Source organism: Cottoperca gobio, chromosome 16 (genome assembly GCF_900634415.1).
Source record: "Cottoperca gobio chromosome 16, fCotGob3.1, whole genome shotgun sequence".
NCBI lineage: Eukaryota > Metazoa > Chordata > Actinopteri > Perciformes > Bovichtidae > Cottoperca > Cottoperca gobio.
The window spans coordinates 1,162,074-1,234,162 of NC_041370.1; the positions used below are offsets into that span (position 1 = coordinate 1,162,074).

General features: G+C 42.4%; 6 protein-coding genes across 7 annotated transcripts in view; 3 read left to right on the top strand and 3 right to left on the bottom strand.

Annotated features, from left to right (window-relative positions):
* The first annotated feature begins 717 nt into the window (after positions 1-717).
* LOC115021404 (NACHT, LRR and PYD domains-containing protein 12-like) lies at positions 718-13,001 on the top strand. Its single transcript, XM_029451845.1, is given in 16 exon segments — positions 718-790; positions 2,069-2,137; positions 2,324-2,431; positions 2,620-2,727; positions 3,236-3,343; positions 3,532-3,639; positions 3,823-3,880; positions 5,131-5,356; positions 6,616-7,087; positions 7,089-7,365; positions 7,367-8,415; positions 9,028-9,201; positions 9,444-9,617; positions 9,734-9,780; positions 11,132-11,207; positions 11,209-13,001. Coding segments are annotated over 16 exon segments (3,564 nt in total). The 5' UTR covers positions 718-731; the 3' UTR covers positions 11,660-13,001.
* A 42-nt stretch (positions 13,002-13,043) lies between these two features.
* Positions 13,044-22,634, bottom strand: LOC115021411 (uncharacterized). The gene is made up of 11 exons (XM_029451857.1): positions 22,225-22,634; positions 20,700-21,065; positions 17,739-18,104; positions 16,896-17,249; positions 16,794-16,811; positions 16,430-16,493; positions 16,307-16,350; positions 15,654-15,804; positions 15,466-15,573; positions 13,596-13,663; positions 13,044-13,265 (listed from the first exon to the last, which is right to left on the bottom strand). Exons 1-11 carry the CDS (start codon positions 22,603-22,605, stop codon positions 13,242-13,244), a joined length of 1,944 nt encoding a protein of 647 aa, XP_029307717.1. The 5' UTR covers positions 22,606-22,634; the 3' UTR covers positions 13,044-13,241.
* Positions 22,635-23,900: 1,266 nt separating this feature from the next.
* On the bottom strand, positions 23,901-30,708 carry mettl25b (methyltransferase like 25B). The gene is made up of 8 exons (XM_029451852.1): positions 30,384-30,708; positions 27,617-27,735; positions 26,895-27,114; positions 26,600-26,662; positions 26,094-26,231; positions 24,423-25,588; positions 24,146-24,330; positions 23,901-24,068 (listed from the first exon to the last, which is right to left on the bottom strand). The coding sequence occupies exons 1-8, from the start codon at positions 30,483-30,485 to the stop codon at positions 23,938-23,940; spliced, it is 2,124 nt and encodes a 707-aa protein (XP_029307712.1). The 5' UTR covers positions 30,486-30,708; the 3' UTR covers positions 23,901-23,937.
* Positions 30,709-31,266: 558 nt separating this feature from the next.
* isg20l2 (interferon stimulated exonuclease gene 20-like 2) lies at positions 31,267-37,502 on the top strand. Of its 2 annotated transcripts, none has more exons than XM_029450737.1 (4): positions 31,267-31,317; positions 34,130-34,960; positions 35,675-35,875; positions 36,417-37,502. In XM_029450737.1, exons 2-4 carry the CDS (start codon positions 34,271-34,273, stop codon positions 36,528-36,530), a joined length of 1,005 nt encoding a protein of 334 aa, XP_029306597.1. In that variant the 5' UTR covers positions 31,267-31,317; positions 34,130-34,270; the 3' UTR covers positions 36,531-37,502. The 2 variants fall into 2 exon arrangements, with proteins under 2 accessions (XP_029306597.1, XP_029306598.1); XM_029450738.1 differs by having other exon boundaries at positions 31,284-31,366.
* Positions 37,503-45,824: 8,322 nt separating this feature from the next.
* On the top strand, positions 45,825-69,812 carry bcan (brevican). Its single transcript, XM_029451064.1, has 14 exons — positions 45,825-45,942; positions 56,350-56,736; positions 57,190-57,364; positions 57,800-57,927; positions 60,072-60,365; positions 60,855-61,787; positions 62,199-62,975; positions 63,578-63,763; positions 65,457-65,567; positions 65,660-65,818; positions 67,843-67,925; positions 68,093-68,237; positions 68,335-68,517; positions 69,260-69,812. The coding sequence occupies exons 1-14, from the start codon at positions 45,825-45,827 to the stop codon at positions 69,379-69,381; spliced, it is 3,801 nt and encodes a 1,266-aa protein (XP_029306924.1). The 3' UTR covers positions 69,382-69,812.
* Positions 69,813-71,785: 1,973 nt separating this feature from the next.
* hapln2 (hyaluronan and proteoglycan link protein 2) overlaps positions 71,786-72,089 on the bottom strand; it is a 4,120-nt gene continuing 3,816 nt past the window's right edge. The window contains exon 5 of the mRNA XM_029452550.1: positions 71,786-72,089. This exon is cut by the window's right edge and continues 560 nt beyond it. The gene's annotated coding sequence lies outside the window, so the exon portion shown is untranslated.

Below are 72,089 nucleotides of genomic sequence, written 5' to 3' on the forward strand. Positions count from 1 at the left end.
TACCATGTTTAGAAAAGGCATGAAAACAGGAAGCTCAAGCAGAGCAGTGACAACTTCTACACAACAACATGACATGACATGTTCCATCACACACCTCAACCAGCTCCCACATTAATATGCATCAGTAATCATAATCACAGGGCTACAACTAAATATATCTGATTATAAATCCTCCTGAGACCCAGCCCATTGACTTGTCCTCTGTACTGGACATTATATCCACATCCACCTTTTACTCTTGTGAGCTACTCTATCAATCCCTGCTGCATTGTACAGAGGAAAGGGTCTACGAGCGAGGAGAACAGGTGTAAGGTATAAGGAGGACAAGGGTTGCAGGAGGTTAATTGATTACTTTTTAATCTATTATGAGTCTAAGGTTTTACTTTCAACCGCCTTATTTTGTTAAAATCTCAATGTTCACTTTATAATAATGTGACAGATAAAAGCAGCAAATCCTCACTTTGGAGAAGCTGGAAAAAAACCATGTTTTGTTTCTTCCTGCTGATTAACTGATTAATCAACTATTTGTTTCTGCTCTAAGTAATCCAATAATATCATTTAAGTTTGAAGGCAGAATTTAACATTTTAATCTACTGAAGAAAGGAATCTGAAGACTTCTTCGCATTTAGATTAAAAAATGTAATGTCACAAATCTTTGTAATTAAAACCTTGTTATGAATCAGTCGTGCTCACGCAGCATGTTGGATTTGCTTATAGGTTTACTTGATACCATGGAGGAAGAGGAAGAGGAGGGAGTCTCCAGCATGCCTGAGTCTGATGAAGATGAGAGGTGAGATGAAGATCTCGTAGCTGTTCATGTCAGAGCTCAGTGTTAAAACATCACAGTCATGATTCAGAGGAAGTTACATGTTTAGACTGTCTGAGCCATGAATCAACTCACAAGACAGTGAACTTTGTGTCAACATTAATACAGTTTGTGATGGTTTATATGTTGGTGTCAGTGTTTGTAATACCATTTATTATTGTGTGATCGCGATGTCACATGGATACTTATTATCAGGGTGGGGTTAAGGGGGCGACCCAAACACAGTAAACAGGATGAGAGTCATAACTAAAGGCGAGCTTCATTTAACAAAGCTTGAAGTACACAAACAAAAGTATAAAGCTAAAACTGAACCAGGATTCACAAAGGTAAACACAGCATGACAAACCACAGCAGGTAACATAGAAGACACACACACACACACACACACACACATACACACACACACACACACACACACACATACACACACACATACACACACACACATACACACACACATACACACACACACATACACACACACATACACACACACACACACACATACACACACACACACACACACACATACACACACACATACACACACACACATACACACACACACACACACACACATACACACACACACACACACACACACACACACACACACACAAACACACACACACACACACACACACACATACACAGATCACATGACACAGGATGCAGGCAGAGACACATTAGGGCGGGGAAAACACAAAGACAGGAAGTAAAACTAGACATGACAAAGAGAGTGTACTTTTCAAAATAAAACAGAAAGCCAAGATCCTGACACTTATAGTTGATATAATCACGTTCACCTGTGTGCGGGGAGGAAGAGAGGGTCGCTGTGTTTTCAGTTAAACGCCACGTTAGCTGTGATTATTCTGATTATATGCACATTCTAAAAATATCTGACTGATGATGATGATGATGATGATGATGATGATGATGATGAGCAGGTAACGGCAGCAGCAGCAGCAGATTACTCTGATGGCTTGAAAAGACAGAAAGCAGATGTGAGTTGGTTGATTCAGTAACTATCTCAGGATCATCACATGTTCTGCACCTGCTGATGTTCAGCTAATGCAGGATGTGCTAGCTTGATGCTACCTGCAGTTACTTACCGAGCTGCTGAAGTGCCTCCTAATGTTTCTCGTCAGCAATGTTTGACAAGCAGACTCTGACTGCTAGTTTCATGTTGGACTCACACACTGATGGCTCAACATGATCATAATGTGATTTCTTTCATATCAGTGATGAGATGATGTTGATGTTGATGAGCTTCAACAGGATGCAGAGAGAAGCAGAAGCAAGCTTGAGCAGGTATGTGTACACGATAAGAAGTGAATTCAGTTTGAATTAAAAATAAAGTTGAATTAAAGAACAACAAACAAAGTGGCTCCTCTAACAAGGATACAACCAGCAGCACTTACAGCTGGTTCTGGTTGTTTCAGTCATTAAGTTTCTAATTCTTCCTCCTGTCTTTTGTCAAAACTCTGTTTCTTTCAGGACTAAGCAGCAAACAGCAGATTCTCCTGCACCGTCCTGCGTGTCCATGAAAAGTGACATGTCCATGGAGTTCCCTGTGGTTTTCAAACAACAAGATCCATTTTCTAAGTAAGTTACCAGAACTTATTGAGCACAAATGGTCTTAGAAGGGATATAACTATATATAAATATACTATATATGCTTGCCTACAATCTGGCACCAGATCCCTACGATTAGATAATGTGATCATTTGTAACAACATCTTTCTTCAGTCATTAAGTTTCTAATTATCTTCTCAAAACTCCGTTTCTTTCAGGACTAAGCAGCAAACAGCAGATTCTCCTGCACCGTCCTGTGTGTCCATGAAGAGTGACATGTCCATGGAGTTCCCTGTGGTTTTCAAACGGAAACATTCACTTTCTAAGTAAGTTACCAGAACCTATTGTCTTAAGGCCCTGTCACACAGTTCCGTATGGCAGAAACGTATGCTGGCGTATATGAAAATTAGCTCACAATTTGTCAGAGTCCAAATACGTCCAACTTTTCATCGGATCGGAAAAGTGAACGTATTCAGATACGCATGTCTAAACTATTGATAGCGCATCACTTACTTATACAGAACGTATCAGACCAATGCATAACGTATACAAAATATCGGCAACGCGCTGGTGTACGTTGATATAAGGTATAAGTAGTATTCGTTAAGAGCTCGCTGTGTTACGCTGAGGTACGTTGTTGAACGCTGAGTCTGTGAAAATGTTTAGAGCATGTTCATCACAACCAAAAGTTTTTTCTGATACCGCAATGTGCTTTGAATGTAGATAACTTCCCATCTCTTGTCAGACCTTTGGTTTAGCTTCTGAGGTGTATCCACTTATCCACTCTTCATCATTGAGCTTCTTCTCCCACCTGTCTGTCGACGTTATATTCAGGACTAAGCAGCAAACAGCAGATTCTCCTGCACCGTCCTGCGTGTCCATGAAAAGTGACATGTCCATGGAGTTCCCTGTGGTTTTCAAACAACAAGATCCATTTTCTGAGTAAGTTACCAGAACTTATTGAGCACAAATGGTCTTAGAAGCGATATAACTATATATAAATATACTATATATGCTTGCCTACAATCTGGCACCAGATCCCTACGATTAGATAATGTGATCATTTGTAACAACATCTTTCTTCAGTCATTAAGTTTCTAATTATCTTCTCAAAACTCCGTTTCTTTCAGGACTAAGCAGCAAACAGCAGATTCTCCTGCACCGTCCTGTGTGTCCATGAAGAGTGACATGTCCATGGAGTTCCCTGTGGTTTTCAAACAACAAGATCCATTTTCTAAGTAAGTTACCAGAACCTATTGAGCACAAATTGTCTTAGAAGCGATATAACTATATACTATATAAATATACTATATATGCTTGACTACAATCTGGCACCTGGTATCCACTTACATTGTTCAGTGTTAGATTAGACATACAAACAGTCCAGTCGTCTTCACTAATGGATCAAGTTTCCTCCCCAGAATTCAACAGGAGACGTCAGAGGTTGGACGTCAAACAGAGCAGGACTCCATATTTCTGGTGTGTACTAAACAAGCCCACCTTTAAAGGGATAGTTAAGAATACTTGAAGTAGAATTGTATGAGGTACTTATCCATACAGTCGATGGCAGATTGAAGAAACAGAAAGGAGTTACTGCACAGAGGCAAAGCAATGTACTGCTGTTACGGGGCAGCAGCAAAACAAATTTCAGCCACATAAGAGGCCATAAAATCTTTTAGGTGTTTAAAATACCACCTGAAGAAATTCAGTTTTAAACTAAATGATTTTTCAATGTTTTCAAAATAACATCTTCAAAATAAATGTGGATGCTCCACTGATTTGTAATGAGGAGAATGTCATTGCATTCTGTCAGTCCAACTCTGCACCCCGAGCGCATGTTCTTGCACTTTGTATGAACATGTGGTGTTCGAGTCGTACAATCTGCGGAAGGCTTTATGGCACTAAGTTGAGTTCCCTCTGATGTCCTCCGGAGACTCTGCCTCGACTCTGATGATCTTCTGATGGACGGAAAGCTTAACTTGTTGCTAAAGTAATGCTAACTGCTGCTAACACTAGTTAGCCGGGCTTGTAGCTAGGAGCATTAGGGGACTGTTTGTGTTTACACCGCGAGCACAGGAGCTGGGTGGGGGGGTAGAGTGGGATGGGACAGCAGGGTTCAGCAGCCTCGACGTAAGTGTTGTTGCATTTGCTTGTTATTTTGCTGTGTTAGCAAAGTTGTTGACTCACTAACGTTAATTTTTGCTCATAAGTGAAGTCGCCCTAACAGAAGCACTTCTACAGCTGTCCATATTTACGACAGCATATCGTGTATCTGTAAAAGTGAATTGCACTGAACCTGTAGGGGCGGCTAATTGCAAAAATACTGATTACTACCCTACATAGTATTGATTTAAGTGTACTCTATATTTAGAATAATCCTGTAAAACTTTCAACATTTTTGATAATTGAATTGAACTCCTATCCTTTAACCAAGCATTGTTTGTCCCCATCCCAATCACATGGGCATGGACAATGTTTCATATTGAGAAACAGCAGTTCTGTTGGCTAAACGAGTATCGATCACATGAGTAGTGTAGTGCAGGAACAAGCATTGATAGCGACACTTTGACGGCAGTTGGATCACTAGCAATGGTTCTGCAAGAGTCGGTACAATGAGAGGTTTTTTTACTTGGTAAGACTGAAAACAAGCATATTTTTCAATGTCAGAGTATTAAAATTGGAGTTAAGTATTTAAAGCTGAAAGTTAAGTGAATATCGTTTTATTCCAGCTTCTTGAGGAGAACATTGTTGCTTTTGTGAAGAACGAGCTTAAGAAGGTTCAGAGGGGTCTGAGCCTAGATTACCCAGAATGCTTAGAGAGCCAATGTGAGGACGAGGAAATGGTTGGTGGGGAAGAGGAAGAGCAGATGAGCAGCAGAGAAGCATTTCTGAAGATCACACTGCACTTCCTGAGGAGAATGAAGCAGGAGGAGCTGGCGGACTCTATCAAGAACAGTAAGAGGCTTTTTATAAATGTTAAAATCATAGATGTACACGTCAGAAGTTTACTGTAAATGTGCAACACTTGCATTATATCTATACATTCTTCGTGGCTGCACACACCATTTAAACAGGTTTGTCCAGCTGATAAATAGAATGGAGACACTCTTTGTTTGCCCCTAGACAATATCACAAGTAGTGATTCACGAGAACCAATACTTCGGTACCAAGTATTTGAAACGTTTTTCTACGGTACGGCAACACAAGTGCCTTAGGTACCGGGGTCTCGAGATTAACTGTCAGTTAAAAGCCGAAAAGGCCCCGGACTGCAGGTTTTCTCCTCTGCTCCCTAACAGCTGTTTGCTGTCGTAAATAGCAAAGCATTAATATAGCAGGAGATACGTGTCATTTCTAATGCCACACCAAACTCATTTTCGCTTTGAGTTACTGGCATGACTTTGACTGCAGGAGGAGGGGCTCCATCGATACCAACAACGTTTTAACAATGCTCGGCGCACACAGCTCACCAAGCTATATTCATGGTATCTAGCAACCCACACATTGGCTGATTTAACTCGGTTTACTACATACGCAGATTTTGCCATGAAGAAAAGTAGTTCCTGCTTTGTCAGATCTGTCCGCAAGACGACAAGCTACCAACTTTTGCTTGCTATAAATGGTTGTTTTCTGAATGGAGTTTGGAGCGATCAGTGCGATGCTAAGTTAACATCTAAGTTCCATCAACACTCAAATAACAACATCTAGACATAAATACTGCAGCAAAGTTATTGTTTATACCATAGACAGTCTATGGTTTATACACAGATTTTTACATCTTGATTTTTAGAAGGTCTTGATCATAAGGTACGAATATGAGATACTATCGTAGAGCTCTGGGTGCATTTTCCTCCGTTTCTGATTCAACAACGTCCGGACGACAGGAGGAGAATCTCAACAGAGGCACAGAGGCACACACATTTTCTTCTCAAATTTTGCGTATTCGCATCAGGTCATTAGCCCCGCCTGGCACAAATTCACTTCTATTCACGTTTTTGCATTGACTTTGTATGAACAGGTCGCTTTGTGTTTGGTGTGAACACAACGTAACAACAAAGGTTAGGGAGGTGTGGGAGGTGTGGGAGGAGTCAACAGTCTCATTCAACTCCAAACTCACGAGAGCTCAATATGGCAATCATTGTATCAGAATCTCGATATACAGTAGACCTGTACAATCTAATGTAATCTAATACATTATATGTCTTTTCTCCTTGTAGAATTTCTTGCTGCAGCGTGTCGACGTAAACTCAAATCTAATCTGAGGAAGAATTTACAGTGTGTGTTTGAGGGGATTACGAAAGCAGGAAACCCAACTCTTCTGAATCAGATCTACACAGAGCTCCACATCACAGTGGGAGGGACTGGAGAGGTTAATGATGAACATGAGGTCAGACAGATTGAAACAGCATCCAGGAGACCAGACAGACCAGAAACAACAATCAGATGTGAAGACATCTTTAAAGCCTCACCTGGAAGAGATGAACCAATCAGAACAGTGATGACAAAGGGAGTGGCTGGCATCGGGAAAACAGTCTTAACACAGAAGTTCACTCTGGACTGGGCTGAAGACAAAGCCAACCAGGACATAAAGTTCACATTTCCCTTCACTTTCAGAGAGCTGAATGTGCTGAAAGAGAAACAGTTCAGTTTGGTGGAGCTTGTTCATCACTTCTTTACTGAAACCAAAGCAGCAGCAATCTTCAGGTGTGAACAGTTCCCGGTTCTGTTCATCTTGGACTGGTCTGGATGAGTGTCGACTTCCTCTGGACTTCCACAACAACAAGATCCTGACTGATGTTACAGAGTCCACCTCAGTGGATGTGCTGCTGACAAACCTCATCAGGGGGAAACTGCTTCCCTCTGCTCGCCTCTGGATAACCACACGACCTGCAGCAGCCAATCAGATCCCTCCTGAGTGTGTGGACATGGTGACAGAGGTCAGAGGGTTCACTGACCCACAGAAGGAGGCAGTACTTCAGGAAGAGATTCAGAGATGAGAAGCAGGCCGGCACAATCCTCTCCCACATCAAGACATCACAAAGCCTCCACATCATGTGCCACATCCCACTCTTCTGCTGGATCACCGCTACAGTTCTGGAGGATGTGATGAAAACCAGAGAGGGAGGAGAGCTGCCCAAGACCCTGACTGAGCTGTACATCCACTTCCTGGTGGTTCAGTCCAAAGTGAAAAACGTGAAGTATGATGGAGGAGCTGAGACAGATCCACACTGGAGTCCAGAGAGCAGGAAAATGATCGAGTCTCTGGGAAAACTGGCTTTTGAGCAGCTGCAGAAAGGCAACCTGATCTTCTATGAATCAGACCTGACAGAGTGTGGCATCGATATCAGAGCAGCCTCAGTGTACTCAGGAGTGTTCACACAGGTCTTTAGAGAGGAGAGAGGACTGTACCAGGACAAGGTGTTCTGCTTCGTCCATCTGAGCTTTCAGGAGTTTCTGGCTGCTCTTCATGTCCATCTGACGTTCTTCACCTCTGGTGTCAACCTGCTGTCAGAAGAACAATCAACCTCCATGTGGTCTAAATTGTTCACAGTCACACCTACACGCCTCTATCAGAGTGCTGTGGACAAGGCCTTACAGAGTCCAAATGGACACCTGGACTTGTTCCTCCGCTTCCTCATGGGTCTTTTACTACCAACCAATCAGACTCTGCTACGAGGCCTGGTGCCACAGACAAAAATCAGCTCACAGACCAAACTGGAAACAGTCCAGTACATCAAACATCAGATCAGTGAGAATCTCTGTGCAGAGAGAAGCATCAATCTGTTTCACTGTCTGAATGAACTGAAGGATTGTTCTCAAATACTGGAGATCCAACAGTACATGTCTTCAGGAAGTTTCACCACAGATAAACTCTCTCCGGGTCAGTGGTCCGCTCTGGTCTTCATCTTACTGTCTACACAAAAAGATCTGGAGGTGTTTGACCTGAAGAAATACTCAGATTCAGAGGAGGCTCTTCTGAGGCTGCTGCCAGTGGTGAAAGCCTCCACCAAAGCTGTGTAGGTTGAAAATAAGGGTGCTCCGATCGGGATCGTTGGGTCCTGTCACTGATTGCTGGAAGCAGTATCGACTGATACTGATCACCAATCACAGAGACTATTTAAAGCCTTCTATTGATCGTGTAGCATTATTTAACAACATCGCATATTAAATATAGAGATGAGAAAGTATCATGAATTGACACTGTCTCTCATAAGTCCCGTTTATACAGAGATCCCGTAATACTGCTGCAAAGAAAACCTAACATTGCACTGGCTTTTTATTTTTACATTGAATCTGACAAAGCTGGCATAATGCTGCCCCAGTTAGGATTCTGTAGAGCAGGGGTGGGGAACATTTTTCCTATCAAGGGCCATTTCATTTTTTGTAAAAACGACTTAAGAGACACGACTCACAAATCCGGTGAAGCCATTTTAGAAGTGCGTAGAGCAATTGCCTTGCATGTTTTGTGTCATCTGATTGTCTTTTATTGTATTTGGAACGATTGGCCGATAGCGATCAGTGGCCGATCGATCGGAGCACCATCAGTTGAAAACTAACTACATAAATTAAATGTATTAAAATTGAAGAGAAATCTTACACTTTCTTTTTTCTTGCTAATGCTTCTACAGCCTGAGTGGCTGTAATCTGTCAGAGAAAAGCTGTGAAGCTCTGTCTTCAGTGCTGAGCTCCCAGTCCTCCAGCCTGAGAGAGCTGGACCTGAGCAACAACGACTTGCAGGATTCAGGAGTGCAGCTGCTCTGTGTCGGACTGAAGAGTCCACATTGTAGACTGGAAACTCTCAGGTCAGGATTCATCAGTTTGTTTAACAGATGACCGTAGTATAGTATTTGTTATAATGTGTATAATATATGTTGTATATTTCCAGACAATAACTTGCTCTTCTAGTTCTTTGGAACTTTATGGACGATATTAAAGGATTTACTCACACAAGGGATTTACTCCTTGTTTTTCACAAAACTCCTGTTTGCAAAAGCAATTCCCCAGGAAAGCAGGAACAAGTAATATACTCTAGTTTTTATTTTAGGCTCTCAGGCTGTCTGATTACAAAGACAGGCGGTGCTTCTCTGGCCCATGCTCTGAGATCTAACCACACCCACCTGAGAGAGCTGGACCTGAGCTACAATAATCTAGGAGACTCGGCAGCGAAGCTGCTTTCTGCTGGACTGCAGGATCCAAGCTGGACACTGGGGACTCTCAGGTATGGAAAGATTAGGGTGTAGGTTGAGTTTGTTTGAGTCAGGAGGTCAAAATAAGCAAATACAAGTTGTTTAGAGAAAGTCATTAAGTTCTGATCTGACTTTGTTTTTGCACCAGGATGGACCATGATGGACACCAGTCAATACAATCTGGTCTGAAGAAGTGTAAGTGTGTTTCTTCTAATAATTAGAAGAGATAGTACACAATTGATTTTGATCGACAAAATGTTCTTCCTTCCTGAAACTGGAAAATCCTCTTCTTCACCCTTGAAAGGTTTGGTTTCTTAGACTCTCTGCTTGCACCCTACCCGAGGGGTCACTCCTTCCTCCATGTCAGAGCTACAACTAGTCCACAATGCTGCTGCCCATCTTGTGTTTATTCTTACTGAGTATTCCTTCACCACTTACCTCCCTGTTCACTACACTGGCTCCATGTTGCAGCTGGCATATAGTTTAAGACTCTGGCCATAGTGTCCAGGGCAGTGAAGGGAACTCCTCCTACTCCTTCCTACCTCCAATGACTCTCCATCGGCAAGGATGGACTGATGGAACATCAGAGACCACGATGGAAAAAATCCCTAACAATAACTTAATACCTTTTATTTTTTTACTACTGTTTTTGGAATCTTTGTCAAATAAACTGCACTAAATGTCAAAGTCTATACATCACCATTGGGCTTCTCTACTTCTTTATAATTGGCCTCCCGATACTTCATGGACACTGTGGTCACTTATCTTTGTCCTGGCTCCACAGTGGTGGAATGAACTCCCCACTGATGACAGCAGAGTAACTGTCTTTCTACTACAACCCATGCTAGCAAGTGCTAACGATTTATTTCCTGTAAACAAGACTAAGGGCCTTTTCACCGCTGAAAGGCCAAGCTAAGCACCGAAACAAAGCTCACGTTTTTGCTTGTTTGTCAGTTAGTTTTGATTTAACATTTCAATAAAGCAAGCGCACTAAATAACTCCACATGACATACCTACTTCCTGTCGTCATCTACGTGAGCTGCGTTTCCCGATACTTGACATTGATCGTCCTCTCTCTCATTCTCTCAGAAAATCTTTGATAAGTGTCGGAGGTTTTTCCAACTTACTCTTAATAAAGTTGTGGCACCAAATGTCAGCTTAACATCTGTTCTCCTCCCCCCGTGTGCTACCACAACCTTTTCTCGGTTCTGACGACAGCCTTCGCGAACTTCCTGTAATTTGTCGAAAGTCTGAACTATCAACTTGCATTTCACACTACACTAGAAATGAACCGAACCATGGTTCAGTTTGATCCAGACCGAGACCGCTTCTTTCGTCGGACTATTGTTCGGCAGTTTGGTCCTGTAATTTTTTGTTTGGATCAAATTGAAAATTCTGAAAGTCCGGACCAAATGAGGAAGGTGTGAATGGGCCCTGGCATCTACAGTCATGCAGCTCCTCAGTTATGCTCTGAGCTAAATGCTAACATCACCATGCTAATATGCTCACAGTGACACCACTAATATTGTCTTGTTCTCTCCATCAGACTCCCGTACACTCATACTGGACCCAAAGACAGCACACAGAAAGCTCCAGCTGTCTGACAACAACAGGAAGGTGACGGCTGAGGAAAGAGACGCAGCCATATCCTGATGATCCAGAGAGATTTGACTACTGGAAACAGCTGCTGTGTACAGCTGGTCTGGATGGTCGCTCCTACTGGGAGGTCCAATGGGAAGGTCATGTTTATATAGGAGTGGCTTACGGAGGAATGAAAAGGAGAGGAACCAATGACGACTGCTGTCTTGGAAGGAATGATCAGTCCTGGAGTCTGAGCTGCTTCTCTGATGGTTACTCTAGCCTGCACAGTAAGATCAAAGCATCCATCCCTATCCCCCCCTCAAACACACTGGGAGTGTACCTGGACTGGCCTGCTGGCACTCTGTCCTTCTACAGAATCTCCTCTGAAAGAGCGACCCACATCTACACCTTCCACACCACGTTCACCGAGCCAGTCTACCCGGCCTTCAGGATGAGGATGGACCCACTAAACTCGTCAGTGTCTTTGTGTTAGATAAAAGCAAAGGCCCCCTCCCAATGTCCACACTCACAGACTCACGGACTTTGAGGCGTGTTTCCGCTAAAATCCGTGAGGGATTAGGACTGTCCCACCTTCAAATTATGAAGTGCTCGAGGCTCTCTTGCAGAAATGTTGAAAACTATTATGCAGATTTTTCAACATTTCTGCAGACCAGAGGGAATTATTATCATATAATTATTATTATATATTACATTTACAACGAAACATTAAGGATTTCTTAAAAGAAACATGAAATCAGAGGAATGCAAGCATCGGCTATATTACATTATATATATATATATATAGTATATAGTTCATGAATTAAAATGTCTTGATTTTGCTTAATGATGCTGTTTTGACAAATACATTGATTATTGGACATTTATCTGTCATCCACTCTTGTAATAAGTGATGTTATAAAATACATGTTATACATTACAAATATATATAAATATATATATATATATATATATAAATATATATATATATATATATCGTATCCACACATCTACTTATTTTCATCGTGACACTTTCCATAACAAAGGCTTTGTATTCAATTTAAGGCCATGTGGCCTGCAGTAAACTTACTTATTGTTAAAGGATGCAATAATAATGAGTATTAAATATGTGTTGGAATTAGGGCGGTCACATATTATTCACATAATTACGTGGTTTCTTTCTCTTTGGTTTGTATTTGCTGTGACTCACATAGTGCTCGTGTTTCTTTGTCTATCAATGCATTGTTCTAATAAGAGCTCTTAGTAGAAGTGGATGCAGATTTAACAAGCTTGAGGTTTTATGGGACGTTTTCTGTGAATGATATAGTAGTGTGTATATATAACTGAACTCACACACACACTGTATGTAGATGTAAAGTTTCCTTTTGTCTGTATTCTGACATTTAACTCGATGAATGCTTGTAATGAGAAGTCTTAATACAATAGACCAGAGGTTAGACCAGAGGTTTTCAAAGTCTGAGATTGTTGTCCCAAAACAGATCCTGTGTGCCGCCTGTGGGATCATGATTATGGTATTTGATCCAGTAGACGGGGGGGTCAAACATGCGGCCAGCGGCCCGTCAGGTGTTGTGCTGCATGTGGCCCCTGAACTAAAATGAGTTTGACACCCCTGCCGTAGACACTCAACCATTGAGCCTAATATTGATGTTTGACATCTTAAGACTGATCATTTATTATTCAGTAAAGAAAAGACTTTATCTCTGAACTATTTCAACACGTTAAGTATTCTATAATCTTTTGTGTTCTCCCACTTTGAAAACATCTGCAATTTTATCAGATTTCTTTGCCAAAGAAAAATAAAAAGCAGAATACGTAAACAACGCTTTATCAAGTTTTTTTTATGTAACAATTTTGCAGAATTCACATCTGTGATCTGAAAACACACTTATCTCCAGACGACAGCTGAACTTCAGTGTTTTTGTGTTTCTGCACTTGAACAATAAAGTTTTGTTAATGATGATAAAATGATACATGACCACATATAAGGTCTCTACAGCTACAAACACTAAACGCTACTAAAGACAACATTCGTCCTCCATTCAGCTTCGCTTTGATCCTCAGATTATGGCTGATTTCATGAACTGAAAAGAGAAGAAATATATATAATAATAATAATAATAATAATAATAATAATAATAATAATAATAATAGTAATAATAATAATAATAATAGTAATAATAATAATAATAGTAATAATAATAATAATAGTAATAATAATAATAATAATAATAATAATAGTAAACCAGGGAAGCTCAATTGTCACAGAAAAAAAAAGTAATTGTCCAATTAAAATGAAATACAATTTAAAAAAGACATAATATAATTATTATATTAATATATATAATATCTATATGTATATATTTGATATTTTGTCACGTTGCTCCTGATTGTGTTTATCTAGTACGACTCACCTGCTTGAAAGAGAAGCTGGCCACTTGGCAGTCACACGGTAATGTCAGCAGATGAGCATTGAAACGTTCTGAGACAGGAAGCAAATATTAATATTACTGAATATAGATATATATAACCCTAATCCACAATGTACACATCTGTGTATGTGCAGAATCTGCTGCATACAACAATCAACACAAGAAGACTCCTCTTCTTAACGCTCAGACAGTCTGTGGGATTAATTCATCATGTTTGCTTGAAACTGTATTTTTAAAGTTGTTCTTTTCCTCTGTGGATTCACTATATACTTATATATATATATATATACTTATATATATATATATATATATATATATATATATAAGTATATATATATATATATATATATATATATACAGAGTCCTGCTTAAAGTGAGTGTAGTACAACTAGTAATACTACAGTGTAGAAATACTATAATAAAATTAAAATAATTTGCAGAAAACATTATTTCAAAATAATTAATATTATTATTACTGGATTATAATTATTGATGCATTAATGTGTATCATTTTAATAATATATATGTACATTATTTATTTTATGTATATATCCATCCATCGTCTACCGCTTGTCGGGTCGCGGGGGCAGCAGCTCCAGTAAGGAACCCCAGACTTCCTTCTCCGGGCCACATCCTCCAGCTCTGACGGGGGATACTGAGGCGTTCCCAGTGAGGAGATATAATCTCTCCACCGAGTCCTGGGTCTTCCCCGGGGTCTCCTTGACCTTTGGCCTAGGGTGCTCTGGTACCACGTGCACTTATGAGCATCCTTATGTTCGAACATGGTGTTTGTTATGGCCATTCCATGACTAGCACAGAAGTCCAATAACAAACGACCATTCGGGTTTAGATCAGGGAGGCCCTTCCTCCCAATCACGCCTCTCCAGGTGTCTCCATCGTTTCCCACGTGTGCGTTGAAGTCTCCCAGCAAGACTACGGAGTCCCCTACTGGAGCCCCCTGCAGGGCTCCATTCAGGGTCTCCAAGAAGGCCGAATACTCCGAACTGTGGTTTGGGGCATAGGCACAAACAACAGTCAGAGTTTTCCCCCCATGAACTCCAACGAGTTCAAGTACCTCGGGGTCTTGTTCGCGAGTGAGGGGACGATGGAGCGACAGATTGGCCGGAGAATCGGAGCAGCGGGGGCGGTACTACAGTCACTTTACCGCACCGTTGTGATGAAAAGAGAGCTGAGCCAGAAGGCAAAGCTCTCGATATACCGGTCGATCTTCGTTCCTACCCTCACCTATGGTCATGAAGGCTGGGTCATGACCGAAAGAACGAGATCACGGGTACAAGCGGCCGAAATGTGTTTTCTCAGACGGGTGGCGTCTCCCTCAGAGATAGGGTGAGAAGCTCAGCCATCAGGAGAGACTCGGAGTAGAGCCGCTGCTCCTTTACGTTGAAAGGAGCCAGTTGAGGTGGTTCATCTAGTGAGGAGCCACCTGGGCGCCTCCCTAGGGAGGTGTTCCAGGTACAGCTGGGAGGAGACCCCGGGGAAGACCCTGGACTCGGTGGAGAGATTATATCTCCTCACTGGGAACGCCTCAGGATCCCCCAGTCGGAGCTGGAGGATGTGGCCCGGAGAAGGGAAGTTTGGGGTTCCTTACTGGAGCTGCTGCCCCCGCGACCCGACCCCGGATAAGAGGTAGACGATGGATGGATGGAATTTGTAGTAATATGAATCTGGAAAGTAACTTACATTTTTTTATAAATGTAGTGCAGTCAAAAGTTATAATATTAGTGTAAAGTAGCAGAACATAGAAACAGTACCCCATAATTGTACTTAAGTGCAGTATGTAAGTCGATGTACTGGGTAACTGCATGTTGTGTGCAAATTTGGTTTCCATTACCTCTGAGGATCTGCAGTTTTGTGGTGACGGCCACATAGTCGTCGTAGTCGATGCCCCCTCTGTACCCGAGCCAAAGCACACGGAAGGTTTCATCGTCTAACTCGATATCTGCAGGATGAAGACAACAACGGTCTTTAACATCATCGCTGAGAGAACCTCACTGTTCTACTAGAGACAGGAAGTGTTACCGCGGGCAGACAGAGCCTTCTTCATTTGGGTTTGTGTGACAGAGGGCGGGGTCCTGCTCTCGTAGCTCTCAACATACTCCCTTCGGACAACAGCCACATAGTGCTCCAGCTTGAAGACCTCCACCACGTCCAGGTCTCCAGTCCGGTCTGCCTGAGAGCGCTGAGGTAAAGAGCTTCAACGCCACCAATCAAATCTACCTAATGTTAGTTAATAAATGCTCTACAATCAAACATGCATTGTGCTTAACAATTCAACGCTTGAGAAGAGACAGAAGAGCTCTGCTACAAGATCTCAAATATATTCTGGAGGCCGGTCCTGAAGAGCCTGAAGAGTAATCAACTAACAGGGAGCCGCAGTAAAGGTGTGACGTGAGGTCTGCAGAGAAGAGGTCATTGTTTTATACTGTAACTATTTTAACTTAAGTTTGCGTGTGTGAAGCACTTTGTAACTGTGTTTTACTTACTTACCTTAATGCATAGTTGCTTTTATTGCAGTCAAATGAAGAATCAAAGCTCAAATCTTGCAGAGCAGCTCGGTGCCTCCTGTTGAGACACTGCGCTGCTTCCAGACGTGTGTAAAACTAAACACGTCTGTAAATACTGAGCAGATTAAAGAAACGTGCGGTGACGTGTTGCAGAGCTGCAAAGGATACGTCCATGAGAGTCAACAGGAGGCGGGCCGTCATCAGACTCAGGGCTGCACCGGGGAGAACAAACACGTTAACGAGTAAAAACGTATCATTGAGATGATTAAATAGTGTTAAAAATAAACTGACATTTGCCACGGACAGAGTATCCCCCGGCGTTCAGCCTAGCGACAACGCCTTCAGCATTCAGCGTCTGTTGGAAACAACGTTAGAGGAAGAAGATCTGCGTCACACAACCTGCGATAACTGAGGGGGGTACAGTCAGTGCAAATATATATATATACGGGTTTATTGCACTGAAATAGCAAGTGAAAAGTATTTTATGTTCTCCAAAAGCAGTATTCCAGCTGCTGGTCCAGTCTTTCGTGTTGATTAAAGGCACCATGTGGAGCTTCTGACCTTCTAGAGTCCCTGTGAAGTTTGTATCATTCAAGCAAGAAGTCAACATTTTATATTCTGATCATTAGAATTAAAAGTCTTTGAAAACACTCACATCAGGCCTGCTGTCTTCCTGTGAAAGAAAAGGAAAAGGATGTAAAGTAAAGAATCCAACGATCACGTCATCAAACTGAATCTGAATCTGTCCGTCACTTACTGAGACGCACATTTCCTCTGGGAACGAGTTGCACCGCAGATCATTTGGCCAGGAAACGCCAAAGCTGCTCATCACACGCTCACAGCCCCGTTTGGCCCTCTCACAGAAAGACCTGCAGGGCCGCTGCACTTCCCCCGCCACACACTGGGGGGCGTACACCATGCACACGAACAGGCGCACGTCCACCGAGCACATAGTTTGCACCATGGCGTTGAAAAAGGACATCTTCACCACTGCTTCTCTTTGGCTCGTGTGTCCCAGGAGGTTTGGAGTGATGGTCTGATTGTAGGAGAGGCCCTGGCACATGGGTATGGTGATGGGCTCACAGACGCCCCCGCTGCTGCCCACTCCGTACTGCAGCGAGACACAAGCGTACAATGTGGCTGCGGTCGAACAGGCACAAAGACTACGTCCATGTTGATGGAAAACGTCATGAGGACACCACTACGGATGGTTTCCTTTATTTGCAACACATACAACTTTATTTATAACACTTTACATTTACATTTGCGTTACATTAACACACATCGTTGTACAATACTACCACTTCTTCCACTTTTAATTCAGATAAATTGTATATTTTATAGTTTATATTCTTATTTTATTACCTTTTTTTGTATATTTATGTTTCTACATTTTAGATTTTATAATAATTCTATATTTGTTACATTTAAATGTCTTTTATTGTGTTTTATTGCACCATTACACACCTAAACTAATGATCTGTATATGTAAAACCTACTAATATAGTACCATAAAAACTATTTCAGGGAACAATACATTAACACCTCCGCCTGGTTGATTGAGACACTTGTGTTCATCTTCATGCTGGAGGAAACTCACGTGTTCACAGGACTCTGTGGTTAACGCTTCACACCTGAGGGCTTCTGGCCACTGGAATCCAAACTTTGCCATCAGTGGCTCACAGCCGGACCGTGCATGCTCGCAGAGCGTCCTGCAGGGAGGGCGAGGTATTCCCGACACACACTCAGGAATGTACATGGAGCACAAGAAGGGCCTCAGATGAGGGGAGCACCCCATCTTTACCATCGGGAAAAACTGATGTATCTCCAGGCCGGCATCCTCCTGCTTGCTGTGGCCCAGAATGTTAGGCAGGACAGTCTGAGTGTACGGCAGGTCTCTGCAGAGAGGGACACTGATGTCCTCACATGTTGCAGAGGAGGTTTGGGTTAAACTGAAGTCTTGATTCTGGAGGAACAGAAACATAAACCAGTGAATTCTGAATCATTTGTTGATGTAGTTTTCATGAACTGCACCCTTCTGCTCCCAGTGCCTTTTAAAGAATGAGGATTTATCTGTGGGGAACTTATTATGCAAGTTATTTTGTCTGGCTTTATATCGCTGGTGTCACGGTGTGATAAAGGTGAGGACCCACAAGCAGAATGTATGACGAGGACTTAACAAAAAGCGAGCTTTATTAAAACAAAGCCGAATCTAGAATACAAATACAAAGTAACCAAAACACAAACCAATCCGGGGTAGAGCTGAACACGAGCAGAACACGAGTAGAACACACACGAGCAGAACACACACGAGCAGAACACGAGCAGAACACGAGCAGAACACGAGTAGAACACACACGAGCAGAACACGAGTAGAACACACACGAGCAGAACACACACGAGCAGAACACGAGCAGAACACGAGCAGAACACGAGTAGAACACACACGAGCAGAACACGAGCAGAACACGAGCAGAACACGAGCAGAACACACACGAGCAGAACACGAGTAGAACACACACGAGCAGAACACACACGAGCAGAACACGAGCAGAACACGAGCAGAACACGAGTAGAACACACACGAGCAGAACACGAGCAGAACACGAGTAGAACACACACGAGCAGAACACACACGAGCTGAACACGAGCAGAACACACACGAGCAGAACACGAGCAGAACACGAGTAGAACACACACGAGCAGAACACACACGAGCTGAACACGAGCAGAACACACACGAGCAGAACACGAGTAGAACACACACGAGCAGAACACGAGCAGAACACGAGCAGAACACGAGAAGAACACGAGTAGAACACACACGAGCAGAACACGAGCAGAACACACACGAGCAGAACACGAGTAGAACACACACGAGCAGAACACGAGCAGAACACGAGCAGAACACGAGTAGAACACACACGAGCAGAACACGAGCAGAACACGAGCAGAACACGAGTAGAACACACACGAGCAGAACACACACGAGCTGAACACGAGCAGAACACACACGAGCAGAACACGAGTAGAACACACACGAGCAGAACACGAGCAGAACACGAGCAGAACACGAGAAGAACACGAGTAGAACACACACGAGCAGAACACGAGTAGAACACACACGAGCAGAACACGAGTAGAACACACACGAGCAGAACACGAGCAGAACACACACGAGCAGAACACGAGTAGAACACACACGAGCAGAACACGAGCAGAACACGAGCAGAACACGAGTAGAACACACACGAGCAGAACACGAGCAGAACACGAGCAGAACACGAGTAGAACACACACGAGCAGAACACGAGCAGAACACGAGCAGAACACGAGTAGAACACACACGAGCAGAACACACACGAGCTGAACACGAGCAGAACACACACGAGCAGAACACGAGTAGAACACACACGAGCAGAACACGAGCAGAACACGAGCAGAACACGAGAAGAACACGAGTAGAACACACACGAGCAGAACACGAGTAGAACACACACGAGCAGAACACGAGTAGAACACACACGAGCAGAACACGAGCAGAACACACACGAGCAGAACACGAGTAGAACACACACGAGCAGAACACGAGCAGAACACGAGCAGAACACGAGTAGAACACACACGAGCAGAACACGAGCAGAACACGAGCAGAACACGAGTAGAACACACACGAGCAGAACACGAGCAGAACACGAGCAGAACACGAGTAGAACACACACGAGCAGAACACGAGCAGAACACACACGAGCAGAACACGAGCAGAACACGAGCAGAACACGAGCAGAACACGACCTGACATCAAATGACAATCCCACAAAACACACTGGGGCAGACAGGGCTAAATACACAGACACCAAACGAATCAACAATCACAGAGGGAAAACACACAGACAGGAAGTAGACATGACATAAGGGGGAGTGAACACTTCAAAATAAAACAGGATATAGAAACCAATCATGACAGCTGGAGAGCATGGGTGGATTATTAAACAGGCCCAAAATGTCTCTCAAAGAGAAACGTACCAACCAGGAAGAGACTCAAAATGACCACAAAGAAACTTCAAAGAGACCAAAAGGCTACAAAAAGATGCCAAAAAAAATACGTGACAACTGCAAAGTGGCACAAAACAACAACAACAACAGGCTAAACAACTTTAAAGTGTACGTGTCTTCCCTGTATGAGAGGTGGTGGCGCCTTTTGCATGTGTTTGCCCAGCGGCACATTGTCTCGTAATCCGCCGGGAGCCGACGTGCCCTGCGGTGGACCTGAGCATGGCTAAGGTTGGGTTCTGCTCCAACACAACTAGTTAACACGACGTGTTGTCGGACTGTCGGCAGAGAGAGGAGCGACACTTGATGCGGTGTGACTGCGAGGATAACGTGCACGTTTTCAGTTACGACAGAAAAGTTACAGAAATTGTTGAACCAACTATTCTGATGATGGACTATATCGATGAACACTGTGTGACTTGTTTTTTAATTGTGCTCGACAAATATATGTATTATTTTTAAAAAGGCTTCAAAGACATCTCAAAAGTAAAACAACGAGCAGACTCACGTGTTCACAGGACTCTGTGGTAAACGCTTCACACCTGAGGGCCTCTGGCCACAGGAGGCCATACTTGTTCATCAGTGATTCACAGCCGGACCTCGCCTGCTCGCAGAGCGTCCTGCAGGGAGTGCGAGGTGTTCCCGACACACACTTAGGAATGTAGATGGAGCACAAGAAGGGCTTCAGATGAGGGGAGCACTCCACTTGTATCAGGGGTGAATACGTGGCTATAACCAGGCCGGCATCCTCCTGAGTTGTGTGGCCCAGAATGTTAGGCAGCACGGTCTCAGTGTACGGCTGGTCTCTGCAGAGAGGGACACGGATTTCCTCACATGTTGCAGAGGAGGTTTGGGTTACAGCGGTGTCTTGACCCTGGAAGAACAGAAACACAAGTCAGTCCTTCAGATGCCGCTGTGGTGTGACCTCACAATGACCCCATACTGACACCAGAGGTGGAGGAGTTATGAGACCTTTACTCAAGTAAAAGTACAAAACTATTAGCTTTAAAACATACTGTGTCATATATATTGTCATATATATTAGTAATATTGATGCATTTATGAAAGCAGCATGTTAATGATGTCATCGTCGGACTACTTAATATACTGTTGCTTATAAGAATGCATAATATTTTTTAACTGATTTTATGTGTAAAATCTAAAGCTGTCAGATTAATGTAGTGGAGTAAAAAGCAGAAGTATAAAGTACCGCTCTCATAGTTATCAGTTTAACATGAAGCTACAGCGATGTTAGCTTAGCTTAGCATAAAGACTGGAAACAGCTAGCCTGGCTCTGTAACAAAATACACCTCCTACCAGCACCTCTAAAGATCACCAATCAGCAGCTAGAGTCCAAATAAAAATAACATTTGCTGTTTTAGAAGGCGTTATGTATCCGACTATTTCTTCGCCGATGATTCGTCTTAAAGCACAAAATTACGTTTTATACACTTTTTATACATTTATACAAACAAGATACATCATGCTAATCATTGAGCTTTACTTCCCTTTGGACATGAGACCAGCTAGCTGTTTCCAGTCGTTATGCTAAGCTAATCTAACCTAGCTGTAGCTTCATAATTTAACGCACAGAATGACAGGTGTCTATCGTCTCGTCTCAATCTCACCAAGAAAGTAAATAAGTGTATTTCCCAAAATGACAAACTAGTTTCTAACGAGTCTGTAATTTATAAACGAAAAACTATTATTCAAACGACAACTACAAAGTACACGTACACATTGTTTTTCACTTTAAAAACACCAGAACTCTCAGAAAGAGACATTTTATAAATAAAATAATAAAACATGCATAAGTAGGCTAAATATAAAGAAATAAAATAAACAAATGGTGGGAAGTACAAGAAGAAGGATGCTGAAGGTACTTTAAAGAAGAGATGCATTGAGAGATGAACCTCCTCAAGGAATATTTCACAAGGTGGATTTGGGCTTTTAAACTGAAACAGAATGCACGGATTCTATTCTATATTGTAAAAAACTAAAAAACAAACAAGAGTTGATGGTTTCGTACTGACCTGCACACAGTTAGACGCTGGTAAATCTTCACACCGGAGTCTCGTCGGCCAGATCAACCTCTTGGCTTTGAGGGTCGACTCGCAGTCGGTCTTGACCTTCTCGCAGAGAGCTCGGCACGGCTTCATCCGGCTGTTATTCTCCGAGTCGCACTCGGGCACAACGACACGGCACATGACTGTGGCGATGTTCGGAGAGCAAGCGGTCGCCACAATCTGACCCGTCTGCTGCAGGTTGAAGCCCGTTGCTCCGGTCGGATGGAGGGTAGTGGTGTACCCCAAACCCTGACAAAAGCTGGAGGTCACCGGCTTGCAGTTTGTCCTGCTGTGAGCCGGCTGCAGAGACGGCAGCAAACACAAAACCACTAAGACCAAATGCTTCATGGCTCTCAGTAATGTGAGGAACTGCCCTGTGCTGGTTAACAAAGGAGGTTTGGTACCAGTGCGTTTGTGCTGCTCTGCTGAGGAGGTGGAGTACGAGTCCACGAATGGAGTCTCTCCAAACAAGGCGCTGACTTAAGACCACTGCTCAGGTCACATATCAGTAAGATGCTGAACACTAAACGAGAGCCAAACTGGTCTCAGAGCAGCAGCCCTGTTCTGAGGGATGCATGCATCGTAAGGAGCAACATCTGGTTGTGATTGTGCTTTCTGTGTAACCTGGTGGGGGGGGGTTATTGCACAAAGGCTGGCACAAGACATTTCTGGATGGAAAGTATTTCAACACGAATAAGATCGAGAAAATAAAGTGTCAACATGTTGCGATATTTAAAAGACGACTGTGTGTGCACAGTTCCAGTATTACACACCGCCATGTGGCCTCGTGTTGATTCTCTGCTGGAGACGGAAGAGACGGCAGCGTGAGAGAAGGTGGACAGATACTGACTCCCTGCTGAGAGTCAAAGTCCTCAAATATCAGGTTCTTAGTTTATAAGATAACCAGAATCACCTTGTGTTGTCTTCCTCCGCCTGACGGAGAAGTCACTTCAACATTTCACCCTGTTAGACATTTGTGTGAAATTGTCATAATTAGCGTATGAATTCTTGGGTTATGGGCAAAACAAATGTGTGAGGTTAGTGACCTTTGACCCCCAACATCAAATCAGTTCATGCCTGAGTCTAAGTGGACGTTTGTGCAGGCGTTCCTCAGCGGAGGCAGAAGAAAGCTCTAGCCTTGTTAACGAGATGAATTCATTCATTGAGCAGAAGTGTGTGGAGCACTGTGAGCTCGTCTGTAACTGAGCAGGAGCGATGTGACCAGAAACTCAACAACAACAACAGAACAATCAATATCCAGGACATTCAGCAGATGTGTCTGTAGATCTACGTCAGTCCAACAATTAATCCCAGACTGAAACTTTTCAAAAACTACATTTTGGTACGAAGTGAAATAAATCTTTATTCTAAGAAGCAGAACTGAGTGGACTTTACAGCAGCCAGATGTTTAGAGGTCCAGCATGTTCCTGCATCCCCGTGAAGCAGCACATCTGAGGAGGAGACTGCAGGAGAGACACGAGCTGCAGGAGAGACACGAGCTGCAGGAGAGACACGAGCTGCAGGAGAGACATGAGCTGCAGGAGAGACACGAGCTGCAGGAGAGACACGAGCTGCAGGAGAGACACGAGCTGCAGGAGAGACACGAGCTGCAGGAGATCACAGTAACCATAAGACTTGGGTTCCTTGTTTCAAGACAAATAGACTTTTGTCATCTTGAGTTCAGTGACTAATAAAGTTTGATTTAAGATCCCCATGTTCTCCTCCGTGTCCACGAGCCTTCAGAGCCACCAGCACAAAGTTTCTTGGAGAAAAGTTTGGGTCGAAGAGAGGAACCAGCTGACTGTCCACACCTGCGGAGACACGAGGCTTCAGTTACGGAAAAGCAAATACAAAGAGATTATTTGAATCGGTGCGACGGTGAACTCACGGTTCTCCTGCAGGTAGATCATCCTGTCCAGCAGCACCAGCGTCTCCACCACAGGAGCCAGCAGCAGGGCCAGGCTGAAGTACACCACCACCCTGCGCTGCTGCCTCAACATGGCCTCCACCTGCTCCGGGTCCAGAGGCAACCCGGGGGGCAGGCCGACCCGAGCCAGGCCCAGCCGGGCGTACCTGAGAGGGAAGTAGACGGAGGAGGACTTCATTCTCAAAGAGTGCCCATGATGTATATTGTTGAACATGAGTCTGCTGCAGCGTCCACTCACTCTGTGAACGGCAGGAAGTGGGATTTCTTTATTGTCTGGATTCCTGCCCGGCGCAGATCCGGCCTCGTGTCCCTGATGAAGGCCTCCAGCGTGGCCCGATAACAGTGCGCCCTCAGCAGCTCGCTTTCCTCCCGAAGCCTCTGCGCATAGTCCTCAACAGCATGACACGCCCCCTCCCGCGCCTTATAGGACAGCTGATGTCCCGGCAGCCCCCCCACCCAGGAGCTCATCGGGTATCCAAACTCTGAGGGGAGCGCTTGCTCGCCCGCTGACTGCGGAGGCGCTACCAGTCCTGGAGGGTTAGGGTTTTCTTTGGTCGTCATTTTCATGTAGCAGCATGCCACGGAGGTGATGCCGCGCACATGTGGGCAGCTGACAAAGTGGCGGAGGAGGGTGGCGCTGAGGTCACCGCAGGCGTGGAGGCCGGTGAGGACAAAGTCTGGGTGGCCCCGCTGGCTGCCTTCCCCAGGACGTACACACGAGACACACGAGACACACGAGCTGCGTTCTTCAGCAGATGAATCCTCTGTGGAACCACAACATGAAGAAGTGTGGACCGCAGGAGACGGCCCCTGAGGCTCCTGAGGCCCCTGAGGCCCCTGGTGACCCTGAGGCTCCTGGTGACCCTGAGGCTCCTGGTGACCCTGAGGCTCCTGAGGCCCCTGAGGCCCCTGGTGACCCTGAGGCTCCTGGTGACCCTGAGGCTCCTGAGGCCCCTGAGGCCCCTGGTGACCCTGAGGCTCCTGGTGACCCTGAGGCTCCTGGTGACCCTGAGGCTCCTGAGGCCCCTGAGGCCCCTGGTGACCCTGAGGCTCCTGGTGACCCTGAGGCTCCTGAGTCCCCTGAGGCCCCTGAGGCCCCTGAGGCTCCTGGTGACCCTGAGGCTCCTGAGTCCCCTGAGGCTCCTGAGGCCCCTGAGTCCCCTGAGGCCCCTGAGGCCCCTGAGGCTCCTGAGGCCCCTGAGGCTCCTGAGGCTCCTGAGGCCCCTGAGGCTCAGAGCCTCGCAGTCTCTTCTTGCTGGGCCCCGATGGAGTCGGAGGACTTTCATTGACACAACCTGCAGCACTCAGCTGCTTGACGAAGGACTCCCATGATGCCTTGGGGTTTACCCAACCGGCCACATGGCGGGGGGAGGACTGTGAGACGGGGACCAGAGAGGAGCAGTTCTAGGAGGAAGGAAGATGTTCAGCTTCATGTACAGCAGCAGATAGAAGCTTGTTAGCGCTGCTATAATCATGACTGTCGTGATGTCACGGCGTTGACACGTGACTGTAGCCCCTTCAGTTTGTTTCCAGGTGACCCTTTGTTTCTGACATTTTGAATAAATTGTTATTATTTTACTATATGACTTTAGTTTGGTACATTCCAAAAAGAATGGCGGTTATATATAAAATAATAATAATAATTTATAAAGCACACTAAATCTCCAGGTGCTTGTATCACACTGGATGTTTACCTGTTGTTAAAGAAGGATTAGAAAATGAACACCAACGATGATCTTAAATCAAGATGAAGTTAAATGACTAATATGTGAGAAGTGTGACTTGCATTGATGATTCTGTCTTTAAGGAACAGGAAATAAATAAAGTATAATAATAAATAAATAAAGCTCTTTGAAAACCAACCTTTGTTTATGGTGATGGTGTGTAATACGTTCAGAAAGCCACCAACCTTTTTCCGCCTTTCCTTCTCCAAGGCCGACAGCAACTCTCCGTCAAACTTGAACGCCATAGCAACCAGGGTGTGATCAGCCTCGATGGCGGTCACAGAGAGTCCGAGGCCGAAGGACAGGAAGCGAGTCAGGTGACCCTGTTTACAGCCGGGCGGCGGAAAACTCTCAGTATTCAACGTGTGATGATCTCAAGGTGAATACATGTATTTAATAACAAGTATTGTGTGTGTATGACATGTTCCTTCATTATAAACACACACACACACACACACACACACACACACACACACACACACACACACCGCCCTGCTACTCACTACAGCTCCAAATGCCGATGAATGCGCCGCTGAAAACAGTCCCCAACAATCGCACTATTTCCTCCAGTTTGTTTAAGTTAAATTTAAGTTAATAAGGACCGAATAAAATCCCTGCTGCGACTAACATAACTACGATCTCTCACCGCAGTGTTCGCCAAACACAAATATTAATAGGGAGAGAAAGATACCTGTCCAGAGCCCACGTCCACCACACTGTCGCAGTGCGTCTGCTCACAGAGTTGTTTCACCAGCTGGGATTCAAAAACAGATTCAAAACACTGTTAACAGAAAAACAGTGGCATCCAAATATAGATTGAAGTTTTGAAAAGCACTCGAATGGTTTAAACTCCTATCATTTGCACGACAGTAAACTACATGTTAGAGTCCTTTCACCTTTTATAACACGGAACAGTTAAAAATGCAAAGCGAGCTGATGTGGTGACTATGAGTCCATGTTCCTAACTTATCACTGTAAGCCCGTACCGCGCCCAGCTTGCGGATCTCGTGCTGCTTCTTGGGTTTGACATGTTTCCTGAATATGTGTCCCAGCAGAGAGCTCTGACTCTGGTTGTACAGGAACTCCTCAGGCTTCAGCGAGCCGGCCGCCGGCGCGCCGCACTGCCGCCTGCACTCTCTGGGAAACGCCAGAGAGTGAGCGGTGGCACGAAACGCCAAGAGCGACAGCGGCCACACCGAAGGATATCTGTAACGACAAACACTCCACGGTTACTGATCAGATGATGAGGCTGGAAGTACTTTATGTTTTTCTCTCTGTCAACCAAGCAGTTCATGCTGCCATTCAGATCACACCCCTGTGTTCCTCCACATTAGTCACTTCAGAACTGTCTTTAAATCTATTGTTTGACTCCTTATGAACTAATCTGCAGTCTGAGACTAAAGTCTAAACTGAAAACATATTCCTTATTTACTTTACAGAAAACAAACTTCACTACAGTTTCCTGAGAAGACGGGGAGCAGAAATCAAATATGAAGCTTTACTCCTGCTAAACTTGCTTTACCTTATTTACATTAAAAGTATAAAAATGTGAATTAGAAAATGAGTATCACTGCTGTAAAGTTTCACTTAGTAACTCTTTACTTCTCTGTGCTTCAGTTCCTCGTCTCATTTTGAGCTTCTGTTGTAGATTCTTGTTGTTACTCTGGAGTACGTATTTGTAAAGAGCCTGAGAACAAACCAGCAGTACCTCCTTTCTCCATGTGTAGCCTCCAGTAACAGGTCTGCAATCTGTGGATACGACAGGTTCTGCAGCACAGGCTGCCACGTGTCGGGCAAAGTGTGCCAGAGATCTTCAGTGAAGAACTCCTGCAGGGGAATAACAAAGTCACAGTTATTAAAGGTGGGAGATCAATCCAGTCAGGGGATTAAAACCTCACACATCCACTGGTGGAATACGTATTAATACACTTCACTGCAGTAAATTAATGCATTAATGTGTGTGTTACATGTTCCTGTTACATTAATGTGTGTGTTACATGTTCCTGTTACATTAATGTGTGTGTTACATGTTCCTGTTACATTAATGCGTGTGTTACATGTTCCTGTTACATTAATGTGTGTGTTACATGTTCCTGCTACATTAATGTGTGTGTTACATGTTCCTGTTACATTAATGTGTGTACATGTTCCTGTTACATAATGTGTGTTACATGTTCCTGTTACATTAATGTGTGTGTTACATGCTCCTGTTGCATTAATGTGTGTGTTACATGTTCCTGTTACATTAATGTGTGTGTTACATGTTCTTGTTACATTAATGTGTGTGTTACATGTTCCTGTTACATTAATGTGTGTGTTACATGTTCCTGTTACATTAATGTGTGTTACATGTTCCTGTTGCATTAATGTGTGTGTTACATGTTCCTGTTACATTAATGTGTGTGTTACATGTTCCTGTTACATTAATGTGTGTGTTACATGTTCCTGTTACATTAATGTGTGTGTTACATGTTCTTGTTACATTAATGTGTGTGTTACATGTTCCTGTTACATTAATGTGTATGTTACATGTTCCTGTTGCATTAATGTGTGTGTTACATGTTCCTGTTACATTAATGTGTGTGTTACATGTTCCTGTTACATTGATGTGTGTGTTACATGTTCCTGTTACATTAATGTGTGTGTTACATGTTCCTGTTGCATTAATGTGTGTGTTATATGTTCCTGTTGCATTAATGTGTGTGTTACATGTTCCTGTTACATTAATGTGTGTGTTACATGTTCTTGTTACATTAATGTGTGTGTTACATGTTCCTGTTACATTAATGTGTGTGTTACATGTTCCTGTTACATTAATGTGTGTGTTACATGTTCCTGTTACATTAATGTGTGTGTTACATGTTCCTGTTACATTAATGTGTGTGTTACATGTTCCTGTTACATTAATGTGTGTGTTACATGTTCTTGTTACATTAATGTGTGTGTTACATGTTCCTGTTACATTAATGTGTGTGTTACATGTTCCTGCTACATTAATGTGTGTGTTACATGTTCCTGTTACATTAATGTGTGTGTTACATATTCCTGTTGCATTAATGTGTGTGTTACATGTTCTTGTTACATTAATGTGTGTGTTACATGTTCCTGTTACATTAATGTGTGTGTTACATGTTCCTGCTACATTAATGTGTGTTACATGTTCCTGTTGCATTAATGTGTGTGTTACATGTTCCTGCTGCATTAATGTGTGTGTTACATGTTCCTGTTACATTAATGTATGTGTTACATGTTCCTGTTACATTAATGTGTGTTACATGTTCCTGCTACATTAATGTGTGTTACATGTTCCTGTTGCATTAATGTGTGTGTTACATGTTCCTGCTGCATTAATGTGTGTGTTACATGTTCCTGTTACATTAATGTATGTGTTACATGTTCCTGTTACATTAATGTGTGTGTGTGTTACATGTTCCTGTTACATTAATGTGTGTGTTACATGTTCTTGTTACATTAATGTGTGTGTTACATGTTCCTGCTGCATTAATGTGTGTGTTACATGTTCCTGTTACATTAATGTGTGTGTGTTACATGTTCCTGTTACATTAATGTGTGTGTTACATGTTCCTGTAACATTAATGTGTGTGTTACATGTTCCTGTTACATTAATGTGTGTGTTACATGTTCCTGTTGCATTAATGTGTGTGTTACATGTTCCTGCTACATTAATGTGTGTGTTACATGTTCCTGTTACATTAATGTGTGTGTTACATGTTCCTGTTACATTAATGTGTGTGTTACATGTTCCTGTTACATGTTTCTGTTACATTAATGTGTGTGTTACATGTTCCTGTTACATTAATGTGTGTGTTACATGTTCCTGTTACATTAATGTGTGTGTTACATGTTCCTGTTACATTAATGTGTGTGTTACATGTTCCTGTTACATTAATGTGTGTGTTACATGTTCCTGCTACATTAATGTGTGTGTTACATGTTCCTGCTACATTAATGTGTGTGTTACATGTTCCTGTTACATTAATGTGTGTGTTACATGTTCCTGCTACATTAATGTGTGTGTTACATGTTCCTGCTACATTAATGTGTGTGTTACATGTTCCTGTTGCATTAATGTGTGTGTTACATGTTCCTGTTGCATTAATGTGTGTGTTACATGTTCCTGTTACATTAATGTGTGTGTTACATGTTCCTGTTGCATTAATGTGTGTGTTACATGTTCCTGTTGCATTAATGTGTGTGTTACATGTTCCTGCTACATTAATGTGTGTGCTGCACATTAAATGTACTTACATCCCACTACTGCAGAGGCACAATCATAGACTGTATACATAACAACATCCAGCTACAAATGTACACAATCAAGTATGCAATGCATCGTATAACAGTGTTTTGTCGTGGAAGCTTAACATATTTGTTTCAAAACACTACAAGACTTCACTTATCTAACATCTAGCTAAAAGGCTGTAAACTGTAACAAGTCAGTCATCAATACGCACAATTATATAGGAGTTGGATACGTGGCTGTACTGAGACAGGAACGTTGTGAGTCTTTTCGCCAGCTCTCTTTGCTGTTCTGCAGAAAGGCTTGATGTAAACATCTTCACATGGTGTTCTGCTGCTGCCAGTTTAACTAACTAACTAACATAAAGACGAACTAATGCTAACTTGTTAGCTGGTTAACGCTGCGTTATTTTTCCCAGTTACGACGAAGTGCGTCTAAAGATACGTAATAACTCGCATAGCACTTAAAATCGGAATTTAAAACGTAAATCCTGCACAAACAAAGCTTGTTGTGGTTAGCTACCAGCTAGCTAGCTAGCATAATTGTATCTTTCACATGTAGGATGCGTTCAAGCGCGTCACGTTAATTCCGTTGTAGGTGCTCGTAAAGACAAGCAACATGTAATAACAAATGTATTCGGAAAACCAAAATGTTTAATGACTATTAAACTATTATACAGAAGGTTGTACGTACACCTTCCTGATATAGATATAGATGGATAAAACATATTCAGAATTTATTAAACGGTGTATTTCCGGAAAGGTCAAATAAACTTATTTAAAAAATAATTCAAGGTTTAAGGTCTGGAATTTATTTACTTTAAAAAAGTTTAAAATGTTCCATTTATATTTTCCCTTTATACAGACTATTATCAGACAATTTAAAGTCTGGATATTGTCGTACTCTTTGGTTGTACTGATTATAACAACACTCTTTCTGGTGTTTGATATCATGATCAACACCATAAACACAAAAATATAGCATTCATAAAAGTATTAAATTATATATTATATTATAGGAAAAGGGGATTTCACGTGAGACAGTTAACTCGTCTACAAATGTTCTCGCTGTCCGCGAAGGCAGCATGACCCGGATGTGGAAAGTTTGTTGTGAGCAGGAAGAAGCTCGAGGTCCACAGTGTGCAGCAGGTCTGGTTTAATATTTTAGAAAGTTATTTTCACAGATTTGACATAATAGGTAATATGTCGGTATCTACCTAATTATGTTCACAAACACGCGTAGTTGAATATTCCGTTGAGAGACAACCATATACAGCAGCCTCCAACACGAAGTTAGCTTAGTGATGTTAGCGCTAGTGAGCTAACGTTAGCTAGCGGCTAACGTCAACATCCGCTAACACGAAACTCAGATCTAGTTAGCATTTTTTATTTATTTATACGAGCTAATTATGACTTTAACATGTTTCTACATAGTCTTTTGTCAGTAGCTTGTAAACCACGTGTACAGTAGTGTGGAGCATGAAGCAAATGTAGGTTGTTTCATGTCACATAAAGCTAATTAATTTGGCTACACGTTCAAGGTAATGTTACTTGTACTTTAGAATGTACATTTTATGCCACTTTATACTTCTACTCCATTACATCTCAGAGGGAAATATTGTACTTTTTACCCCACGAAATGTATCTGACAGCTTTAGTTACTTTTCAGATTACAGTTTTTCTTCTCCAACCTTTCAAAAACCATGTAACTCCAGATGTGGTGATTTTGAGTGTTTGTGATAAACTGAAAGAAAGTGTTCCTTTATGTGTTGCTTCAGCTAAATAAAGTTTTTAAAAAGCCTCTTGGATCAGCTGGAAAATGCATCTCATAAAGTTGAAAACAGGCTGTTTTGTTGACTTTTTAGAGATATGTAGTTATCACAGGACAGACACAAAGATACAAACATGTGATGATCTTATAGAATATGATGCACTGTGTACATTAAACTACCAACAGGATGTAAAGGAGGGGAAACATCTGCAGCAGGAACATGTAACACACACATTAATGCAACAGGAACATGTAACACACACATTAATGTAACAGGAACATGTAACGCACACATTAATGTAACAGGAACATGTAACACACATTAATGTAACAGGAACATGTAACACACACATTAACACACACATTAATGTAACAGGAACATGTAACACACACATTAATGCAACAGGAACATGTAACACACACATTAATGCAACAGGAACATGTAACACACACATTAATGTAACAGGAACATGTAACACACACATTAATGTAACAGGAACATGTAACACACACATTAATGAAACAGGAACATGTAACACACACATTAATGTAACAGGAACATGTAACACACACATTAATGTAGCAGGAACATGTAACACACACATTAATGTAACAGGAACATGTAACACACACATTAACGCAGCAGGAACATGTAACACACACAGTAATGTAACGGGAACATGTAACACACACATTAATGTAACAGGAACATGTAACACACACATTAATGTAACGGGAACATGTAACACACACATTAATGAAACAGGAACATGTAACACACACATTAATGTAACAGGAACATGTAACACACACATTAATGTAGCAGGAACATGTAACACACACATTAATGTAACAGGAACATGTAACACACACATTAATGTAACAGGAACATGTAACACACACAGTAATGTAACGGGAACATGTAACACACACATTAATGTAACGGGAACATGTAACACACACATTAATGTAACGGGAACATGTAACACACACATTAATGCAGCGGGAACATGTAACACACACATTAATGCAACGGGAACATGTAACACACACATTAATGTAACGGGAACATGTAACACACACATTAATGTAACGGGAACATGTAACACACACATTAATGCAGCAGGAACATGTAACACACACATTAATGTAACGGGAACATGTAACACACACATTAATGTAACAGGAACATGTAACACACACATTAATGTAACAGGAACATGTAACACACACATTAATGCAACAGGAACATGTAACACACACATTAATGTAACAAGAACATGTAACACACACATTAATGTAACAGGAACATGTAACACACACATTAATGTAACAGGAACATGTAACACACACATTAATGTAACAGAAACATGTAACACACACATTAATGTAACAGGAACATGTAACACACACATTAATGTAACAGGAACATGTAACACACACATTAATGTAGCAGGAACATGTAACACACACATTAATGTAACAGGAACATGTAACACACACATTAATGCAACAGGAACATGTAACACACACATTAATGTAACAGGAACATGTAACACACACATTAATGTAACAGGAACATGTAACACACACATTAATGTAACAGGAACATGTAACACACACATTAATGTAACAGGAACACGTAACACACACATTAATGTAACACACACATTAATGTGACAGGAACACGTAACACACACATTAATGTAGCAGGAACATGTAACACACACATTAATGTAACACACACATTAATGTAACAGGAACACGTAACACACACATTAATGTAACACACACATTAATGTAGCAGGAACAGGTTGAACTTTGACTACTTACATTTGCTGGTAATAATAACTTATTAGTCAAGTAAGTTGTGGATGCAGTGGAGTATTTCCACAGTGTGATGTTATTACTGTTGTGTAAGTAAAGGATCTGAATACTTCCATCACTAGTTATAACTGCACATTTTGGTAACGAGTATCCACCTGTAGGAGACATATTGTCCTCATCACACTTTACAACATTATTTAAAAAGACAACGTTGTCCAAATTATTTTTATATGCTTATGCATTCAAGTGCGTCTCTTAAATACTTGCTTTAGCTCTCAGGTGGGTGCACACAGGTTATATAGAAGTTATGCATTCAAGTCCTGCAAATCAAGACGGTTTGATGACGTTGTGTTTGTTTTACAGGACCATACATGCACACTGGTGTCAGCTGATACAAACTGAACTGCAAAGGGTGAAGACCTGTTGAGCAGAAGGTCAAACTAAGCCGATCTGCACGATTGCTTTGAGGAAACGTTTGTCCTCTGCTGGACTGCGACCACAACAATGTCGGATATTGTGATCAACGTGAGCCTTTCTGATGAGCCTGCACAGAGGAGACCTTCCACAGGAAACCGGAAAAACAAAAACAAGCGCTTTCGTAAAAAGATACGGGATTTAGAGCAGAGGGGCATCCTGGAGGGTAAAAATAAATACAACCACAGAATGGGAAAGTGCGGACACAACCCACCTCCACGCCAAAATGGAGCACCTGCAAAGCATCCATCGCTTCCCGCTTCCACACACGACAAAAGTTTACCTCGTCCGAGCAGCACGGCCTCTGCTTCACAGTGTAGCTCCACGCCTTCGACATCCGCACCCAGCCTGCCTTCCTCGACTGTCTCTGTGAATGACAAAGGCCACCATGAAAAGCCAAAGGGGCCTGGGAACATCAAACCAACGACCACTGCCCACCGCCCCCCAGCATCAAGCAGCCATAGACCCACCGCCACGCAATCCTCATCTTCAGGAATCCCCACCAAGTACCTCGCTATCGACTGTGAGATGGTGGGTACGGGACTAAAGGGAAGCATCAGCCAGCTCGCACGCTGCAGTCTCGTGTCCTATGACGGAGACGTGGTTTACGATAAATTCATCAACCCCTCCGTGCCCGTCACTGACTACCGCACCCGATGGAGCGGCATCCGGCACAGTGACCTCGTCAATGCCATGCCGTACTCTGAGGCCAGGAAGGAGGTGAGGAAATCATTTTATTACACGTGTGTTTTCTCTCTTTCCCGCTGCAGAAACGTTTTGCATTGGAACGTAACATTGAGCCGTTGTCAGTTTTTGTTTCCACTGTTCTCCACTTTTGCTCTCCTATAATGTTTTGATTCAGTTATTAATCATTTGTTCAATAAAATAGTCAAAGAAATGCCGCTCACAGTTTCTCATAAACCCACGTTGATCTCATCAAGTTGCTTGTTTTGTATAGCAAACACTTCAAAACACAAAGATATGCAAGTTATGAAGACAGAAACAAAGTGCATCCGCTCAGCTAGCAGCTAGTTACAGCTCAGCCGAGGAGGACGCCATTAATGGTTACAATCTGCCTTCTTTCTGCGCAGTGATACAGAAGAAAGGAAGTAGTTCCTACATGAAGCTGCTAACAGGAAGGTGTGTGGAGTAACCGGATCATGCTTTCTGGAAGGAGAAATTGTTTTTCTTTTGGCGCTTTGAGCTCCTCAAGTGAAATGCCGTCTAGCTCCGTTATATTAGAGAGGAGGCAGACATCTCTGCAGCCGATACCTCCAACACCAAAACAATCTAGATTGATAAACTGCTCTGCAGGAAAGATGGAGAATGCGTTGTTTTTGTCCCTTTAACCTTCATCTCCATTGGCTGAACTGTCCAACACCAGTGAGCAGTTCATGCAGATGTTCGGTGAGTGAACGTCTTCTCTGTCGGCAGATTCTGAGGCTGCTCATGGGGAAGGTGGTGATTGGCCACGCCGTCCACAACGACTTCAAGGTGCTGGGCTACTCTCACCCCGGCGTCCTGACCAGAGACACGTCTCGCATCCCTCTGCTCAACCAGAAGGCCGGCTTTGCCGCGAACGAGTGTGCGTCACTGAAGAGACTCACCAAGGCCATCTTCAACCGGGACATCCAGGTAGAAGATGAAATAAGTTCCAACTTTATTTATTCTCGGCGGAAATTTGTTGTGCAGCAGCTGCCGTACATCGTAGTGCAAATATACACAATGTCAAAACTATAACATGTTAAGTGTGAGGACTATAAGATTAACTCTTTCCTTAATCGTCCCACTTTCTAAAAAGTGAGTCATTTTTATTATAAAGCAGGTCTGCTATATATAAGTGATATACTGTGCCTTTAAACAAGCCGTCAGAACCTATTAACATTAAAACATAAACGTGAGTAAAGTATGAGCATATGAGTATGAGTATAGTGTTGCCACAGCCATAAGGAACATTTACATAATATGCACCTCTGTCTGAAGCCAGCACACACATTCATTACACCAAATGTTCTTTCCAGAAAACACAAACATCGTGTCTGAAATCCACTTTAGTCACAAAGTAATAAAACTCAATGACTGCATCTTAGAAGAACCTCGTGCAGTTGTGAGCAAGTTTAAGCCAAAGTGTTTATAAATGTCCCCAAAGTGACGTGAAACTCTCTTGTGACCTCAGACGGGGAGGAAGGGTCACTCTTCGGTGGAGGATGCCAGAGCCACCATGGAGCTTTACAAAGTGGTGCAGGAGGAGTGGGAGTGGAATCTGGCCTCCAAAGCACAGGCCAGCTAGTGTGAAGAGACAGCATGGAAAACAAACTGTTTAAATGGACGTCTTGGTGTGGCGGGTGTGTGTGTGTGTGTGTGTGTGTTTTGGATGGACTGGCCTCGCTGCTTTGTTTCACGATCAACTGACCTGTTGACATGTGGATGAAGAACGCAGAGCTGCTCAGTCAGGGTGCTGGGGAGCGTCTACCAGCTGTAATGTCATCCTGGGAGAATATAAAAGCTGTTCTTTCTCAGGGTTTGTGTTTAAAGGTGCTCCTGCCACTAGGGGGCAGCCATGTTTTCATTTCAAGCAGCATCAGTGCAGCGTAGAAACAGTATCAATGACCCCGAACACACAGAATAACTGGTTTTAAGTTTCCACAAGCTTCATAATGAAATGTGCAGGTCAGCTGTTCCAGGACAGCATCCACTGCGGTGTGTATTAATCTTCTCTCCGTCTGAGCGTGAGACAATTTAAAGTCTGACAAAAGTGCCACGAATCTTTGTATAATTTTAATTATCATTCAGTGAAAAAGTGAGAAAAATATGAGTTCAAATTGTGATGCAACCTTTGAAGTTCTCCAGGGAGGTGTGCAGGGTTTCAGAGGTACGCAGGTCATGAGTCCTGCATGTGGCTTTTACTGTTTCAGACACTTTTTCAAATGTGACTAAATGTTTTATAATGTAAATGTTTTGTTTTTTCTTAGAAAAACTGCAAGCATGGACGTCTAGAAAGAAGGTGCTGTTAAACAGAAGTTAGTGACGTATGTCGGCACAAAAAAGAAAAGATTGTTGAAGCTCCTGAAGCCCACAGGCCGACCTTTCAAAATAAATGTTAATGTAGATAATTCTGCTGAAATCTTTCAGTATCACCTGTCCTCTCACCTGTCCTCTCACCTGTCCTCTCACCTGTCCTCTCTCCTGTCCTCCCACCTGTCCTCTCACTTGTCCTCTCACCTGTCCTCTCACCTGTCCTCTCTCCTGTCCTCTCACCTGTCCTCCCACCTGTCCTCTCACCTGTCCTCTCACCTGTCCTCTCTCCTGTCCTCTCACCTGTCCTCTCTCCTGTCCTCCCACCTGTCCGACACCTGTCCTCTCACCTGTCCTCTCACCTGTCCTCTCTCCTGTCCTCTCACCTGTCCGACACCTGTCCTCTCTCCTGTCCGACACCTATCCTCTCTCCTGTCCTCTCACCTGTCCGACACCTGTCCTCTCACCTGTCCGACACCTGTCCTCTCACCTGTCCTCTCACCTGTCCTCTCTCCTGTCCTCTCACCTGTCCTCTCTCCTGTCCTCTCACCTGTCCGACACCTGTCCTCTCACCTGTCCGACACCTGTCCTCTCTCCTGTCCTCTCACCTGTCCGACACCTGTCCTCTCACCTGTCCTCCTCACCTGTCCTCTCTCCTGTCCTCTCACCTGTCCTCTCTCCTGTCCTCTCTCCTGTCCCCTCCCACCTGTCCTCTCTCCTGTCCTCTCACCTGTCCTCCCACCTGTCCTCCTCACCTGTCCTCTCACCTGTCCTCTCTCCTGTCCTCTCTCCTGTCCTCTCACCTGTCCTCTCCTGTCCTCTCACCTGTCCTCTCACCTGTCCTCTCACCTGTCCTCTCTCCTGTCCTCTCTCCTGTCCTCTCTCCTGTCCTCTCTCCTGTCCTCTCACCTGTCCTCTCTCCTGTCCTCTCTCCTGTCCTCTCACCTGTCAGGGGATGTGTGCTGTTTTCTGGAAGTGCTTACTCAGAGTTCGTACAGTATCTTATGCAACTTCAGTTGTATGCTGCAGAGGCAGCTTGGTGCTTAACTTCAATAAATCTTTACCACAATCACCTCTCGGCTGCGTTTTTACACTGCGGGGGTCGAGACAACAACAACAGACGGACTTTGTGTTTGAGTTTGGCAGGAATCTTGATACATGAGCTTCAAGTTTTCAGAATTGTGTGTACACTGGAGAAAACCTGTAATACAGAATGTCACCACAGAGATCCACAGAGATCGTCCGCAGGGACTTGGGGTTCAGTATTTTGCCCAAGGACACTTCGACATGCTGACTGCAGAGGCTGGGGATCGAACCACGTTATTCAGGAGGTAGACGACCTGTCTACCTCCTGAACCACAGCTGAACCACAGCTGAACCACAGCTGCCCCCTAGTGGAGGGTTCAAGTCCCCGAACGGACCATATACGGAGCGTGGACTCGTACTCTAAGAGGTGCCAGTTCTGCTTTGGTGCCTTTGAGCAAAGCACTGGACCCCACACTTCCTGGGATCTGTAAACATAATAGCTGTGTGTGCTGTGAACATGTCTGACGATAAGAGAGGACTCCATATGATGCTGCAAATATATAAATAAACTTTGTCTCCTCCTTCAGCGATAGATTGTGACTTAGAAGACATTTATTTAATGTAATCCTCTAAACTGAAGGATGTTGCACGTGTAGCGACAAAGTGTAAAAGCTTATTTAACTGACTGCAGCTTTAATATTCCAGAATGAATGAAAAGAATGTTTTGTTGAAACAAGCCATGCAGGCCTCGAGCTAAACGTGCTAATGACGACGCTAACATGCTGCTAACAGATATCAGGTTTCACATGTTAACCATCGTAGTTTAGCGTGTTAGCATGCTAACATTAGCACTAAAGTCACTGTACAGCTGATGGGGAATGTCATTAGTTGTGCAGGCATTTAGTTATAAACAAGATGTTATATGTTGCAGCAGTTCCTTCAGTAGAAGTTAAGACGTGTGACTGCTGCCTTGCTGCACATCTGGATTCATCCTTTGTGAATGTACAAAACTTCCTGGCTGTTTTCAGCAGCTTTAGTCGGTATAAATAACATTTCGGGATCTCAGCAAAGACTATCAAGTATCTGATGTTTGATATTCTGTCCAGGACCGACGCTCTCTCTCCTCAGGGCTCGCCGGCAGCTTCATCCTGCAGCTTTCTCTCCTCACGTGAAGCAGCGCTCGTCTTTCACACTTTGCTCCACGTTCTGTACAAAGTGTTTGTCCTTAAAGGTGAGCGATCAGCACTATTTCCTGGCTGTGAATTCAACACCTGCTCATTAATTATACAGCATCCCCTCCTTCCTGGGGAAAAAAACAAAACACCAGACAGACACAACTGCTGGCACAGAGAAGCTCATTAAAATGGAAGAAACGCACCAAAACCTCACAAGCAACACGTGCATCACCAGCAATGATGCAGCTGCGACTGGAAGCGTCAAGGACTTTAAAGAAAGTGTGTGTAAGCATCTGTGCACGTCTGTGAGAAAAGATATGAATTCAACACAGTCCCGTGTCCTGAGGTGAAGACGAGTCCTCTGCTGTTCTTTGTCTGCAGCTGAAAGCCCCTCAGCATCACCGCAGAGGACGCCAAAGCATCTGAAGCTCAGTCTAAGTAGCAAAGTAGACGTTAGAATCTCCTGTGCTGGAAACACTTGAGCGGTGAAGTCCTCAGTGTTTCATGTCGTCAGCAGAGGACAGCAATAAACCAGACGGCAGAAATCTGCATCCACAGCCGAGAAGAGAGAGTTAATAAAGTCGTACTAAAGGATTCACCAAATAACTAAAGAACCTTTTCTTACTTAAAGGAACATCCTCAAAAAGCATTTCCCCCATCGACCCCCGCTACACAAGAGACTGGTGATGGTTATTAAATACACAATGAGTAGGATTTGTTGCTTGCATTCAAATTTAGCCATCGCTCTTGTTTTGGAACGAGCTTTGTCCGCTTGCTGTTTGTCCTCGTTATATTCTGCACTTTGTCCACCGTCTCTGCAGCTTCCTCCAGGATGCACGCTTACGATCCGGCACCGCGTCGCTACGTTTCTGTGGCTCGTAAATGTTGATTGAGCCGGATTATTTTGTTTGTTTTTGTAAATTCCTCATGATTTCTCCTTGTTCTGTTTTATGCATTTTTAACCCATGAATGTTTTATAAGTGTAAAACTTCCCCAGAGCCGAGACAGTTCCCATGTGTGCGACATCCTCCCAATGTTAAGTCTACGGGCTGCAGAAGAAAACCCTGAAGCGAGAACTTCTTTTTGGCCTCATGAGCAATTTTAATTGAACTGAACGACCGCCATCTTTGATTCTATTATCCAGTTCTTTGAATACAGCCAGGAGCAAACACCTCTGCACACACGGCTGAGGTGAACTGCATGAAGTGAACGTGTTTCTTCTGTTGTTGGAAGATCAGACACTTAATAGAAGCCTTTAGTCGTCATGTGAAGACCTTCACTCAAGACCTTCTCTCAAGACCTTCTCTTAAGACCTTCTCTCAAGACCTCTCAAGACCTTCTCTCAAGACCTTCTCTCAAGACCTTCTCTTAAGACCTTCTCTCAAGACCTTCTCTCAAGACCTTCTCTCAAGACCCTCTCAAGACCTTCTCTCAAGACCCTCTCAAGACCTTCTCTTAAGACCTTCTCTTAAGACCTTCTCTCAAGACCTTCTCTCAAGACCATCTCTTAAGACCTTCTCTCAAGACCTTCTCTTAAGACCTTCTCAAGACCTTCTCTCAAGACCTTCTCTCAAGACCTTCTCTCAAGACCCTCTCAAGACCTTCTCTCAAGACCTTCTCTCAAGACCTTCTCTCAAGACCCTCTCTCAAGACCTTCTCTCAAGACCCTCTCAAGACCTTCTCTCAAGACCTTCTCTTAAGACCTTCTCTTAAGACCTTCTCACAAGACCTTCTCTCAAGACCTTCTCTCAAGACCTTCTCTCAAGACCTTCTCTTAAGACCTTCTCAAGACCTTCTCTCAAGACCTTCTCCCAAGACCTTCTCTCAAGACCTTCTCTCAAGACCCTCTCAAGACCTTCTCTCAAGACCTTCTCTCAAGACCCTCTCAAGACCTTCTCTCAAGACCCTCTCAAGACCTTCTCTCAAGACCTTCTCTCAAGACCTTCTCTTCAGCCTTTGGGTTACAGGAAGAGAGAGCAACATGTGATTTCAGTAGATTATCCCACACTGCTCATCCCTCCTGAACCTCCTTGTACATTGGCAATAATGCAAGTCATTTGATTTTAAGCCCTGTTATTAGCTCCATAAGTAAAAGCCAGAGCTTTAAAACCAAAAGAGGCTTTGGATTTTCTTCTGTGTGTGTGTGTGTGTGTGTGTGTGTGTGTGTGTGTGTGTGTGTGTGTGTGTGTGTGTGTGTGTGTGTGTGTGTGTGTGTGTGTTGGTATGTTAAAATCATAAAGACCTGCTTCGTATTTGAGGCTGAATAACAAATAAAAAATGAGAAACATCTTTTGGCTCGCTAATCCTTTTCATAAATTAGACCTTTTGTTAAATGCACTTCCACATTAATGATTTAAATCCTATTCTTCACCTTTTAAAGAAAGATTAAGCGTTCACCTGCTGCATTAATAAGTCCTTGGCGTACATGAAAGAGTGCTGGGCTCTTTAATATGCAATACAATATGGATTTCCAGGATTGTAATACCTCTGAGTCAAGTTATTGGGAGCTTGACTTTGCAGATTACTGTTTCCATACACACATGGTCTTAGTCGTGGCCCAGCATCGGCCACAAGTGCATAATTCCACTTTTATTACCTGCTGCCAAGCCATCAGGAATTTGTCCATTTTGCACATTGTCAGTTCCACATACAGCACCGTGTGGGCGGGAAACACAAAGCGTCTTACGAACATGTATGAAAGCTGCAGAGGAGGAAATAGAAGTCTGTTTTTGGGACATGTTTCAGGTTCACTGACATGAAAACATGTTTGTTAAATGTCTTCATGTCCAGTGGGCGTTAACAGACCTGATGGTGCTGCTCTCTCAGATTCATTCATTCACAGTGAGTGTGTGACCGGGCCTTCGGTTGAGCTGTGTTTGAGGAATTCACATGAAACTGTCCGAACACCTCTGAGTTCACATCTTGTATCGTCGTATAAAATGCTCATCTTTGTCAGATTACTGAAATGCAGAAAATGACCTAAGCATTTTTATTTTTAGTCGCCTCACTACACCCACTCTGCAGCTCTTTAGCTTCGTAGCATAATTTAGCTTATTGTTTTGCACATTTACTGTACGGTTCATAGTAGTGCAGCATTTAGCAGCTCAACAGACATATTAGTATAAACTGTTGAAGTCACTAAAGGACAAATAAACACGTTCAACCTTAAGTTTCATCTGGAATTATTCAGCATTTAATCAGGTAACCTGAATAAACACTTTGTTATAAGATAATAGTGAATTCTTGTAATTACAGGACAAAATGATGCTAATTATTGCGATCACACCACACATCCTACGCCGCTAATTCTGGCCCCCATGCTCGCATCACAACCATCAAACGTATTAGACACCTAAAAACAACAACATCAGTTTAAGTGTGCGCTATATTCAGAACACTTCCACCTCTTCACCGTGCTGTCACACAGCCTTTCTGCTTTTCTCTCCTCAAAACCGCCAGACTCTGACAAAAACGTCCTTTACGCTGCAGAACACAGATACAACGTGCACTACACTGATATTTGTAGGTTTGTTTGTCTGTGCAAACAATCCGAACTAACCCTTTAACATTGTTTACAGACTAACAGACTGCAGTGAATGCTAAAGCTTTCTGTCTGCTAACACATTAGCCTTAATAACTGTATAAGCTCCTTTGTTGGGGGCCCCTCTGCCCCCCAGTGGCTGTAAAACAGTGGGTAAGAGCAGTTTTAATCATTTATTCTTGAACCTAAAATAGTGTTTCAGGTTCAATTTGCACTTCATTATATCAACTTGTACTAGTTAGACTGACACAGCATGCAGCAGAACTGCTCAGCAGCTTCTTTTGTTCTCCCTCTGTTCTTCTACCTCAGCAGGATTATGATTTTCCAGGCAGGAGGTGTGTGTGTGTGTGTGTGTGTGTGTGTGTGTGTGTGTGTGTGTGTGAGGGGGGGGTGTAGGTCTTTTAACACTGCCCTCCCCACAGTTTCTGTCCTGCTCCAGCACTGAGAAGCTGCTGAAGGACGTTCGCTCAGAAAACAGACAAACACTTCCGAGCTGCACGTGCACCTGCCGGAGGCTGCGCGAGGACACGGACCCCTCTGAAGATCTGCACGAGAGTTCAACCCGAAGAAGATGAAGTAAGTCCGTTACATCCGTTTTTACACAAAACCTCACAAATGTGCTTCTCATGTCCACAGTCAGTCGGTGTTCGTGCTCGTACTGATGCTGGGACGTTCGCGTCGGATCCTTTTAACTTCTCAAGTGTCCCAGAAATCTCAAATAAATGCGCGACATGTGCGTGACATGGCTGCATCACCTGCTGCAGCATCACTGCATGTTTCTGTAACTCTAAGATCATCTCAGTGTTAGCACTGATAGGATGTTAAATACCGTAAACCTTACAGTCAAAGTGCACAATCTGATATTTGTTCTTGAAGTATTTAAAGTTTCTATTATGCATAAAGTATGCTTATATTGTTGTATACATTATGTTAATGCTTTATTATTATTATTATTATATTATTATTATTATTATTATTATTATTAATTCATGAATTTGCGAGCATGTTGATGTTGTGTATTAAGTTTTGTATATAAAGTCTTAATCTGCACAGTAAGTTTCTATAGCTGTAAAATAAATGTAGTGATGAAAACACAATATGTTCCTCCCACATTTATATTTAGTAGAACTTAATAGTAGCATTAAATGATAAATACTTAAGTACCTGGCCGGTGTTGTTAAGCAGGTCTGTAAAGGTTTTCTGAGACTATTATAATGGAAATAAAACATTTGAGTACCAAATTAAAACTTGTCTCTGAATGTCGCCTGTGTTGGACTTCTTTAATAAAAGAAATAAAAACACATGTAGTCCTCCATAGATCAGCCTTTTAAACTCACTATTTAATATTATTTAAAATATAAATATAAGATAGACTTACCTCTGTGTCCTAAGAAGAATATTATTTATATTAATGTAATATTAAATTCACCTGTGGAGGATCCTAAGATGGATTTAGCTCCAACTGAATAACTGAAAACTGAATAAATACAAAAACAAAATGTTATGTTTGGATCCATAAATATAATGAACTTGAAGCTGTGACTAAGCTGATCCCAGCTTTTAAATGAAACGGGGACTGTTTGCTTTGTTACATCTTTGCATTTAGTTTATTCACAACACAATATAAAGTCTGATTATATCTGTGTTTTATTTGTGCAGCACCTTCACCAAAAGCTAAAAACAGTATCACCTTAAAATATGATGATATGTCAGTGTGGCGGCAAAACAAGGACAATATGAAGCTTAAAAACTAAATAAAAAGGAAATAAAATCAATTCAAACGGAATAAAAGAGCAGAAATACAGTTATAGCGGCACGGTCTCTCTCCATCACGCTCCAGAGATCTCTAGTGTCGGTTTGCTGTCAGAACTACGTGGTTAGTGTGGTTTGGGTTGAATAAGTATGTCGAGTGCTCTACTTAACGCACATGGGCTCCGTAACTTAAGGCAACTCAGCGTTGACTTTCACACGGCACACAGAACAGCTGCAGTAATAAGATGCTCCACACGGATGAAATCAAAAGATCAGCTGTAAGTTGTTTCTCTGTGTTTGTATCACCGAAGCTAAAAGCTGCTTCTGACTCGTTCTTCTGACTGAACAAGGTTTTTAGTAAAGATTAAAAGAGTGATGTGTTCAGGGTTAGGGTTAGAGTCCGCTCTGCAGCTCTGCAGCTCTGCAGCTCTGCAGCTCTGCAGCTCTGAAGGTGCTGAAGGTGCTGAAGCTGTTTGATGTTCTGCAGACACGAAGATGAAGATGAAGGTTTTCTTTACATGTCTGCAGCTCGAGGGGTTTTCTTGACGTGTGTCTTTACAGTCCTGGACTCTAACTTTCCTCATTGTTACCAAACACAATCGAAAGAATTTGACATTAGGCTCATGTTCCTATTACAGGAGTAAACGCTGAAACATGAACAATGAGAGCAGACTGTGTTTGTGTTGTTTTCTTTTTGTCACCCCGTCTGAGGTATAAGCTCTTAAAGCTTACAGCAACTCTGCTTAATCAGCTTGTAGCACGCGCACACACATGCACACACACACACACACACTCACACACGCACACACACACACACACACACACACACACACACACACACACACACGCACACACGCACACACACACACACACACGAGTCTTGTAGCTTATGGTTGTTGTCACTTCTTTAAAACTTTTAGTCGGCGGCGTACAGCTAATAATGCTGCTCGAGGTCTTTCTTCCTCTCGGCCTGTGTTTTCTCTGAGAGGTCTCCCCCCCCTGGCTGCTCCTTGCTTCCTGTCAGATTGTGTCAGTCGGGGGGGGGGGGGTTCAGGTTGCCCCTGGAGATGGATGCATGCCGAGCCGTTGGAGGTGGCGCGATGTGGGACTGGTGGGCCGGCGTGATGGAGGAGCTGCAGAGGTGGTGGTCCTTGCTGTGAGAACGCAGCGCAGGGGAAGTGGGGGGGCGTCAGGTTGGTCCAACGAGGGGTTTCCCCTCCCATTCAAGGGAGGCTGTGTTCGGCTTTGTGAGGTGTGTGAAAGACTCGGAGAGGCTTGGAAGTAAAGGTCACCAGGTTCCTTCGCACTTATTGATTCGTATTGAATCCACTTATCAAATAATGTCTTTGAATCTCTCGCTGAAATGTTCAGGTTTAGTTTTCACGTTTAATTACAAAGGAGGCAAAAACATTTTGAGTGACAGCCGGATTAAAGGTTTAAGAGAAATATTTATTATTTGTACACATAATAGTGATACAGCGTGTTAGCAGCGTGTTAGCAGCATGTTAGCAGCGTGTTAGCAGCATGTTAGCAGCATGTTAGCAGCATGTTAGCGGCGTGTTTGCAGCGTGTTAGCAGCGTGTTATTCCTAGAGCGTTATAGTGCTAAATGGAACATCAAGTTCTCGTTTCAAGCTCTCCTGCCTCCCGTGTGCACATTGTGTCTTCACTAAAAGTTTGGAATTATTTGGAGTCAGAACTGAGACACCTTGCAGAGTTATAAAAATGGCCGCTACTAACGTATAATGTGTAATATTTCCGCATTAAAAAGTCTAAGTCTTTGTAATATATTTTGTTTAGGTGTAATAACACAGTTGTTAAACACCTCTCCTGCAGCGGCCTTGTATCCCCTTTGAGCATTTGTTTTGGATTGTCTGCCAGTAGCTGTCATAAACGTTTTTATCGGATCTCACCTCGACCCATATTTCTACCGTTTTACGTCGCAATCTTTGCAACACAAGATCAAAAAGTTGCATTTGCTCCGCAGTAACATGTGGAATTGCAAATACTTGTTAAGATCCGTAACAACAGAAGCAGACGTGTGTGTAGCTTCCATCCAGTCCACATCGGAGGAACAGCAGTTTTTGGCACTTCCTCGTGGCCCTCTCATCACACACACTGGGGAGAGCGACACATCGGCCAAACTCTCACGAAGCTGCTGCGGTCCTTTAAGATGTCTCTCCCTCCTCCTCCTCACCCCCCCTCCCTCCTCTCTTCTCCCTCCCAGCCTCAAATGACCTTTCCTGGCAAAAATGACGGTCAAACACTCCTCGTCTCTTGGCGTACCCTGCACTTAATAGAAGCCTTAACACATAAATACGAAGCCTGTTAAATCGAGGGGGATGAAAGTGAGTAATGACCTATTAAAGCCACTTGTTTTTGCAATATGATGTTGCAACTGGGAGGAGTACAAAAAAATATATACCAAAATAATATAAAACATATATATATATATATGTAATGTCTAATTGTCTCATCGTCATTGTCTTGTATCAATATATATCTATATGTTATTGTATATTGTATATATGTCTTGCTAGGTCTGTATAGCTATATATATGTCTTGTATGGATATCATCTGCTATCATACTCTGCTATATATATATATATTTTATATATATATATGGTCATATATTGTATATATATATGTAGATGTATATATATATATCTATGTTATTGTATATAATATCTGTATATGTATATATATATATATATGTAATATGTTATGTATGTATATATATATATATATGGTATCGTCTATGTATATCTGTATGTATGTATGTATATATAATATATCTGTATGTTGTATATATATCTGATATTGTACGTATTATCCATATATAGCATAGGTAATATATAGATATCATATGTAGGTATATGTATATATATATATTGTTATAGGGTAGATCATATAATATATCATGCGGTAATTGTATTGTAGATGTTATCTATATATATGTATATAGTATATATGTTTATGTAGGTATGTATGCTATTGTATATATCTATATATAATGTTATATATATATAGATATATGTATATCGTTATGTATAGTATATATATCTATGTATATATGCTATATGTCTTGTATTGTCGGTTATGTATATATATCTGTATTATATGTATATATATATATATGTAATATGTATGTAATATATGGTATTATATGTCTATATGTATGTCGTATGTATTGTATATATATACTATATATTCTATATATCATGCTTGTATATGTATATATATATGTAGGTATATGTATATCGGTCTGTACTGTATGTAGGGCTATCTATCTATCTATATATTATATATAATGATATATATGATGTATAAGGTATATATATATGTATGTAAGTATATATGATATATATGTATGATATCGTATATATGTTGTATGTATATATATCTATCTATATATGTATGTCTATATATGGTATATATGTCTAGATATATATATAAAAATATATATATATCTACTATAAATTATATATATATATATTTGTACTTGTTATATGTATATAATATAATATGTATCGTATGTATGTATTCTATATGTAATGTAGATGTATATATGTATGTATTGGTATATCGGTATATATATCTGTATGTAGAGTATAAGGTATGTATGTATGTATATATATATATATATGTAGGTAGTATATATCTAGATAGGTATATATATGTTAGTATATATACTATACTCGTCGGTTGTCTATATCATAAATATCATATATCATATATATATATATAATGTTATGACTATGTATATATATATATATGTCTCTATGTAGGTATACTCATATATATTATGTATGTCCTGTTTATATATATAATAATATATATATTATATATATATATATATCTAGCTATCTGTTATGTATGTATATCCTCTATGTTGTAGTAATATCTATATATATCTCTATAGATCTTATATGTATGTATGTATGTATGTTGTATGGATGTATATCTATATATATATATATAATATATATATCTATATATATCTGTATGTCTGTATGTATAGTGTATGTCTATATTAGGTATCATATATATCTATATTATGTTATCTATCTATGTCTGTATCTAATATTGTTTGTCTATAAATATATGTATGTATGTCTTATGTTAGTATGTAGTATGTATCTATAATCTATATATAGATCTATATGTAGTGGTCTATGTATATTATATGGTTCTATAAAGAAATCATATATATATATATATTATATCTAATATATATATCTTATATGTATCTTTAAATCATGTATTAAATCTATATGTATATATTCTGTATCTCTCACTATATATGTATATTCTATGTGGTACTCTCTATGTATCAATCTATGTAATCTGTCTGTCTCTCTATTATATGCTATATATATATCTATATATATCTATATCTCTCTTGTTCTCTCTCTCCATCTATATCGGTCGGTATGTCCTCTCTCTCTCTCTCTCTCTAGGTATATCTCTATCCCTCTCTACTATATCTTATCTGTATGTCTCTATCTATCTCTCTCTCGCATCTCTCTCTCTTTCTCTCTCTCGTACTATATATATGTATGCGTTCTATATCTATCTCTGTATGTCTATCTCTCTCTATATCTTCTATATCCTATAGATCTGTATGTATTCTGTCTGTCGTTATGTCTAATCTCTCTCTCTATATCTTATCTCTCTACTCTCTATTATCTCTCTATCTGTATGTCTGTTAGGCTATGTCGGTCTCTTATATCTGTCCTGTATCTCTCTATGTCTGTCTCTCTATCTGTTGTATATCTTATCTGTATGTGGTATTGTATTTCTGTCTGTTATGTCTGTCTGTTCTGTATCTTTCTCTATCATATGTCGTTAATGTATATCTATATGTCTATCTCTCGGTCTGTATCTCTATATGTTTGTCTCTTATATATCGTCTTGTATGTATGTCTTTCTGTCTGTCGTCTGTCTGTCTATCTCTCTCTTTCTCTCTTCTGTCTGTCTCTCTCTCTCTCTCTCTCTCTCTGGGTCTCTCTCTCTCTCTCTCTCTCTCTCTCTCTCTCTCTCTCTCTCTCTCTCTCTCTCTCTCTCTCTTTTGTCTGGAACAGCTGAGTCTTATCAACCAATTCTTTAACAACAAAACAAAATTCCTGCACCGTTAACTATATATTGTATTTGAACGTCTTGTTGCTACGGGAACACTGCAGTAGCATTCTGTAATGTGCAGGATCCTTTCCGCTCTGCTGCTGTCAGTAAAGATTTACAGGTGTGGATTTGTAGTTCCTGCAGGTGAGGCGCTGGCCACTTCCTGCTTCTTCCACAGAACTACAGGTGTGGTAAGTGACGCGGGGACAGACAGAGACTGGGTTCCTCTCTGGCTTTTCTGTTCTTAGTGAAGTCTTAATTATTAGACCTGTCAATCAAACAATGCACAAACAATACGTGTATTGTTTGTGCATTGTTATGCACAAGTTAAATAAAGCGTTGAGAGTTTGAGGCTTGTTGAAGTTTGTCGGTGGCGTCGAGCAGCTTGTTCTCTCAGTTTGTCGCCGTGTTTGTTGTGAGAAACAGAGGAAAACAGGATTACAATACGAGAACGGAAAAGCAGGATAGAACACAGAGGAGAGGATGTAGCGTCGGACACAAGCAGCTGATGATCAGAATTCAGCTCACACTCTGCAGCTCCTGAAGTCTGAGCGCCAAGGACACACACACACACACACACACACCACACACACCACACACACACACACACACACACACACACCACACACCACACACAAACACTCACACACACACACACTCCACACAACACACTCACACACACACTCACACACACACACTCACACACACACACACACAACACACACCACACACACACACACACACACACACACACACTCACACACACACACACACACACACACACTCACACACACACACACACACACACACACACACACACTCACACACACACACACACACACACACACACACACACACACACACTCATACACACACACCACACACACACACACACACACACACACACACAGCCTTTAGTTGCTCTTAGTGGTTTAAATATTTATCCATCCATCCATCCATCGTCTACCGCTTATCCGGGATCGGGTCGCGGGGGCAGCAGCTCCAGTAAGGAACCCCAATCTTCCCTTCTCCGGGCCACATCCTCCAGCTCCGACTGGGGGATCCCGAGGCGTTCCCAGGCCAGAGAGGAGATATAATCTCTCCACCGAGTCCTGGGTCTTCCCCGGGGTCTCCTCCCAGCTGGACGTGCCTGGAACACCTCCCTAGGGAGGCGCCCAGGTGGCATCCTTACTAGATGCCCGAACCACCTCAACTGGCTCCTTTCAACGTAAAGGAGCAGCGGCTCTACTCCGAGTCTCTCACGGATGGCTGAGCTTCTCACCCTATCTCTAAGGGAGACGCCAGCCACCCGTCTGAGAAAACCCATTTCGGCCGCTTGTACCCGTGATCTCGTTCTTTCGGTCATGACCCAGCCTTCATGACCATAGGTGAGGGTAGGAACGAAGATCGACCGGTAGATTGAGAGCTTTGCCTTCTGGCTCAGCTCTCTTTTCGTCACAACGGTGCGGTTAAAGTGACTGTAATACCGCCCCCGCTGCTCCGATTCTCCGGCCAATCTCTCGCTCCATTGTCCCCTCACTCGCAAACAAGACCCCGAGGTACTTAAACTCCTTCACTTGGGGTAATGGCTCATTCCCTACCCGGAGTAGGCAATCCACCGGTTTCCTGCTGAGAGCCATGGCCTCAGATTTGGAGGTGCTGATCCTCATCCCAACCGCTTCACACTCGGCTGCGAACCGATCCAGTGACTGTTGAAGGTCACAGACCGATGATGCCATAAGGACCACATCATCTGCAAAGAGCAGCGATGAGATCCTCAGGTCACCGAACTGCAACCCCTCTCCTCCACGACTACGCCTCGATATCCTATCCATGAAAATCACGAACAGGATTGGTGATAAAGCGCAGCCCTGGCGGAGGCCAACATTCACTGGAAACGAGTCCGACTTACTGCCGAGTATTCCGGACACAACTCTCGCTTTGGGCGTACAGGTGGCCCTCAAAAGTGACCCCCTCACCCCATACTCCCGCAGCACCTCCCACAGTATCACCCGGGGGACCCGGTCATACTGCCTTCTCCAGATCCACAAAACACATGTAGACCGGATGGGCGTACTCCCAGGCCCCCTCCAGGATCCTTGCGAGAGTGAAGAGTTGGTCCGTTGTTCCACGACCAGGACGGAATCCGCATTGTTCCTCTTCAATCAGAGGTTCGACTACCGGCCGAACCCTCCTTTCCAGTACCTTGGAGTAGACTTTACCAGGGAGGCTGAGAAGTGTGATACCCCTGTAGTTGGCACACACTCTCTGGTCCCCCTTTTTAAATAGGGGAACCACCACCCCGGTCTGCCAACCCCTAGGCACTGTCCCAGACTTCCACGCAATGTTGACGAGGCGTGTCAACCAAGACAGCCCCTCAACACCCAAAGCCTTCAGCATTTCTGGACGGATCTCATCAACCCCTGCGGCTTTGCCACTGTGGAGTTGTTTGACTACCTCAGTGACTTCCATCAGGGAAATTGACGATGATCCCCCATCAGCTTCCAGCTCTGCCTCAACCATAGAGGGCGTGTTAGTCGGATTCAGGAGTTCCTCAAAGTGCTCCTTCCACCGGCCGATAACCTTCTCAGTTGAAGTCAGCAGGGTCCCACCCTTGCTGTACACAGCTTGGATGGTCCTCGCTTCCCCCTCCTGAGGTGCCGGATGGTTTTCCAGAAGCACCTTGGTGCCGACCGAAAGTCCTTCTCCATAGCTTCTCCGAACTTCTCCCACACCCGCTGCTTTGCCTCTGATACGGCAGAAGCTGCCGCCCTTCTAGTCCTTCGATACCCTGCAACTGTTTCCGGAGTCCTCCCGGATAACATAACCCGGAAGGACTCCTTCTTCAGTCGGACGGCTTCCCTGACCACCGGGGTCCACCACGGTGTTCGAGGGTTACCGCCCCTTGAGGCACCTAAGACCTTGAGACCACAGCTCATCACCGCAGCTTCAGCAATAGAGGTTTTGAACATCGCCCACTCAGGTTCAATGCCCCCAACCTCCACAGGGATGGCTGAAAAGCTCCGCCGGAGGTGTGAGTTAAAGATCCCCAGGACAGGGGCTTCCTCCAGACGTTCCCAGTTCACCCGCACTACCCGTTTGGGTTTACCAGGTCTGTCCAGAGTCTTCCCCCACCCCTTGATCCAACTCACCACCAGATGGTGATCAGTCGACAGCTCCGCCCCTCTCTTCACCCGAGTGTCCAAAACATGCGGCCTCAGGTCAGATGATACGATTACGAAATCGATCATTGACCTTTGGCCTAGGGTGCTCTGGTACCACGTGCACTTATGAGCATCCTTATGTTCGAACATGGTGTTTGTTATGGCCATTCCATGGCTAGCACAGAAGTCCAATAACAAACGACCGTTCGGGTTTAGATCAGGGAGGCCCTTCCTCCCAATCACGCCTCTCCAGGTGTCTCCATCGTTTCCCACGTGTGCGTTGAAGTCTCCTAGCAAGACTACGGAGTCCCCTACTGGAGCCCCCTGCAGGGCTCCATTCAGGGTCTCCAAGAAGGCCGAATACTCAGAACTGCGGTTTGGGGCATAGGCACAAACAACAGTCAGAGTTTTCCCCCCCATAACCCGAAGGCGTAGGGAGGCGACCCTCTCGTCCACCGGGATAAACTCCAACATAGCGGTGCTCAGCCGGGGGCTAGTGAGTATCCCCACCCCGGCCCGACGCCTCACACCTTGGGCAACTCCGGAGAAGAATAGAGTCCAACCCCTATCCAGGAGTACGGTTCCAGAGCCAAGACTGTGCGTGGAGGTAAGCCCCACCAGATCTAACTGGTAGCGCTCCACCTCCCGCACTAGTTCCGGCTCCTTCCCCCACAGAGAGGTGACGTTCCACGTCCCCAGAGCCAGCCTCTGCTGCCCGGGTCTGGTCCGTCGAGGTCCCTGACCATCACTGCCACCCATGTGACAGCGCACCCGACCCCAGCGGTTTTTCCCATGAGTGGTGGGCCCACAGGATGGATGGATGGGAGGCACCACGTAGCTTCTTCGGGCTGTACCCGACCGGGCTCCGTGGCAAACCCGGCCACCAGGCGCTCGCTGTCGGGCCCTCCCTCTGGGCCTGGCTCCAGACGGGGGCCCCGGGCTTCCTCCGGGCAGGGTCTCTCCTTTCCTTTTCCTTTCTTTCATGAAGTCGTTTTTGAACCATTCTTAGTCTGGCCCCTCACCTGAGACCAATTTGCCTTGGGAGACCCTACCAGGAGCACTAGGCTCCAGACAACACAGCTCTCAGGTTCATAGGGACACACAAACCTCTCCACCACGATAAGGTGATGGTTCCCAGAGAGGGGTTTAAATATTTAAGTATTTTATAATCTTTAATCCTTTATAAATTCTGTTTTACACAAATTATAATATTTTATAAATATGTATTTTTCCATTTCACTCTGTTGTAGTTTTGTTTTTCTTTTAATGATATTTTACTCGCTTCGTTCACTTTAACTTGTACAGCTATAGTTTTAATTACATTTTGATTATTGATCGAATTATTTAAATCTGCATCACGACGGTGAAAAAAAGATTTGATCTAATTAATTAGTTTGTTGTTTGTAATAATAATTCAATATTTTGAGATTCTGGCTGTAGTATAATTGTGTGTGTGTGTGTGTGTGTGTGTGAGTGTGTGTGAGTGTGTGTGTGTGTGTGTGTGTGTGTGTGTGTGTGTGCTAAGCTAGGCTAACTGTCCTCAGACAGGGAGTCTCATGAAGCAACAACAAAACGCATATTTCACTTCTTCTAGTTTTTAAATGTAATTATAAATAAAATAGTTTTATTATTATTTATATAACCGGCGTCCTGGAGTTCTGACTTTGTGTTACTTTTAATTAGGGAAACACTATTCCCAGCAGCAAATACGTATTTTTTAAATAAAACCAAACTGTTGTATCCAGATTGTTCTTGTCATAATCAAGTTCAACATCCCCCCCCCCCACAGACTGGATGTTGCCTCTTCCTGCGCTGCTGTGTGCCTCTGTCTCTTCTCCTCCCTGACTGCGTCCTTGCCCTCAAAGGACAGAAGGGAGAGAGAGAGAGAGAAGAAAGAGAAGCAAGAGAGAAGGAAAGAAAAGAAAGAAGAAGAGAAGAAAGAAGAAAGAAAGAAAGAAAAAGAAGAAAAGAAGAGAAAAGAAAAGAGAGAAGAGAGAGGAAAAAGAGATAGAAGAGAGAAGAACGAAGAAGAAAACGCAGAAGACGAAAGAAAAGACGAAGAAGAGAGAAGAAGAAAGAAAGAAGAGAAGAAAGAAGCAAAAAAGGAGAGAAGAGAGAAAAGAGAAAGACAGACAAACGTAACAAGTAGAATAGGATAAGACAAGAAAAAGAAGCCGCCCTTACTCTACCTGCACTACCCTACAGCCACTAATACTCGCTCCCTCCTCCCTCCTCCCTCCTCCCTCCTCTCTCCTCCCTCTTGCCTCCCTCCCTCCTCCCTTCTGACTCCCACTCCTCCATTAAATCACACATGAACCTCTGACCTTTAAGGGCCCAGCGGGGGGTGCTGTTTAATCATTTGCTGTTGTCATTGTTTTGCTGACTCTCTCTCTCTGGAGGCTGTTTTCAAGGGCGTCCGAGTGTTTTGCCTGAATGTATTTGCTTTAGTTGTGTTGAGGGATCGACAGTCTTCATCACATACGGCACAGGAGGAAGGAGGAAGGAGGAACAACATGCTAACAACATGCTAACAACATGCTGCAGATATAATACGGGAGAAGAGAAACTTTATGTTTATGTGACACCTTCATAAATACAACAGACTTAACAAGGTTTACCGACGTTAGGAACACTAATGAATGTACAACTGTTAGACCCCCCCCCCTCCTCTCAGGGCTTCGGTGCTCGCCAGCCGACCTCAGTTAGTTGGCGTTTCACTTCGCTATATTTGCATTTGACTCCTCTGGGTGAAGATTAAGAGGGATTATTAGATTGTGCCTTTAAGACAAACATCCTGATAACAACTCTCCATTTGGTATTATTATATTCATGTTCCCAGGTGAGCGCCTGACTTTTCCTCACCATGAGTTTGAAATCTTTTTGGTAAAATGGAAACGTGTCATGAAGTGTGGTGCAGACTTCCTGTTATATATCGTGATGACTCAGCACTTTGTTTTATAATCTAATACCTGTCAGCCTCAGCCGCGCTTTGTGTTTAATACTCATTAGTAAATGTGCAAACGTGCAAAACTAAGATGGTAAACATTGTAAATATTAAACCTGCTAGATTCCACACGTGGCATTAGCTCCGAGCACCGCTGCAGCTGTCGTGTGGCTCTTGTATAGTACGTATATAAAGTTTGTGTCAATAATGTGGTTTTAATTGTCAGATCTTGGACATCTAGTATGCCTAAAGTCTTGTATTTGCACTATGTGAGGAGAATATGCGGCTAGCTTTCCCCCCTGCTTCCAGTCTTTATGCTAAGCTAGGCTAACGTGGCGGCTCGTCATGAGAGTAATAAATCTTCTCCTCAGATGACTCGAAGCTTCTGCAGGTGACCATCCCCTCCACGGAGGCTGCTGTGCTGGGCGGCTCTCTGACGTTACCCTGCCTGGTGTCTCTGGCTCACCCGCCGCCGTCCCCCTCCACCAACGGCCGCCACGCCGTGCTGTCCCTCCCCCGGGTCAAATGGAGCGTTCTGACTCAAGGCCGAGAGACGGAGATCCTGGTGGCCCGCGGCGACCGGGTGAGAGTCAGCGAGGCCTACAAAGACCGAGCCTCGCTGCTCAACTACGCCTCCTCGCCCGCCGACCTCACGCTGCGGCTGGAGAGCCTGAGGCAGAACGACACCGGCTTCTACCGCTGCGAGGTGCAGCAGGGCCTGGAGGACGCCGACGATGTGGCTCACGTCAAGGTCAAAGGTCAGATAGATGTTACGTCTAAAATGCATAAATATATTTCAATATTAAACATCCTCAGGTGTCTTCTTGACATCGTGAAGGTGTTCCTGTGATTGCATCCAACAAGTCGAATAATTTAATTACATTTTAATTACTTTTATAACAAATATTTTAAACTGGATAATAAAACTGAAACGTGAACTCATCACTTACTGTCAAACCTTTATTAAAACATCTTCAATAGAACGTGAAGATTATATTATATTATAAGATTATAACAGGGCAGCAGAATGAATCTCATCTTCTACATATTATATATTTGGATGAAACATTTTCAGTCGTAACTTTAATTAAATGAAATGTTTTTTCTGATTACAAACACAATTAATTATATAACTTCATGTAACTGCCCTGCTCCTTCTTGAATGCTCACATTAAACACTACAGCATTCATAAAGCTGTGTTTTTATAAAGGGGTGGTGTTCCATTACCGTGATGCTTCCAGCCGCTACGCCTTCACCTTCGAGCGAGCCAGAGAGGCCTGCGACGAGATCGGGGCTCAAATTGCTTCTCCAGAGCAGCTCATGGCCGCTTACCACAGCGGATACGAGCAGTGTGACGCAGGCTGGCTGTCAGACCACTCAGTGAGGTGAGCGCCTGACACAACACAGCACACCTGCACACATCTGCACACCTGCACATCTGCACACCTGCACACCTGCACACCTGTGACACCTGCACATCTGCACATCTGCACACCTGCACACCTGTGACACCTGCACATCTGCACATCTGTGACACCTGCACATCTGCACATCAGCACATCTGTGACACCTGCACATCTGTGACACCTGCACATCTGCACATCAGCACATCTGTGACATCTGCACATCAGCACATCTGTGACATCTGCACATCTGCACATCTGCACATCTGTGACACCTGCACATCTGCACACATCTGCACATCTGTGACACCTGCACATCTGCACACATCTGCACACCAGCACACCTGCACACCTGCACACCTGCACATGGAAGATGTTTGGAGTAATTGCTGCTTCAATGCAACGTTCCCTCCACAGATATCCCATCCAGATGCCCAGAGAGGGATGTTTCGGGGACATGGATGGATTGCCGGGAGTGAGGAACTACGGACTGTTAGAGCCTGATGAGCTGTATGACGTGTACTGCTACGTGGAGAACATCGCTGGTAAGACGATCAACAGGAATTTATCAAATGTATTATTCATTTTGTTACGACCCGGCCATTTTTTGAAATTTAAAATTCCTGTTGGTAACACGTTCTATGAGGCCCGTGTCTGTAATGCATTTAACACATCTGTATAATGAATTATAATCTGCTATATCTCTGTAGCACTCATTATATGGTCTACTTAATAACTATAATCATAACATTATAAGCATTTTATAATGATTTATAAGTTCATTTTTGTTGCAAGCAATATAGTGTATTTTAATTCACATAGTTGTAATACATTATAATCATTTATAATTATATATAGTTATAATGCTTTAATGTGAATATTAAGTAAAGTAATGAAATTCCTGATTAAATACTACAATAATATACTAGATAAAAAGATTATGTATGTTTAGGTATTAAATTGTTTTGTTGATTTGATGTTGTCTTGATACAATCATTATTATTATTATTATTATTATTATATTATTATATCACATTATTATTATTATATTATATATTATTATCATTATATTATTATATCATTATTATTATTATTATTATTATATTATTATTATTATTATTATCTTAGTATTATTATTATTAATTATTATCATATTATTAGTTATATATTATTATCTATTATTATATCATTATTATTATCATATTATTATTAATATTAATATTAATATCATTATTATTATTATCATTATTATTATTATTATTATCATTATTAATGTTATTATTATCATTATTATATTATTATTATTATTATTATTATTATTATTATTATTATATCATTATTAATATTATTATTAATATCATTATTATCATTATTATTATTATTTATTATTATTATTATTATTATTATTATTATTATTATTATTATTATTATTATTATTATTATTATTATTATTATTATTATAACAAGCTGGTTGTAAGTCACTATAAGTAATACATCTAAATATCATTACATTTATAACATTTATATATATTTATATAGATTAAAACATTTTAGTCTCCAGTTTGATTTGCTGGAGTTGAAACATTATGAGTGCAGATTGTAAACACGTACCCACGTACTCTACGTATGCTCAGCGTGAGCACCGTTTGTCTACTCCTCTCATTTCTTCCTGGTTTCGGCCGCTTAGTTTCAATGAACTCAAAAAGCTACAACATACAATGAAACTTCAGCTTTCAGACTTTATGTCGAACGTTTGTTTTCGCGTCAGCTCCATAAAGAATGTTCTGTTTGCAGTTTGGTGTTACGACCCAAAGGAAAAGGGACCGAACATGATGTGATGACACAGAATACAGATGTTTACACACTCACAGCATTTAACAAACACACTAAGAGAACTGAGACAAACACAACAGGGAAAGAAATCAACACAACAAAACAGCTTCTTATGAATTTCTATGTTTGAGCAACTCTGAGTCTGTTTACCACAGTGACGTGCGGTGAGGTTCATGGCTGGGGAGGCACTGACTCTTTCTGCCTCCCCTGACCGCACGTCCCTGGTTTACAAACATTCAAAACACTTCATCGTCTCGCTGCCGGGCACCTGGAGGAAAGTGAATAAATGCATAAACACACATGAACGTGGCTGTGATGTAGTTCACTCTCTTTGCTTACAACCTGCTGCTCTGCTGACGCACAGTGTTGTGAAGTTCCCTGTTAACAAGGTAACAAGTAATGTCGTTAGTTTTAATCTAACGTAAACGTTTTAAACTGGGCGTTAGAGCTAGATGTTTCCTCAGGTGGTTCTCTGCAGGTAAACAAGCTGCACACGGATCAGTGACGTCAGAGAAGGAAGGAACACGTTGTTTGGTTTCCCCTGAATGGCCTCCCGCCTTCTTTTGATTGGCAGACGAGACAAAAAATGGCGTTCTGCCAAATGATCTTGATTCAAATTAGTCCCGGCGGCTTTGCTGACTCATGTCCAGAAATGATTTGTGCACGATGACAAGATGCAAAGCAACACATCAAATCACTTCCTACATATTTCCTTCTCAGTAACATTCATCTGGTCATTTAACGATGTACATGTAATGACGTGCTAACGGGTTACTCGCCCTGTGTGCCTTCACAGCAGCTAATGAGTCAAATATGAACAGCTCACCAGAGCACCTGTCTCTCTCTCTGTGCACAGGTGAAGTGTTCCATGACTCCGCCCCCCAGCGCTTCACCTTCTGGGAGGCCAAAGCCTTCTGCCTGAGCCACGGGGCGGAGCTGGTCACCACCGCTCAGCTGTACGCAGCCTGGAATGACGGGCTGAACCTCTGCAGCCCAGGCTGGCTGGCGGACGGGAGCGTGCGCTACCCCATCGTCACCCCCAGAGAGCGCTGTGGAGGCGGAGACCCCGGGGTCAGAACTGTGTATCGCTACAGCAACCAGACGGGCTTCCCCGAGGCTCACACTCAGCACGACGTCTACTGCTTCAGAAGTAAGAGAGCAGACGTGTGTCACAAACACTTTGGACTCACACAGACGAGCAACGTGTTTCATTATTATTAAATAAGGTTTTAGTAAAAGAGGCATGTGTTTGTGACGTAGTGCGATGGGACTGGATTAAACGAGAGGTTTCACAGCAAACAGATGTTTTCAGATTCAAATCATCAACAATATTCTCAGTTGTTAGGGTTAGGCTGTGGTTCTTCGTTTGGAGCCATGAGAGAAAAAGTTTTCTTCAAGAATTCAAGGTAACACGGGGGCGAGTAGTTATACTGTTCCTTTAATAAGTGGTAGAACACACACACACACACACACACACACACACACACACACACACACACACACACACACACACACAGTATCTGTGCATTCCCAGGAGAATTCTGCTTCGTCCAGTTAACAGTCATTGTTCACCTTTAGCAACATAAGCGGTATATAACACGGTGTGTGGTGATCCTGGATGTTCTGCTCTTTATTCCAGGCGATGACGGCCACTACACACAATCTCCTCACGGTTTCCTTGCCACTGAGCCGGAGGACATTGGCCAGGACGTTGTTTTCTTAACTAATCCTGCAGAGGAGGAGTTCATCCAGAGCGAGGCGACGGCAAAGGGGGACGAAGAGGTCCAGCATGCCCATACGGCCAATCCTGTCAAGCAGGAGCCCGCGGAGGCTCAGCCCATAACATCGGGTCATGACAAGGAAGCTCTGCGGACGGTCGGCCTGCGCCAGACGGTCACTCCTCCGTCTGAGCATCACGTGTCCACAGAGCAGAACACCTGGGAGGTGATGGAGAAGACCAGCTACCCAGAGTCCTCCCACCCTGCACCTGAGGAAAACACAGACACGCACCATGAAGAGTCTCACGCACGTCCTTCTCCAAAGACCGACGGAGGAGTAACTGTTGGCGAAGTCTCCACTTCACCCACAACTGATGTGACAGCTGCAGAGAGCGAGGAGAGCGAGGAGAGCAAGGAGAGCAAGGAGAGCGAGGAGAGCGAGGGGCATCACACTTCTGTGACTGAAACTACTCCAGCTGTCAGTGCAACATCTGGAGCCGATGCAAATGAGCTCCTCAGCAGCTCCCCGGAGGTTCCTCAGGAGGGCGACCTTCCTGTTTTACACGAGGGCCACACTCCTGGTGTCCACCTGGATCTCATCGTCTACTCGAGCACCGCTCCCGATGTGTCGACGCAGCCAGAAGAGGCCAGCGCGGGTCCTTTGGAGGAGATGTTAGCGGTGACTGCTTCCCCGCACAGCGAGGAAACAGATGTTCTCTCCTCCACGCTGCTGCCATCTTTTGATAACAGCACGCCTGAGAACCATCCAACTGAAGAGGAGTCTGGAGAGGAGAGTGTGAATCCTCTTGTGGAGGAGGAAACACAAACTGAATCGCTCCCCACGTCTGAGTCGGGTCAGTCTGAAGGTTAAACTTAGTCCAGAGTCTTCAGACGTTTCCTTTTTGAGTTTTTATTGAGGCTCTGGCGACACACAGTTCCAAATGTGTTCCATAGTTTAAATACTAACAAAACAGCAGCAGTCACTACTTTATTATTATAAAGTATTATTATTCTTATTATTCTTATTATTATTATTATTCATTATTACTACAGTAAGCACATCCAGAAGATACAAACTACTGGACAGAAGAACAGAAGAAAAATAGAATTACCAGCAGATATATAGAAAATGAAATAGATGTTCACGGGAGCATCACGTTCCGTCTTCTTCTGTCCAACACCGAATATTCATCGTTTTCATCTTTGTTTATGTTTCCTGCTGATATCTTTAACATATATTTTGCGATGATCTGTTTTCTCTGCAGGTTATGATCCCACCCCGGAGCACTCGGGTGTAACTGTGGAGGCGTCCATGCCGGGCGATCATGAGGACTCCAGCACTTCAGAGGAGGCAACAGATGACGGACATCCTGCACAAACCTCCACAGCAGAGGTCATCACGGCCACAGAGGTCATCACGGCCACAGAGGTCATCACGGCCACAGAGGTCATCACGGCCACAGAGGCCTCCGGTGTGGACGCTCCGGTCCTGAACATGGATCCGGTCACCTTGTTGACATCCTCTGCTTCTGTAACCCTGTCTCCCTCTTCAGTGGAGGCGGACACCAGCTCAACAGAGGTTATAACCTTCATATCTGAAAGCAACACTTCCTCTGGGGCCGAACCTCTGGAGGACGTGCAGGACAAGCTTGAACAGGAGGGATTAGGAGACGTGTTCCTCGCCCAAAATATCACAGACGGGGATCGAGATGCCGGAGAGGGATCCGGTGAATCTTCAGGAGAAAGCGCGGAGGTGACACCAGGAGTCCCGTGGACAGACCCGACTCTCTCAGCGGACCACACTTCAGAGGGAGCAGACGGCGAGGATGCCACTGAAGCTCCTCCTCCGTCACATGTGAAAATCACTCTGATCCCTCGTCTGACTCTCAGCCCCGGCTGGGAACCAGAGCCGTCCTCCTCCACACCGCAGGAGTCTCGCTCTGATCTGGAATACAGCGCCGAGCCTCCCGTGGCCGAGGAATCTGGTGACGTCCCAAAGGAGCAGGAGGTCGCGTCTGAGGTCCCCGACAGCAGCGTCCATGGTGAGTGTCCAGGTCCAGGTAACACTCACCCTGGTGACCTTCTCACACGAAACTATACCAACGATTACTTTAATTAGTTAAATGACAATAAGTAAGTAATAAGTATTTTGATAATTGATTAACTGTCATGAATTCAATCAAGTAAAAAGTTGTTTTTCTAGCAAACATTTTAGTTTACTGGATATTTTTGGTTTTTAAATTGTTGGTTTGACAAAAAAAGATATTTGAAGACGTTTTTTAATTATTGTTTTCTGATGTTTGATACACTAAACAATTAATCAATAAAATCATTTAAATTATTCATATTTTTTGTATGGAAGCCCTGAAAGGTAATGATAAAAAAAATTCTGCTGATTTGTTTTCTACATCAGGATAATATTTTTAAATTTCTTAGAAAAAATGTAATCTGAGAAAACAGTTCCAGGTAAAGTTCTTTTGTCAGGAAGTGTTTGTTGTTGTAATACCAGTGTCTGCCACTAGGGGTCGGAGTGCATCACTAACCTCATGCAGACAGACCTAAAAATGGTCCTTTGTCTTCGTCACCTGAAGTTGTGTTGCTGCATTTAGAAACAACCTGTGAACGTGTAATAAACTGTGAACAGAACAAGAGGGAGGCGAGGGGGAGACCAGCACAGACGAGCCTCCGGTTAAACTATGCACATGGCATCCGGAGGAGGAAACCAGCGGCCCGACGGCCACCGCTCCCACCGTGTTCCCGGAGTATTCTGCGCTGGCGGCGTCTCTGCCCGCTGCTAAAGTTTCTGCTGTGAGACCAGGAGACATGTCAGGTACCTGAGCTCCGTGCAGAAGTCGCACCTGCACGGTTCACAGCAGAACAGCTGCTGTTACTGTGTTATCGCTGACATCTGTTTTTGAAAATATCAAATCAGGAGCGAGATTTTACTGCACGCTGCAATTTAACACCTCAAACTGAGTCAGCACAACAGAGAGATTAGCTTCCCCCCCCCCACAGTAAACTCACACACTCCTCGCTGTGTTACACAAGAAGGGCTTTTATTAATAGCTTTTACATTGTTTCAGAAACCACCTCTGTTATTCAACGCCAACAACGTCTTAAACTTAAATAAAATCGTCTTTTTATTTATTGTATTTTTTTATTCATATTAAGTTTGTTTTGGATGAACCAAAAGAGAAATGATGCAAAATCATGTATAATTGCTGACTTAAAGAACACATGAAGTAAAAAGGCAGAACACAATAATTAAATAGAATAAAAGATAATATAAGTACAAGTGATATAAATAAAGTGAGTATTGCACATGGCAGTGATAACTGCACAGCAGTGGTGGGACAGTCTGTTCTTGGTGGGGGGGTCTACCTCTCTATCTGTCCATGTTTGTATGTTCCGCTCTGCAGAGAGCTGCTTGTTGGGCCGAACTCCACCGAAGAGCGTTAACTTTATCCAAACACTCGTCCTCTAGCTCGTGCAGTTTGACATGTTTCGTGCTATAAGGACGCACTGAGAGCCTTTTTCATCACCGCAAGTACGTCCGCACAAACTCGACACACTGGCCTTTAACTTCCTCAAAGAAATAATCGTTCGTCCATTTCTCCTGGAAAGTGACATTCCACATCCAGCTTTCTGTTCCTCGCCATGCTGCGTTCACTGACGTCAACGACCGTCTCGTTTAATATAGTTTTCTGACATGACGTGACCACGTGACGACACGTTCCGCTCGTGTTGTGTTCAGGGACCCTGACCTTGGCCAGGAAAAACAGTCTATTGCTGTCTAGATATTTATTTATTTTTCTAGTGGATTTCTTTGCGTGTGTTTATGAATTACCTCGAGGATCAAATGGTCCGGAGGGTCCCCACCCCTGACTCAAAGCATAAAGTTATACGTGTGTTAAAAAAGTAGGTATTTTGTTATTGTTAGAAATAAAAGTTAGAAGTTAGATTTACTTTCTCATTGCAAAAGTAATTTTTTAAAAGTATTTCATTATTATTAATTTCCAAACCTTCATTGTACTTGTAAACAGCTCTGTACAGTATATATATATATATATATATATATATATATATATATATATATATATATATATTATATATATAGTTATTACACCTTTACATTTACTACATTACTGTTTACAATCAGATCATTCATTTAATATCCGACACGTTCAGGCTTTATCTTATTGTTTAATGTTATCTAAATCTAACTTCTGTGTTTTGCTGTTTGCTTTATACATATTTACGTCACATAACGCAGCGTCTGCTTCTCTGTGATTGTTGTGCATATACTCCAGCGAGTGGATCCTGATGTGAGCGCTCCCTCTGCTGGAGCCGGGAGGAACAGTTCAAATGAGACTTGTTGTTGTATCTCGAGGATCTTTGACTTCCTTTGTGTTGATGCACAAAACATGGTGTTGCAGCTAAACGTGGCACAAAGTCTAACTTTATTGTTTCATGATTGTTTTAAGAGTGTGAGATATGAAGAGTTAATAACCGTCCCCCCTCAGCTGCAGACTCCTGCCTGCAGAACCCGTGCTTGAACGGAGGCACTTGTGTCGACGGTGAATCCACGAGGTGCATCTGTTTGCCCGGTTACGGAGGAGACTTGTGTCAAACAGGTTGAGTGTCAACTTTTCCATAAACTTCTAGACTTTTAATCTTCTAGTGGTTCACGCTCCAACAGTTCCTCTCTCTCGCTCCGTCTCTGCAGACCTGGAGGTGTGTGAGCCCGGCTGGGAGAAGTTTCAGAGCTTCTGTTATCGCCACTTTGCCAAGAGGCAGAGCTGGGAGGCGGCTGAGCAGCACTGTCGCATGTGTGGGGGTCACCTGCTGTCGCTGATGACCCCCGAGGAGCAAGACTACATCAATGGTAACCCCACCCCCCCACCCGGAGAACACCGTGCACAATGCCTTAAGCATGATCATTAAATGTTAACTTTACATTATAGTTAAAATACATATAAAAGCACGACGTTGGTTTCTTTCAACTGAAAAGCTGCCGTTCACCAGGTGTTGCGGCGTCCTTGAACGCAACACCATTGGAGCGGTTGGTAAAGTAATTGTTTGTGCAAAAATGTCTTTAAATGCTGTTTTCAGCCTCCCATATGGAGATGTCCAGCTTGTTCTCTGTTCTGTATCACATTAAAGGGAATTTCTTTGGGTTTTGGACAAAGAAAGACATTTAAAAAACTTATTTTCAGACATTTTATTGACCAAACGAAGAATCCAGAGAATAATCTGCAGATTAAAGGATAATGAAACCTTTACTTGAATCATGTTTCTGATCTTTCCTTCTTCTAATTCAGACGAAATCCAAAGTGAGTTTGTTTTCACAGCGAGGCGTCTCACGTCCCGACGAGACACAACAACGATTCATGTCTTCCCTTTTATTCAATCCGCTTTTTCCCAGAAAATGTCAAAATGTTTTTTTGAAGTTGGTGTTTGGTCTGCCAGCGAGCCGCTGAGATGTTATCTGACATTCCTGTGGTGCTGGCCGTGGAGAGTAAGAACTGATGACTGTTGGAAAGAAACTGTAGAAACTTCTGAAGCATTTAAATCTGTACAGGCGGAGATTTTATCAGTTTATTTCAATGTGAAAAACAATATATATTAGTATATATATATATTATATATAATAGATAGATAAAGAGAAATACGGTATAGATAATATATATAGTATAGATATATATGAGTACAGGAAATAGATAGAGATAGAGTAAATAGAGAGCAGGAGAGATAAGATAGAGATATGAGAAATATAAGAGGTAGATAAATAGAGATATAGAAAAGAGAGATGTAAAGCTATATAGAAATAGAGATTATAATATAATTATGTAGATCTATAGAGATAAGCTAGAGATAGATAGAGATACGGGAGATAAAACAGATAGAGAAAATGAGAGATGAAAGCGAGGAGAGATAAGATCGAGCGATATAGAAGATATATATGTTGATATATAATAGATATAGATATTATATCGATTAGAGTAGAGGTATAGATAGTAATAGTATAGAGAGATATTTACTATATATATATATATCTATAAGTATATATAGATATATTAGATCATTATATCTAATATATAATATATCTATTATATCTAGATATAATATATATATATATATATATATATATATATATATATATAATATATGCTCTAAATTTTTGTATACTGCTTATAAATGTGTATCTCAATGTTATTTATTACTTTTATATTATGTCTATCTTATGTCTTTATGGAAGCCCAGAGGGGACTCTATTAAAATGATGATGTAAACTTTAAAGTTTTCCACATATATATGTGTTATTTGAGAATAAATTTAAATAAATGTGCATTTTAATTTTTGCATACTTGTATGGGCGCTCTATGACAATTAAATAATATAATAATAATAATAATAATAATAATAATAATTCAAATTTCTAACCATATGAAAATGAAAATTGACATTTATTTGAAATGTTACTCAAATAACATACATATATTACATTTCCTAATGCTATTATAGAATAACATTTTCAAGTTTACATTACTGTTAATAAATCAAGTCATCTTCAATAATTAAGTCCCTTCTGGGCTTCCATACTTCCTTCTTTTGTCTATAATTGAAATACACTTGTGTGACGTGATGTGACGTCTGATGTAGGAAGGTGCTATAAATATACATTTACTTACAGGTACTTACTTACTACCACACAGTATATACTGTATATATATATATATATATATATATATATATATATATATATATACAGTATATACTGTATATATATATATATATATATATATATATATATATATATATATATATATATACAGTATATACTGTATATATATATATATACAGTATATACTGTATATATATATATATATATATACCTTTTATTTCCAGACGAATACAAAGAATATCAGTGGATTGGACTGAATGACAGAACCATCGAGGGAGACTTCCGCTGGTCGGACGGGAACCCTCTGGTGAGTCTATAACTCTGTTTTCTACTTCGTGAATAAACTTGATGTTTTAAAAAGAAAACACATAAAGAAAAATCAAAGGAAACAATTCAAAAACAGGTAAATTCAGCTCAAGAAGTTTAATTTAATTCACGTGACTCAGTTTTAACCTGCGCTGCTGTCTCCGTCAGCTCTTTGAGAACTGGTACAAAGGTCAGCCTGACAGCTACTTCCTGTCAGGTGAGGACTGTGCGGTGATGGTGTGGCACGACGGCGGCCGCTGGAGCGACGTGCCGTGCAACTACCACCTGTCCTACACCTGCAAGAAGGGCGCCTGTGAGTTTACCTTTTCTAAAGTCTCATTTTTAAATCACCTGTGGTGGGAAGGATCTAAGAGGCAGAGGCGTCTCTCCATTGTTCTTCTTTGTGACAGCATCTTGTGGCGAGCCGCCCAAAGTTCCCAATGCGAAGGTGTTTGGGAAGAAGCGGTTGCGTTACGAGACAAACACCAAGGTGCGCTACTTCTGTGAGGAGGGTTTCGTGCAGAAACTGAACCCTGTGATCAAGTGTCTGCACGGCGGCCATTGGGAGGAGCCTCGGATTACCTGCATCCCAAGTGAGTGCGTTAACTGTTGGACCTTCATGAGCCGTCATTCTTATTACAAAAACAATCACAAGCTAATGTTGGCTAAGATGGGAGCGTGCTCGGAAATGCCACCGATTTCCACATCAAAGTCTGTAAAAATTATAGTTTTTGTGGCTCTAGAGGGAGCTGTGCAAAACCTACAGTCTATAGGTCGGTTTACAGACGGTATCAAAGATGGACGTCACCCAAAGGTTTCAAGAGCTGTTGTAAAACTCCACCGAACTCCTGGCTCATCCAAAAATGGGCAAAGTCGTGGTTTGTCGTGGAGCTGAGGTGAGCCCGACTAGCAGCTAGCGACCTGTGGAGGCACCTGTCACTCAAAGCGGTCACGCCCCTTAATAAAGCATAACTTTAAGCCTTAAATACATTTGAACTGGTGAGTGATATAATAACGTTCTTCACCCCCTGTACAGTTGTTTCTGCTGTAAAGTTTAACATGAAGCTCTGGAGACTCAGCCTCAAGTGGCCATTTGAGGAACTGCGGTTTTTGGCATTTCCACGTTTTTTAGCATAACACACACAAATACACAAAATGCCCGTGGTTGAGTTGCATTGTGGGTAATGTAGGCACCAAATTTTGACAAGGAAGAAGAAAGGCTGGAATAAAAAGACGATATCTCTCGCTCTGCTGCGTCGAGGTTCAGAAGCAAAGAAAACTCCTTGATAGTAACGACTGTAATCCTTTACTTTTCTATTTTTCTCCCACCTCCAGTCCGTTCGACAGAAGACGACTCAGTGACCTCACTTCCTGACCAGCATGAGGTCATGGAGGTCATGGACACCGCCACAGAGAAAGCAGCTCGGCTGTTCTGGGACATTAAGTGGAATGTCTGAAGAATAAAACGATGTTTCTCCTCCTCTGTTCCCACTTTTCTCGCGTCTCAAAAGACTTTTAAGCCCCGTCTCTGCATTAAGTTAACCTGTATGAATATAATCTTTAATATTAAAGACGTATCAAGGCCACAGTTCATGCAGTCGTGGAAAACAAATACGCATTTTTCAGTAAAGTGATGTCAAAAAATGGCTGGATGGATGAATTAAAAATGGCCGCCAGAATAACTTTGTTATGGAACATCATATCCTCTTTTATCTTTTGACTTACCCCCCCCCCCCCCCCCATAATCAGACATTTTACAGGTAAACTGAACAGTTTTTAAAGATGGCGGAAGTGAAACCAGCCTTTTCATTTGAACATGTTTTAAACACGCTGCTGACGACACTTTGCAGTTTAGTAAAGAAAGAATTAAACATTCGCTGAAGCTTCATATCTGGAAACTTGTTTTTACTTGTGTAGGTTTTATATCCACGTTGTTCCCAGATTCTCTGAGACATCGCACACAAACTGCACATTTAATACAAGTGTTCATTAAATGTCTTAGACGACATAAAACATGTTGAAATATTAACACTGATTTTAAATGAATTGTTCTGTATCTGGATGCATCTGGTGTTAATTACTCATCAGGATTTTGTCTGCATTTAAATACAATTTATGTCGCATTTAAACTTGAATTAACATGTTTTCCTTATTTGTGTAATAAATCTATTTACAGATATTTAAACTCAAGGTTCAAATTAAAAAACCGGTCGAACCGTCAAAAGTTTCTCTTAACATATAATATCTAGTGTTTGGACACAAACTTTCTATATGTTTCATTATATGTTTGAACCGTGTGCCAAAGACTAAATACATTAAGAAACTACAAAGAGCTCAATCAAGTATTTGGTATTTATGAATATCGAAGGCAGAAATATGAATTTATTACATTAAATAAACACAAAGTTACTTAATGTTTACTCATTAAAAAAGAATCCTGACTTTGAATATTAATAGAAATGTGATTTTTCACCTGAAGCACCTGAGCGTCTGTGTGCACAGGTGACATCTTTATCCAGGTGAGGTTTGCCAACATGAGCTGTAATGTATCTGCATTAAAGTCTCACAATCAATTCAACGAGTCAAAGAAACATAATCTAATATTTAAAATCTCTCCTCGACTATCTTTTATAGTTTTTAGTGTAATACTGTTGATCTACTAAACACAAGTAGAGATAATATAGTAAACGTGGATCCAATGAAAAAGGAGAAATACAATTTAATTTTATAAAATGTAGTCTGATCTTTTTACTGTTACATGTGTGTTGATTTAATTACAATTACAAATGTTTGTGTAAATCTTCTCGTATCAGGATCACATGATCACAAGATCACAAGATCACATGATCACAAGATCACATGATCACAAGATCACAAGATCACATGATCACAAGATCACATGATCACATGATCACAAGATCACATGATCACAAGATCACAAGATCACATGATCACATGATCACATGATCAAATGATCACATGATCACAAGATCACATGATCACAAGATCACAAGATCACATGATCACAAGATCACATGATTACAAGATTACAAGATCACATGATCACATGATCACAAGATCACATGATCACAAGATTACAAGATCACATGATCACATGATCACATGATCACAAGATCACAAGATCACAAGATCACATGATTACAAGATCACAAGATCACATGATCACAAGATTACAAGATCACATGATCACATGATTACAAGATCACAAGATCACATGATTACAAGATCACAAGATCACAAGATCACATGATTACAAGATCACATGATCACATGTTCTTGGTTCTCGGTTTAACAAACTAAAACGTCCAAATTGCAGCGCTGACAAGTGTTTGTTATTATTTGTATTCTTTGTATTTTATCACCTCTGATTCAGTTTCTTATTAAATTACTATGTTTGTAAGTTCATATCGAGTGTCTTTAACTTTCTACTAAACTGTCTTTCATACTAACACCAGAATATAACAGAATCAGGGCGATGACCCGGTGATCGTGATGCAGCCAGGCGTCTGTGGGGAGATGATGTGTGTGTGTGTGTGTGTGTGTGTGTGTACCTAATCTCCCATACTACTGGATCCATCTGCCTGATATAGTTTGTGCTCATTTATAACTGTAAGCTCAAAGGACCTCTTGTAGTTTCGTCAACAACTGTCAGTCGCTCAAAGCTTTTCCGGTAATCGTCTAAACTAAAAACTCGTCTGTCGCCACATGTCGGCCTTTTGTCGTGGCTCAAAAACGGACGTCCAGAGAAAAGATTTGTCTCATTTAGAACCGGAGCGTCTGCAGATTTATTCCATTCTCCATATGTTTTGATAACGTTATGCACGAGACGAGAGTTTTTGACTGTAAGGAAGCCCGGAGGGACAATCGAGTGAGACTCAACTCAACGCTTCTCAAGACATCGTGGTTTATGACGTCAGAACATCTACGGCTTTGTTCTTTCTGTGAAATCACACAAACGTGCATACAGTGGATATACATTTATTTATTGAATAAATTAAATGACATGTAATTAGTTTACAGATAAACCAGTTCGGAGCTCAGCGTCGCCGGCAGGTGATCGACTCAGAATTAAACATGTTTAACTTTCTCACATTTTATTATTACAGGTTTAGTGCAAGATTGATGATTGTGTATGTTTAACATG

Excerpts from the sequence above, each read along its gene's own strand:
- LOC115021411 (XM_029451857.1), bottom strand. The coding sequence starts at position 22,605 with ATGAAGCATTTGGTCTTAGTGGTTTTGTGTTTGCTGCCGTCTCTGCAG. Across the intron at positions 21,066-22,224 it reads CAGCGTCTAACTGTGTGCAG|GGTCAAGACACCGCTGTAAC; the intron begins GTCAGTACGAAA and ends CTGTTCTTCCAG. Across the intron at positions 16,351-16,429 it reads ATACTCTGTCCGTGGCAAAT|CCCTGAGTCTGATGACGGCC; the intron begins GTCAGTTTATTT and ends TCCCCGGTGCAG.
- mettl25b (XM_029451852.1), bottom strand. The coding sequence starts at position 30,485 with ATGTTTACATCAAGCCTTTCTGCAGAACAGCAAAGAGAGCTGGCGAAA. Across the intron at positions 26,232-26,599 it reads TGGACGTGGGCTCTGGACAG|GGTCACCTGACTCGCTTCCT; the intron begins GTATCTTTCTCT and ends GGCTGTAAACAG. Across the intron at positions 24,331-24,422 it reads CACTTCCTGCCGTTCACAGA|GTACGCCCGGCTGGGCCTGG; the intron begins GTGAGTGGACGC and ends CTTCCCTCTCAG.
- isg20l2 (XM_029450737.1), top strand. The coding sequence starts at position 34,271 with ATGTCGGATATTGTGATCAACGTGAGCCTTTCTGATGAGCCTGCACAG. Across the intron at positions 34,961-35,674 it reads ACTCTGAGGCCAGGAAGGAG|ATTCTGAGGCTGCTCATGGG; the intron begins GTGAGGAAATCA and ends CTCTGTCGGCAG. Across the intron at positions 35,876-36,416 it reads TCTTCAACCGGGACATCCAG|ACGGGGAGGAAGGGTCACTC; the intron begins GTAGAAGATGAA and ends TTGTGACCTCAG.
- bcan (XM_029451064.1), top strand. The coding sequence starts at position 45,825 with ATGCCGAGCCGTTGGAGGTGGCGCGATGTGGGACTGGTGGGCCGGCGT. Across the intron at positions 45,943-56,349 it reads GGGAAGTGGGGGGGCGTCAG|ATGACTCGAAGCTTCTGCAG; the intron begins GTTGGTCCAACG and ends TCTTCTCCTCAG. Across the intron at positions 57,928-60,071 it reads CTACGTGGAGAACATCGCTG|GTGAAGTGTTCCATGACTCC; the intron begins GTAAGACGATCA and ends CTCTGTGCACAG.